This window comes from Ascaphus truei, chromosome 3 (assembly GCF_040206685.1).
Source record: "Ascaphus truei isolate aAscTru1 chromosome 3, aAscTru1.hap1, whole genome shotgun sequence".
In the NCBI taxonomy this organism is placed as follows: domain Eukaryota; kingdom Metazoa; phylum Chordata; class Amphibia; order Anura; family Ascaphidae; genus Ascaphus; species Ascaphus truei.
In genome coordinates, this window is record NC_134485.1 from 252,850,513 (window position 1) to 252,922,601 (window position 72,089).

At 42.7% G+C, this 72,089-nt stretch overlaps 1 protein-coding gene across 1 annotated transcript; it reads right to left on the reverse strand.

Annotated features, from left to right (window-relative positions):
• Positions 1-18,341: 18,341 nt before the first annotated feature.
• Positions 18,342-39,526, reverse strand: LOC142491052 (cytokine receptor-like factor 2). Its single transcript, XM_075593387.1, has 7 exons — positions 39,395-39,526; positions 35,887-36,003; positions 26,465-26,610; positions 25,291-25,447; positions 24,900-25,020; positions 22,646-22,730; positions 18,342-19,763 (listed from the first exon to the last, which is right to left on the reverse strand). The coding sequence occupies exons 1-7, from the start codon at positions 39,474-39,476 to the stop codon at positions 19,500-19,502; spliced, it is 972 nt and encodes a 323-aa protein (XP_075449502.1). The 5' UTR covers positions 39,477-39,526; the 3' UTR covers positions 18,342-19,499.
• Positions 39,527-72,089: the final 32,563 nt, after the last annotated feature.

The following is a 72,089-nucleotide window of genomic DNA, read 5'->3' on the forward strand; positions in this document are numbered from 1 at the left end:
ATTCGAATGGAGGAAAGTGGCAGCAAGGAGGCGCCCACTACATGTACAGTAAGTGCATTCCCATCAGGCCTGATAGGTCCGAGAGAGCAGCATTTGTATATGGAGGCGGACATTTTCTCTGCTCTAAAATGTTGCTACCCTAGGCCCGGGCCTAATTGGTTATCTGCCACTGCATATAGCTTAACATAGTAGCTTCTTCTTTACCTTCATAATACTTTTAATGTAGACGTTCTTCTTGCATCTCCTACTATCGACATCATTTATCTTGTTTTCACCGATGCAAACTCCTCTTTTAGGCCTTGCAGGCGTGTTAGGGCCATTCATCTATTTTCAAAATCTTCTTTGCAGATTTGCATCTAATTCCTAATAGCAAGTCTTTTCTCTTAAAGTATTTATGCTATATCTGCTTTCATAAGAGCTTCATCTCAACCACCATGTCAAACTCACATTGATAAAGCCCACTGACCATGTGTTGTCGACTCTACGCAGTTGGCTTGTTCAACCTCAACAGTGTGGAAAGAAATTCCAGTATCCATTCTTTTAACGGGTGGCATCGGCTTTGGGTATGTAACGGGTATTCCCTCTATCCCAATCACAGATACCAGGTGTGTGGGTGGAAACCTATGTGTTAGCAGGTGTGGTGCATATACCTGTAGGTTCACAAGAGGCCTGAGCCTCCACTTGGTGGGAACCTGGGGTGAGTCCTTCAGCTCGATCTGAGTTACAGCGCCTCCACCTGTGCAGGGTTCTAGAAATGTAGAAGGTTGCCTACACAGGACCCACATACACAATAAGTACATACACTAGAACGTATATAACCAGTTTATATATATATATGCAGGGAATAACACACACGTAATACACTTCCCCTAGGGGGTAACTCCACAGTCTATCACGCAGTCCCAAGTGTCCTTCACTCCACTAGGAGTGTACCTACCCCCCACCGTGTATCCCCACACCGTGTCCACAGCCTAACCCCTTTGTCCCGTGGTCAGCGCTGCCACTATGTGTAATGATATTATATATATAGGGTACGTTGGTGCACTTTAGGAAGGTACCTGCCGAGCGCTCCTGCACTCGGGCCTGCAAGCAACGTCGAAAAGGATCTGCCGCTTGGTGATCCCGTCTGACCCGGTGTTTCCTCGCACGAGGGTCCTGCCAGGGCGATCCCACCCTGGAGATAGTCTCTGTCTCTTTGGGCGCAGACTTGAGCCCAAGTCTCTTCACAGGAAGCGCAGCGTCCGCTGTGTCCCTATCTATCACTGGCACAAATGTGACAAAGTCCCAAACCTAGGGCCTGTCCCTATAGCACCACAAGCTGGGGGGGTTCAGGACCTATCTGGGGCCTAGGGGGTTACTGGCCTAATGCAGTGGGTCACTGACCCCTGCACTCACCTCCTTCCCCTAGCTCTTCCTGGTCCTGACTGCTAGCGTGGCTCAGCGCGCGAAATGTATCTATTCCTGCCTGCAGGGCAATACTTCAGCCCTATTGGCTCCCTGGCATCACATGGGGTGCTGCTGAGGCTCATGGGACTTGTAGTCCCTTCCAAGAGCCTTCCCTGGTAGGCTAGCGTTCGCGCACTTGTCCTGCGCAAGCGCGAACGTCCCTGCTGGTCCCCGTGCCGAAATCCCCACTGCGCATGCGTGCGCAATTCACCATGGCGGCGCCCTGCACCGGGACCCGCCGGAGCCCTAACAACGCGCCCGCACGCATCCCTGGCAACCTGCAGTCTTCGAGAGAGGCGCGCTATGCACGCACATGCCCCCACACCACTCCACGAGCGGCTGCTAACCTCCCAACCTCCGCGGTGAGTGCCCATAGGGGGCCAGCAACACAGAGGGGGACCTGGCTACAGGTATATATGTTAAGAAGTAATAGATGTCTTAAATTAATGGAGATCAACTAATGGATGTTATCCATTGAGCTTACAGTGAACATTTTAGGACATCCTCATGTCATGCTAGACTCAAACCTTCAAAACTCCCTCATCTGGACACCTAGCTCTAAAACTCCATCCTACAACCCTGGGAGGAGGGAGGATGGAGAGGTGGAGGGAGGCTGGAGAGGTGGAGGGAGGCTGGAGAGGTGGAGGGAGGCTGGAGAGGTGGAGGGAGGATGGAGAGGTGGAGGGAGGATGGAGAGGTGGAGGAAGGATGTGAGATTTTGTGAGATTTTGTGGCTGCTGCATGATCCCCCTGAATCACCATTTTATCTTATTGTCATTGTTTATTTGCTCTCCTTCTCAAGTAAGCAGTTTATCTCATTCTGCTTGCTATGTTCTTTCAGGAGGTTTCTTCCACACCCAATTCTGCAAGAACATTTAGGAGAATGTGGACACGCCCCAAAAGACAACAAAAAAAATATTTTAAACAAACAATTTAAAGAGTAAGGGGAATTGCACCTTTTAGTTAAAATGTCTGAATGGTGTTTCACAATACAATATATGTGATCAGAATGGAAAATTGCTTGACTCACATTTGTATGCTCTGACAAGCCAAACACTTGGAAAAATCTAACAGACAATAGTAAAGATTGACCATAGAAATAAATATTAAGAAGTGATTTGCTGCCATCTGCTGGCAGTTTCAGATCACTACAACAATGATAAATGGCATAGCTTGACATGTACTGTATATGGTACTGTATGTACCAAGTTGCACAAACTGCTATTTTGGAGCAAAATTTACACACACAAATCGTATTTTAAATTGCAATTGTGTTCACCTATGTACTGTCCTGAAATGTCTCAATCTGCACCAGCAGCATCTAACTTGGTAAAAACCTAAAAAGACTGTTAATAGTATTAGCACAGAATGCTATGTAAAAACGGAAACATTTATGACACTTGTTTGATTTTTTTTGTATAGATTAACACAATGTTAAATTTTCACAGTATGTGGCTATTATAAATAATATCTAATATCCAAATGTCTAATAGGACCACAAAGAAAAACAGTTAAGAAGAAGATGCTAACCTTTATACTGTAGCAAATAACAAAGGAGGTGGAAGGAGTAAGTAGTGTGATACATTTTACTGGACCAACAAGTAATTGCTGTTACAAGTGTAACACCCCTATCCCCCCCCCCCCCCCCCCCCCCCCCCCCCCCCCTTTAAGAGAGATTTTCTGGTATATAGGGTATTGTGGTGCTGTGGTGCTCACCTGTTGGTTCTCAGGAGGCTGAGTCTCCATGATGGTAGGGAGCTTTGGGGTACAGGATTGCCTTGGTGGGTGCAGGGCCTCCATCCTGTAGGGCTCCTGCCATAGGTAGGGATTCATTCCCACAGGAACCTCCGCAGCGTAAAGATTCTGGAGTGCTAGGAGTAGTACAAAAGGTTTATTTGGACTAACAGCAAATACAGCATTGTTTCCTCTCTGCATGGCTCCCAGCTCAGGGGTATCATCCCCCCCCCCCCCCCGCCCCTGGGCAGGACAGGACTATGCCTCCCTGGGGCTTGAGGCCCCCAGTCTAGTCTGAACATCCTTCACCCCTTGAGGGGTAAGGCAGGAACTCTCTCCCTAAGGAGCACCCCAGCCCAAATCTAGGTCTGGACTTTAAAAGGGGAAGCCTACCTTTTATACCTGGGGAGGGGTTAATCCCTCTGCCCCAGTATCTGGGCAGGTCTAAATTACTCACAGGCATCACACCAGCATGCATATGCATGTGACCCAGCTAGTATTCTCCCAGCAGACAGGGCCTGTAACTGAAATACAGTGTCTCTCCTAGGAGACACGTCACATGCTATACCATGTGACAGGGGATTAACCATAGCACTGCCTGCCATTACCAGGACTTACAATACTAGGCCAATAATTATATATATATAAATATATATAGCCAGGTGCTCCTTGGCAACACAAGCTTTTAAACCTCTCAGAGTTCTTTATCAGGTATGGCAGGAATATAGAAACAGAGGATATTAGATACAGTTATGTAGGGAGATATCTAGTTACAACGGATATGGGAAGGAAGGGAGATGTGATGATTAGGATGCTGGCAGACTAGTGTGAAAATGAACAGAGAAGGAATAAGAGGCTACACCCTATTGTAATGCAATAGGGATCTAGACAATCAGGAGACACAACAGTTACATGTGGAATAGAACAAGACTATGTGTATGTATACACACATATAAACCCAGCATACACAAACATACAGGGTCGCCGACAGGGAAAGAGAGCCAGGACAATTGTCCCGGGTCCAGCAGCTGCATGGGAGCCGGCCGGTTCCAAATTCTGTATTTGGCTGCCAGGCCTCTAGTTGCTGCCGGGACCCAGCTGCAGCAGGCCCCTCCCCCCCATCGGACCTGTCTGCATCTCTCCAAGGCCAGTACACGCGAGTAGTTGGGCCTGACTGGAAGTCGAGTCCAACTTCTGCACCCGGCGCAACACCAGAGGCTGGAGTCCCACTAATAAGGTATGTGTGCAGTGTATATAGTGTGTAAGGGGGCGGGGGGTTGTGGGGGTATTGTGTGAGTGTGTGTGTGTGTGTGTGTAGGGGTTTATGTGGGGGTATTGTATGTGGTTATTTTGTGTGTGGAGGGGTATTGTGTGCATGCGCGTGTGTGTGTGGGGGCAGGGGTTTGTAGGAATATGGTGTGTGGTCAGTGGTGGGGGGGATTGAGTGGTGGGGGGGATTGAGTAGAGGGTTGAGTATGGGGAGGAGGGGATTGAGGGAGTGAGATTGAACGAGAGGAGGGGTATTGAATGATAGTGTGAGAGGGAGTTTAAGAGGGGAGAGTGGAAGGGGGGAGAGAGGAAGAGTGGAAGATGGAGAGAGAAAGAGGGGGGAAGAGTGAGAGACAGAGGTGGGGAGAGAAATACATGGGGGAAGGAGGGAGAATAGAGGGGAGTGAGATTTTGTGTAAGAGAAAGAGGGGTGGGTGAACTCCTGACGAAGCACCAACCTGCGAAACGTGTTGAGGTCACGCAAAGGTTACACTTACCCAGTAGCAGCTGCAGCAGTGGGAGACAGGACCTTTGGGAGTGCAGTTAACATCCGCCAACAGTGACCAATCTCCGGAGATTCTTCATTCCCATTGTTTAGCTCCCTTAGTCTCAACTCACCACCACGCTGTCTACTTTAGATTGTAAATTTGTTATTATGTCTCATGCTATATCATTGTGGTTTATGCTAGATTAGCCACCATACTTGTTTTTTAATCTTTTTAGTACTTTGGACCTTGTATATTACATTGATTGCCTATTATGTATTGATTTTAATATACATATTTTTATACACTAATCCTCCGCGCGCTGTTTTTTTTTTTTTCTATTTTACACTCATACATATATACATATTGATATAGTACATGGAAGTAATGTGAAGTAATATGAGCATACGTAATAATGCATCCATGCAGCACCTACACACTTAATTAGAGTGCAGTTTAATTTTTGTAGAGTGACATAAAACTAACATCTCGGTTCAAACCATTATTTTTGGAATACAAAAGGTTTGTGCGTTTCAGTTACCAAGTTCTTCTTTCTAGTGCGTTGTTGAATTGTCCCTTCAGGATTAGTCCAGAAATATCAGAGATGGAGTGATTTGAGAGAAATGTTCTCCAATTGGTTTGTCTTGCTGTTTGTGTTTGACGGTGAATCTGTGTGCATTCATTCTCTTGTGCAATGCTTGTTTGGTTTGAAGATGTTATTGAAGATGTCACAATCAGCCATCTCACACAGGTGCCCATCAAGCTTTATACTAGACGTTAATGTTCATTTACCCCAATAAAATGATAAATATTATTTTTCACTCCCTGAACTGTATGTAAAAAGGGATGTAAATGATCTAATTAGGACCTTTACCATGTTAATTCCAGATTCACCAAGCAGTGTTATGTTTAACCCTGGGAAATAGTACTATGTTAATTAGCTCCTATTTAAGTGTGGCATTATTGACACATTTGTACAGTTGTAATAGACATATTAGTTCTTGAGAAATTGAGATTGAAGTGGTAAAAGCACACGGGCAATAATAACAATATTCCTAATTCCCCACTAGCAAATATCCCAAAGTTAGAAAAATCTAAACTTTTTTAGAATAATCATTCAAAATCCTATTACACACAGATTTAAAGCATAACTCTACAATTGTATAAATAATATCTTTATTGTTAACAATACGTGTGTAACTTTGTAACTCTATGTAACTGCACACAGATTAAAAGGATGACTCCATAATTGTAGAAATATCTTTATTATTATCAAAGAAGAGTAGCCGAATCCCCCTCCTTACCTCCGGTGAGAGGGGAACTGCTCCACTGTCTGTCCGGGCTCCGAAACTCTGCGCGATCAGGAGTGTGGGGGCGGCCATTTTGTGCACATGTGCAGTACCATGAGTATATTAAGATAGCTCTGCAGATGCAGCACAGGACTTCAAGTCCCAGGATCCTTCGAGGAGGGAGGGAACATCACATGGAGCTGTGTCAGCCAATAGGGTTCGGAGGAGAGGAGGAACAGGATATCCTCCGCGCGCGGAAAGCCCGTGCTTTAGTCCAGCAAGGAGAACGGATGAGTCGAGGGAGAAAGTAAGCCCCTCGACTAGGCCAGAACTTGCCCTAAGGCCACAGTTGGGGTCCGATCCCTGCTTAGAGGAGTATTGTAGGGAATCCCCTAGATAGGGACTCTCCCTCTTAGAAATCCACCCGCACCACTGTGCCATCGGACGGAAGGCCATGCGGTAACCTGCGGCCTTCGGACGAGACCACACGTGACCACCATCTGTAAGGTGTGAGGGGATTTATGTTGGAGGCCCCGGTGCATGGGACCTGATACAACCCCATTGCCCAAGTATTCCCTGGTCTGGGACATTGACCAGGAAGTTACCATCATGCACCAACACTTAACAAGGGGGTAGCGCTACCTCATATTTAGGTGTGGGATTGTTCTGCGGACACCGAGTGTTTAGGTGCCCAGGGCACCCTCAGTGCTTTGGGGGAACCACACAGGGGTTTTGGGTATTGTACTACTGTATTGTACTATTGCTGATGTTTATTTGGTGTATGTTCTATGCCATTATAGACGAAAAAAGGAAGGAAAAAACGGAGCACTAAATCCAAAATTGGTTGAACCAAAATAAGATACAAGGATGCGTTCCCATAATAAAAATAGCTTATTTAATGAATGAGCAAAAAACAACCACACCAACGCGTTTCGGACAAACAAAAGTCCTTTCTCAACCTTGAGAAAGGACTTTTGTTTGTCCGAAACGCGTTGGTGTGGTTGTTTTTTGCTCATTCATTAAATAAGCTATTTTTATTATGGGAACGCATCCTTGTATCTTATTTTGGTTCAACCAATTTTGGATTTAGTGCTCCGTTTTTTCCTTCCTTTTTTCGTCTATTGTATCCATCCACAGACGGAGGCACAATTAACCCCTGGACTACTGGCTACATCTGGACTTGCTGTCAATCGTGGATCACCATCCCAATGTGAGTCTATTCCAGTTTGTCCATTATATTGGATTTCAGTTATAACAATTTGATGTTTACAATACTGGTCACCAACAGGTGTTAACATTACTGTATCCTTACCTCAGTGCTACGTGGGATCACAGTTTACCAGTCTACATCTTTTGGAATCATTTATTATCTTCACTTATTGGGTTAATTCCGTTTCTCAATATTCATTTTGTTTTTTTGCTGTTTTCCATTGAGCACCATACAACATATTTTTCATCTATGCCATTATAGTAAAGCCCGTTATAATTATAGTGTGGTATTGTTATTGCTGAGAGTATTAAGTCCTATGAGGAATCATCCCGCCCACGTTGGGATCCCTCATAGGTGGAGGCGCTGCACAGAACGGAGAGAGAGCTCACCCCAGGCTCCCAGAAGAGGAGGCTTAGGCCTCCTGTGAGCAACAGGTACAGCAGCCCACGTAGTTGCTGCATAGTTTCCCTTAGGTATAGAGAAAGGGGGCTAGAGAAGTATAAGAAGTATATATAATAGTAATATCTCTAGAAATGTAGAGAAGGGGGAGCATAATGAATCCTACGGCTTTCTGAAATAGTTAATTTGACATTTGAGTGTTGCATGTAGACATGCTATGTACTGTTAGTGTCATAAATGACATAAGAAAACCTCTCCCATTAATCTTATTCTAATGAACTGAACTAAGGGATTTATTTTTGCATTCCTGCTTAGGTTAAGACAATTCCTGTTTTGTTTAATATACAGTAGTGTCATAATGTCACTAATATAACACTGCTTAATGAATCTGAGCCTTAGGAACTAGACCAATCATAAGTGTTTTTTTGTACTCCAGTGTTCCATCCATACAGGAGTTTTCCAATGTATGTGTTGTTGAAATGTAATTCTTATAATATTATGGGCCTCATGCAGAGAGCAGCGCTATTTTAAATCTCGCCATTTTTTGGAGAATTTCGAGCAGAAAACAGCAGAAAATGGCGAGTTACGAAAAACGCGGCAATTTTTTTTTTCTATTTCTAAAACTCGCCTCGCGGCTGGCGAGAACCTCCATCTCGCCAGTTCTAAAATTATCCTAATGCAGAGAGGCGCGAACGGCATCTAGCGGCTGTTCGCGCCAATAAAATGGCACGATTTTCTACTATTTGCCTCGCCAGGAAAAGTTGGCAAGAAGCTGGCGCTCGCGGCCATAGGAAAGGAAAATAAAAAGGCGCGATTTTTTTTAACACATTTCTGCAGCGCGCATCTCTCCAATTTAGGGCCTCATGCAGAGAGCATCGTTATTTCAAAATTCGCCATTTTTTGTACAATTTCGCGCAGAAAACTGCAGAAAATGGTGAGTTACGAAAAACGCGCCAATTTTTTTTTTCTATTTCTAAAACTCGCCTCGCGGCTGGCGAGAACCTCCATCTCGCCATTTTTAAAACTCTCCGAATGCAGAGAGGTACGAACGGCATGTAGCGGCTGTTCGCGCCAGGAAAATGGCGCGATTTTCTCATTTTTGCCGCGCCAGGAAAAGTTGGCAATAAGATGGCGCTCGCCGCCTATAGCAAAGGGGACAAAAAATGTGCGATTTTTTCTTTACACATTTCTGAAGCGCGCATCTTTCCCATTTAAACTCGCCACACGCATCCATGTTAAACATAGCAGAATTCGAAGTTTTCTGCATATGGAGAATAAAACTCTCCAAAAAAGCTCCTTTTTATTAAATTCGCCAATTTTTAAATTCGCTGCTCTCTGCATGAGGCCCTGTATCTTATGTTTTTGCCTAGGAATTAACAGCTTAACTCAGTTACAGAATATTTTATCATAACCCCATAGTGATCTATGCGGTTATCTTATGAAGTAGCATGAATTATAAAACACATCAGCGCTGTCTGGATATATTGTCTCACTTTTATTGTCCTACACATAGTATATACTATTAATTATTATTAATAGTAATATTATAATTATTCATCCCATAAAGTTGTGAGGTAGAAGGAAAATCTACTAAAGCTCCAGGAAGCCTGCTTACCGTGACTCAATGGGATATGAGGCAGGTAAAACGGAGCATAGTGGTTTGATACCAGCCTAATAATGGAGGTGAACAACGGGGTAGCGGGGGTAAATACACTTCAAGAAGCGACAATAAAACCCCCCCAGCATAAATCAATGTGGAGCACCAAAAGTACTCACGATAAGGCACTTTTCCCCTGTATCCTCATAGCTTCAGGTGCACTCTACAGATCCCTTATATAAAGTTATGTATTTGTATTTGACTAAACTTATGCTTGCACATTTTATTACCTATCAGAGGAAAGTATAATGACAGTATTATTTTACAACAGTGAATCGTTTAAATTGATTATATGCAAATTTTAAGGACAAGGCATCTGCGTTATCTGGTTCCTTGTTAAAAAAAGTTTTCATTCATCTGTGGGTCAGATGAGCACAAAATGAACATTCTATGTTACCCTGTGTTGCACACATGTGCCTCAGATTTAAGGGTTACAACACACCTAATTAATAGAAATCATAAAAATCTGTCAAAATGTGTTTGATATGTAGACACAAAGCAAAAAATGTCACTTTTTGTATGTTACCTTGATTAATGACCCCTCTGTGTTTGCTCAGTAATGCTAACGAACATCACCCTGTGTATTTTTATTACACACTATGTATGGGAAATGTCTCAGGTGAAAAGACAGAATTAGATATGATTTTTATAACCACTTGCAGCTAACAGGCCATAAAATACCATATTACAGCAAAGTTTCCTATCTTATTAGTGATTTAAAGTGTGATTCTGTTTTTACTTTATTTGTTCCCTAGAGCAACATGGTTTTCATTGGGAAACAAATGCAAAATCTAAATTGTTGAAATTTCTTTTTTTTTCTATGTATTATATACACCTGAGAGATTTACACTTCTGTAACTGGACAGTTAATGTATTATATTTCATTAGACTGTATTATTCCGTTAAATCGATGTAATGAGGGTCATATAAAATGCATACATGTTTGAGAAAGCCATTTTGAATAATTGTTAAATTCTTCGCAGGCCTCTTAATAGGAAGTACTGTTTTCTTCTAAAAGCCAAAAAAAAAAAAGACTATTATAGCCTTCAATGGAAGGTTAACACACTGTATTTCTTCTTTCATATGCAGTTAAACATGTAACACTTTAATTCCCCTTTTTTTTTAAAGGGAAGTTGCCCGTCTGGTAATATTCTGCTGGTCAGCGTTTGTGAAGGAAGAAGAAATGGGAAGTGGTACTGTTTGAGATTGTATGTAAAGCAATAGCTGAAAAGCATACAAGACCCCAGTATAGTACTTCACTGTAGCTGAACAACAATGCAAACTACAGTTGAACTTTAGGAGTACTTTTAACAATCTACAAAAGACTGTAACTCTTTGCAGCAAAACATAAAAAAATGTTACACCAATATGTTTTAATTCTGTGGCAGTTCAAAGATTATGTATATATAGAGTAACGTTACATATATTTTAAAATTAGTAATGGTGGGCAATTGTAGTACATTTGTGCTTAGTATTAAATTATTAAAACTGTTGTGTGTTTTTGTGTACATAATTAAGCACACATCAATTCACCATAGTATTTGGGTACTTCAAGTGTATGTATGTATGTATGTATGTATGTGTGTGTATGTGTGTGTATGTGTGTGTATGTGTGTGTATGTGTGTGTATGTGTGTGTATGTGTGTGTATGTGTGTGTGTATGTATGTATGTGTGTGTAACCCAATTTCCCCCACACAATCTTACATAGGGTGTCCTAGGGTGTCTAATGCTCAGGCTACATGTCTGGGTGTGGTGCGTATCTGCTGGCAACAGGGGGGCCTGGGTCTCCCGCGATGACATGGGGGAGAACAGGAGAGGTTTCTGGGGTTGTGCCTCTGTTCTCTTCACTGGTGCAGCGCCTCTATCTCCTGCAGCCCCCGGCAGTATGGGGTGGAGTACCTACAGAAGAATTACCTTCCCCTCCTCCTGATACACTCCACTCTCAGGCAGGAGATTGTATAAAAGTGCAGTCTCTTTATTGTCCTTCCTTATTCACAGCAGACAGTTGCACAGCAGGCTATCCTCCTTTAGGATGTCCCTGACACCACTCCAGGCCTAGGGTCACCCAGAGTAGATCTAGCTCTTCCCCTACCCCCTAAGCAGGGTAGGAGGTATGGGGTGTGCACTCTCCCTCCCCGGAGGGATGCCTCAAGCTAGCCAGTCCTGGCAGCTCGGTCTGTGCCACCTGTGTCCTTTCCACTCCAAGGACAGACTTTCAAAGCCACACTGACTGCCTGACTCTGACTCACTGACTCACTCTAAATAGAAAGTGGCCATACCCTAAGTAGCTCCAACAGGCACGCCCCTGTGTTTCTTGATTGGACACAGAGTCTGGTGCCCTGCCTTCACTGCCTCAGTGTACGACCTGACGTGGGGGAAACCCATGATTACTCCTGGCAAACTTGCCCTTACGCAGGGATTACTGCCAGGATAGAATAATAGCCCAAACTTACCAGGGCTACATATGTATGTATGTATGTATTTATGTATGTATGTATGTATGTGTAGCCCTTATTGGTTTTGGGCTATAGGTCTGCTCTCCTCCTGGCAGTAATGCCTTGTAAGGGTAGGTTTGCCAGGAGTAATCATGGGTTTTCCCCATGCAGGGCTCTGTACACTGTGTGCCCTCCCTCTGGGGAGCGGTGGGAGACTGTTCCTCTTACTCTATTAGGGAGTAAGGGAAGAGCTGGGACTGCTCTGGGTGCCTTTGGCTGGGAGTGAATGTCCAGGGACATCCTGAGGGTGGACACCCTACAAGCTGATACCTTGCTGCTGAATACTGAGAGACCCAATAAAGAACACTGTGTCTTACCATACTTTGGCCTGAGTGTGAAGTCTATTGGGAAGAAGAGAGAGAGAGAGATTCTTCTGCAGAGACTTCTCCCCATACACCTGGGGGCTGCAAAAGATGGAGGCGCTGCACCTGTGAGTACGATTTGGGCAAGAACCCAGAAGCCTGTCCTGTCATTCCCTATAACACCATGCTCCAGCATGACCCAGGGGCCCCTGTTATCAGCAGGTTTGCACCACACTCAACCATGTAACCAGAGCGAGTTTCCCCGCGATAGGCCCGAGATGAGATTGGGTGGGAGAAACAGGGTGACATATGTATGTATAGACTGGGAGTTTAAAACTATAAAACAATTAGTTCTTTAAAAGGTACAAATTACAACTAGAGGAATGGTCACGTGCCTTGCTTTTGACTCCAGTTTCACCCATGTACTGTAATAATCTCTGTGGGTATATAAAACAGCAAAGCATTTGAATAAGAGACAAACATTTTAATAACAAGTATTGTGGAGAATAGCTTCTTCCTACATGATAACTCCCCTGCGTTACTGCTAGGAATGCTCTCTAAATTCCCTTATTAATAATACTGTTCAATATAGAGGAACTTTGATACATTATACTATCATGGTATACATCAGCGGTGCTCAAACTGGGAGATTTTTTGGGAGGGGGGGGCGCGGGCGGTTGCAGAGGTCCCGCGCTCTCCCCCAAGGCATTTAAATTAAATGCCGGGGGACCGCGCAAGGCCTTTGCAACATCTACTTACGAGGTTCAGCCGGCCTCAGGACGCGTGGCCATGGCAACACGGCGTCAAATAACGCTGTGGGGTCATGTGATGTCACGGTTGCCACGGTAACGTGACGTCAAATGAAGCCGCGGGTCACGTGTCGTCACACGACCCCGCCTTGCGAGGTAAGTGGGGGGACCGCACCACCGGACCAGCACAGGCAGAGGGGGGCGCAGCAAAAAAAGTTTGCGCAGCCCTGGTAACATAATACTATCATATACAATGTACATACTCTATCTCCATATCTTCCCTCTCAAGAAAACTATAAACCCAACACAAATATATTTGCATATATAAATACAGCCTATTCTATAAAGTGAGACAGTGCTGACCGACACAACCACATGGAAAGCCCCATTGAATTTAATGGGGCTTTGAGTGAGATAGCTTTGTATCGTACTCTATAGATTACAGAATAAGGCTTTCAGGGCGTCTGATGTTCCACGTTGATCTTCTCAACTGGGTTGTCATCTTGTCATTAACCCTGAAGACTTTGGAAGAGTGTAACACAGGGGTAAGTGGTCTTTTTTCATTAGCCACTTGAGTGTCAATGAAGCTACCTAGGTTCTACTTAAGAGGGCGTACATACCCTCTGGCACTCAAGGGGTTAGTGAACATATTGAAATGTATTTGTTAATAATGTTTTCTAATGTTATGTTTTAGTTATGATTGCACACTGGTCTGCAGCCCTATTAGCCAGGGCTGTAAGTCATTCCAATATTGGGGTGGTTGTTAGGTGTGATGGTGTGGAGTGGGAATAGTGGTGACAGGGGGGAGAGAGATTAGTTGTGCCCAGGTCAGAGTTTAGGACCCTCAGGAGAGGTGGAAGGGTTTAGCCCCATGTATTTCATAGCAGTTAGTAGAACAGAACTACCGTAGGCTCCTAGTTCTGTTTGTTGTCTTGTATTCCCTTTGCACTATTTGCCCCCTGTTTATTATTTGTCCCCTGCTACTATTGCTCTATGCATGCCGTGTTGCAATACTTGAGTGGCTCAGTGAGTAAAGACACTGACTCCATAAACAATGACAGTGAGGTTAAATCAGGGGAACCTGATTCAATTCTCAGTTAGCTCCTTGTGACCTTGAGCAAGTCACTTTGTCACTTTGTGCCTCAGGTACGTAAAACATAGATTGTAAGCTCATCTGGGCAGGGACTGTGTCTGTAAAAGTGTTCATGTGCTGCGTACCACGCGCTACACTGTAATTGTGACACGCTTTGAGTCCCATTGGGAGAATAGTGCTATATGAAATAAAGTTATTATTATTAACTCTAGTTTGTCCTGTCATTTGCCTTAGTACTATTTGCCCCCTGTCCTTGTTTGTTCCCTTAGCTACCATAGCCTTTTGCATGTAGCTCTGCACAGTTTTATGACTCCATTTTGTTTTCCCAGTTTTATTTCCTTCAGTGTAACAATAAACCCTGTCAGTTTTGACGTATTTCAATTTCCTGTCTTTTGTGGGATTTCATGTTTCCTCCGAGGGTTCCAAATATCCTAATAGTTCGGGACGATAATACATTGGCCTACAGTCATCAAATGCTGTTAAAACTGAGTTAATATTGCACCCGGTAAAAATGAAATGCCCCTGTTTGGCAAACTTAGTGATGTCATTAGAAATGGAGGGAATCACATGTTACAGCATCCAATATCTTCTAAAGACAGGAGACCGTAATACGTAAAAACTGACAGGATTTCTTTTAAATGTTTTCTAAGTTAAACGAGCTCATACTGTACTAGGATTTTTTTTTACATTTATAAATGTAAAGATTTAATCCCATTTGAAATAAGATTTTCACTCATTTGTTTTCTGTGTTAACTGGATGCATTTCTCTTTCCTTTTGAATCATTTAGGTCTAATCCTATCTCGTAATTATTGTTTTTTTTCTTTTATTTCTTTGGCTTCAAAACAAAAGGGGGAAAAGATCAACAATTTGTATGTAAAAAAATAGTTCACTAAAAATCAGAAGAAACCTTCAAAGTATTAGGTTATTATGGGGACATTAAAGTTAAAAATTTATATTTTCAATTATTTATACAGTTTAAAAAAAAAATACTGTCAATCACATACCTTTGAATGAATTAAACATTTCACTGCCATTAGTTTACTTTAATCTCAGGATGAACTGCCCTTGTAAAGACCTCAACCTGTATGCTCTAGATGAGGATAAAAAAACTGTTCATTCCTTTATAGCTTTATACAAATTATAGCAGAAATGTATTTGTATAGAAGAAATATCAGAATAAGGGCCTTATTCAATAATATTTAATACATTGTTATGATCTAAAGTTATAGGATAAGAGATTACAGGATAAATGTCCCACGTAGGTGAACTTTTGATCTATAGGCAGTGTTATATTTGGTGGGTTCAATCTTAGGGACTGATACCCTTTTTAAAAACAAAACAAAAACAGACAAATTGAAGGGGTTGTTCGGCCTCTTGTGGACATATAGAATCAGTCCATAAGTGTTATACATTTAATTTGAAACGTTTAAATGTTGCTTTGCATTCATTTACACAGGAGACTGTCAATATTGCTTACTCTAACCCAGTCATAACAGAATTACATGTTCGCCTACATTCACCTGCCACAGAATCAGCTGGGAAAGAGAAAAGGCAATGACAGGACAGGGAAGCCCACTCAGTACAGTATAAACATATACTACACTCACTGTATGAATATTTGCATGATCCATTTTCAACGGTTTAAAAATAATTTTTAGCAATAATCTATCACCTTATTTTAACTTAGTAAACACATCACTGTCTAGTTTATTTGTTTCTATGTGACTCTTCATCATGGGTACATTAATATTACCATAGAATGTGGTGGGGAACAATAACCCCCATACAGTTGGATCCTACGGTATATATTCTGCAACAGAGGTTGACAGCGGTCAAAACATGCTGAAATTATTTGACAGACCTATTATCCCTTGTTATTTGTGTTCCAAAAGCCAGTAGGATAAGTATAAGCAATTATTAATTATGTTTTACATTTGAAGTAGATACTAGTGAATAGAACAGGAAAACCCCGGGGCATTAAAAGAAAATAGAAACATAGAATTTGATGGCAGATACAGTAAGAACTGCTTCACCCTCCTAGACCTGATGTCTGTCCTAGGAATTTCTATCCTCTCAGATAAATTAGGGAGCGATGTTCTGTGATGAACAAAGAGCACACCTGAAGTACGCTGGGAGATATGCTAATTCCTAGGCAAATTATATTTAACTGAGTCACATCCCACACTTCCTAAAAAGCAGTCTATAAAAACTATACTGAGTTGACAAGCCTAAGGAACCTAGTGACTGGTGCCAGGATTAGAATCCCCAACCACTGCTACCCTGGGTATCAGCTCTAGCGGTGCGAGCTAAACAAGCTGATCATGCCGTACTTTTGAGCTCTAATCACTGAGTGCTCATACCGTACAAAGCACTTCACCCTCTTCTGTGATAGAGAACCATATCTAATAAGCTATCTTCTGCAATGAAACACTTTCTAGCACAGGAAGACACATTACAGTCCTTTTATTTAAATAGGCTGTAATGTATTCCAGCACTGAAGGTGCTATATGGCAGAACACTGCTTAGTAAATATGGCCCATTGGCTTTTTCCTTTATAACATTAGAAGTACGAATACAAGTCACCAGATCACTTTGTTATATTACTTTCTCTCTGCATCTGCTTTTTATTTGCTGTCCTTCCCCATGTTTTTACTTGTGTGTGTCAAAAAACCTGTGTTTTATTTAATGTCATCTGGCCTCAGCAACACATGTGCCTCAGTACATACAGTATTACCTTGTGCTTGAAGTCCTTTTAAGGTTACAGTCACTAAAATAGATACTGTTGCGGCCGCCTTTATTCTACTACTTACCCGGATAAATGCGGGGCTTTTCTCCGTTTCTATCGGAGTTTCCCGCGCGGCGGCCGCATCATCAGATAAGCGCGAATGGCGCTTATCATTGAAAGCGCCCGCGGCGCGGGAAACCAGGCGGAAAAAAGCCGCGCGTCGCCGCGTTTTTAAAAATCCCGCGTGGCGGCCGCAGTAGGATAAAGGCGGCCGCCACTGTATACCTTGGAGATATAGCAATGGACAGTTACAGTATTGCTACCCAGCAGCTGGTTTAGATCACACTGCTAGAGCTGCTGCCTTGAAAAGTCATCGTGGGTTCTAATCCTGTTGAGTCTGATGCCTGTCTAGTCTAGAGGTGCTCAGTATAATTCTTATGGGCAGCTTTTTATCAAGTGTGGGATGTGAGTTAATTAAATATACTTTGCATATCTCCCAAGGGTACCTCTGGTGTGCTCCTTTTCTTCTATATCCTACAGCATGAAAATGCATATTGGACCACATTTCTTAAGCTGTGTCTTTCCATAAGATACCTTATGGTGTCAGTAGACACCTTACATTCCATTCAAGTGAACGGGCCATAGGGTGTCTCCCAGCATAGAATGTTGTCTTATGGCATAGTATGGCTTAGTAAATATGGGACATCATGAGTATACAAATATATCAATACAATAATATATACTGTATATAGGGCCGGATTTACTAACACATGTTTTATCAAGGTGCTCCAACACAGTCTGGAAGCTGCCATGTGGATAAGCATTTAAATAGCTGAAAGCATATTCTAGTCGAAACACATCTGTAACATGCCTTTCTAAAGGCGTCTTCCAGACCGCTTGCTTGAAGTGGCCACATTTAAAGAATTATATTGCCTTGCAGACACAATTACCAGATTGCCCTCTACTGTCCCTGTGCGTTCTTCCTACCAACCAATTGGATTGTAAGCTCTTCGGAGCAGGGATTCCTCTTCCTAAATGTTACTTTTATGTCGGAAAAACTTATTCCCATTATGTGTTATTTGTATTATTTGGTTATTTATATGATGATGTCACGTGTATTACTACCGTGAAGTGCTATGTACATTAATGGCGCTATATAAATATGGACATACATGCATACATACATACATACATACATACATACATACATAAAAAGCTTACAATAACCACATACAAATATTGTAAATCAGTGAAAATTACAGTTAAATGTCTCTAGCTTGAGATGCAGGAAAACGTTTTGCTGTCTGGCCCTTCCATCTCAACCTTAATTGCTCTTGTTTTACTTTGCAAATGTCCTTAGATGTTCAGGCTGTTTGGCGTGAGCTGGCAACCGTGTTTGTGGTGGTTTGATTTTACTTTAAAGTCAGTGTAAAAAACTCTATATTCTCAATAAAAAAAGGTGAGCAGCAGGTACCATGACTAGATATCATTGAAATTGCATTTATTAATAAATGCAGAGTGACACTGAACACAGATAAGAGGTTAGATAGCAATCAAGATATATTCACCTACAATCTATACAAGGAAGTTGCTTACCCTCATGCATCATAGAAACCATCCCTCCCTCCCCATCTTCCCTGTGGCTTCATTCTAGGTGCAGCATTGGAAATGTTTATGATAAAACTTTTAGCTTGCACTTGCTATTTCAAGAATACTTATGCATATGTCTAGATTCGTAATGTACTGTATGCATTCAAACTGTTTATATCTATGGAGCTTGTTCTTGTATAAGATATGTGCAGAATGTAACCTGATTGTTTGCAATCCATTTTTAATGTGTTTTGTTCTCTATATAAGAAATACAATTTACATTGAATAAAAAAGAATACATTTGCAAGCTCAGCAAGTCTTCAACATAAATATGCCGTCTGATACCATCTTGATGGTGGCTGTAAGAATAATTGCTTTACTAAAAATTAAGGTAATGATTTCTTACAGTAGTTAATAAACTTCATATTAAATTTGATACAATGCTGACTTGTTACTGCCACAAACAAAGCACAACATATGCAGTGAAACTCCCTCATTTTGTCATGCAGCTATAAGCTTGCGGATTTCCACCTAGCACCCTTTAAGAACGTTTGCCCATAATTTTTGTTAATTTAAAAATGAATAAAAAACTATGTTATATGTGCGTAATCATATAAAAGTCACCAGTAAGGATGGCAGACTACTGTATTTAATGTACAGATGTAACAGACATCTTTATCCCCATTAATACACAATATAAAGCATCAAACAACACGTGCGTTATCTCATTAAGCATTGTTTTAATAGCGTGACTGTTAAATAATGCTCCCACGCCAACGCAATGCATCAAGTTAACGGGAGCAGTAACGTCTGCTACATGTGTAATTATGTATAAGCTTCATGGAGACACATAACCTACCGGGTCATCTTTTTTTTACAATGAATTTAAGTATATGTGTCACGTATGTTATTGTATTTCTTGTCTCCTGTTTTGTTTTGCAGTTTGGAATGTGGTGAAATCATGTTATTGAAGGATGTGCTGGATATTGTATATGTGTAACAATTGAGAAAAACACAAAGATACAATTCTAGTGCCCCAGTCCTTCTCTGCATGTTAAAGCATGATATACATGCTGTCATTCATTGTGAATGTGAAATTGCCAAAGCAGACAACAGAACCATTCTCCACGAGCGAAACAGAAGTATTCTGAACATTGCTAATTTGTTCGTCATCCAAACGTGGAATATCCAACAGAGTTTCATTTTCTTTCTCTTGCATCTTCTTTTCTTCCTCAGGCTGCTCTTCTATGATGCACTCCTTATCCAAGCATTCCGTTTTATCTTGTTTTGTTTCATTTCCCGATATCATTAGCCATTCCTATAAGCAAAAATACGGAAAATACCCAATGACAACTTTTTTTTTTTTTTCCTGATCAAATTTGCCATGCTATATTCCATCAATCCATTCCTGGCCCATGTCATTGCTATCAACTTTCAAAATGATACCCAGTGCTTTTAGCACAAATCTATGGTCTTACTTTTAGTTAGAAAAAGAACATAACATCATACTGTATGAGCATAATTCTATTCTGCTTTCCTGAAATGCTGACTTTCACCATCAGACCCAGGCTCTCCTCTTTGCCTTTGCATGTGAATGTTTCACAATCAAGCTAGAGCAGGGGTGGGCAACCTATTTTTCAATGTAGCCACAGGTGTGGCGAATTAGAAGTGAAAATAGCCACACAATGTACAAATTGAGGTATTATGTTGCACATGCGAAAATTTTAAACACACACTGTTTGAACAAGTTTATAAATTCTCAGGGCCGTTCTATAGTGTGTGCGCCCGTGCATGCACGTGACACATGCTTCTTGTGTGTATGCTGTGAGCGAGTGAGGGGGTGTGTGTGTGTGTGTGTGTGTGTGTGTGTGTGTGTGTGTGTGTGTGTGTGTGTGTGTGTGTGTGTGTGTGTGTGTGTGTGTGTGTGTGTGTTATAAATACGTTTGAAATAAATAAAGAAATGCTTTAATAAATTATTTATTAACATTGTACGTACGTACACACACACACACACACAAACACACATTTCATTGGTGGTAGTGGCGTAAAATCTTTATTTTCCTCATCTTTCCCCGTCGGACGGTTCCACGCTCCCGGCCCCCAACTAGAACTGCCACGCGCGCGCACGCCACAGCAAGCGCACGCCCTCAGACCGCAACCCCCCTCATCCTCTCACCCCCCTTTACGCCACCACTACCCTCTTCCTCATCATCACCATCTCATTTAACCCCCCTCATCACCATCTCATTTAACCCCCCTCATCACCATCTCATTTAACCCCCCTCATCACCATCTCATTTAACCCCCCTCATCACCATCTCATTTAACCCCCCTCATCACCATCTCATTTAACCCCCCTCATCACCATCTCATTTAACCCCCCTCATCACCATCTCATTTAACCCCCTCATCACCATCTCATTTAACCCCCCTCATCACCATCTCATTTAACCCCCCTCATCACCATCTCATTTAACCCCCTCATCACCATCTCATTTAACCCCCCTCATCACCATCTCATTTAACCCCCCTCATCACATCTCATTTAACCCCCCTCATCACCCTCTCATTTAACCCCCCTCATCACCCTCTCATTTAACCCCCCTCATCATCTTCCCCAGCACCCTTGATCTCCCCCATCATCAAGCACCCCCTCTCCCCCCCAGTGGTGGGATTCAAAAATTTTAGTAAAAGATTATCTCCCACCAGGGGGGGGGAGGGGGAAGGGAGACGGGTGACATGTTTTATGTTTATGTATTATATTTATGTTTTTAAAACAAATGTTTTTATTCAGGTGAAGAGGACTGCATGTGGGGGAGGGGAAGGGGGGTAAAGACCAGAGCCCCTCTCACATCACTCCCAGCCCTTCCCCTCCCCCACATCTCACCCAGCCCCCCTCCCATCTCTCACAGCCCCCCTCCCATCTCTCACAGCCCCCCTCCCATCTCTCACAGCCCCCTCACATCTCTCCCATCTCCCCTCAAATCTCTCCCTGACAGCCCTCATATCTCTCCCAGTCCTCCCATCCATGCCTACCTTGTCTGGTAGTAGAATCTCTTGAGTCAGAGCAGGCGCAGCACGGGGAGAGGAGCCGTGAGGTAGCAGCAGACAGGAAGTTCCGGGTCAGGCTGCTAGATGGTGCACCTCCCCTGCAGTCCTGCTTTGACTCTCACAAGTAATTATGTTACCGGCTAATACTTTCAGCCCGGTGCCACATACCATCTCCGGGCAGCTTACCATCTTCCACCGCTGCATATCATCTCCCCCTGCCGCCTGTTAGGAAAGTTAGAAATCTCCCCCCCCCCCCATCAGGGAGTCCCGGCAGCCCTGTTCGCCACAGTTTCACTGCCAATTCGCCACAAGTGGCGAATGGCGACAGAGTTGCCCACCCTGGAGCTAGAGGCTAGAGTTAACAATGGCCTTTTCTAATCAAGCACTTAAAGTAGTCATTTTACATAAAGTAGTTACATAGTAGATGAGGCTGAAAAAACATACATGTCCTTCGAGTTCAACGATAAATAATATAGACGACGGATGCTTCTCCTATATTTGGAGGCATTCTTCTATTTTAAATTATTCCATTGGATTAATAGTCATTTATGAGCAAGGGTGCCAGGTGCAGGAGCTCAGATAGCATATTATTTTACAGACTAAAACAGATCAAACCATCTTCTGTTTGAATGTACAATTCTGTAGTAATAAAAATAGCTGTAAAATAAAATGAATTTAAAAAATGGGCAATTGCTGTTTGGAAGTTTTATTTTCTTGTAGGCAGCACCTGTTGAAAATAACGGGGTATGTTCCCTCAACCTTCATAACCAGTTAGCTGCTCTGGGCAATTCTAGTCTGCAAAATGGAATTAGAAAAAAAAAAATTTTAAATGTTTTAAACATGCATACTGTATGTTACAGTGATTGCACTGACATTTAGACCAGTATTCAATTTGCCATGAAGCTACTTCACGGTGCTGAAGAAAAGCTCAGATTCATTGAAATTGAAAATGGAACTCCAATCTTCTCCAGCACAGAGAAGTGACTTCACAGCATACAGAATAAGAACCCTACAGTGTACATTCTTCCATGACCAGGACTTGTTATTTTCAAAAGAGATATATCAAATTAGACTTTTTTTCCCTAATAAAACATAGAAAACATGTTTTGCAAATATTAAAAAAAATGTATTGTAAGTAATTGTGACTACCTTAAAGTTTCCACTGTAGTCGTCAAATAGGCCGGAAAAGATATGTTTTGGATCTGGTATGATCGGTACCACATATTTATTTACTCTGTAAAGGAAGGATAATGATACTATTGATTCTTGAGATATCGAAGCACAAGTTCTAGGTATAATGATTTCAGACAAGTTACTACAGTATAATATTTACCACTAGAACAGAAGCTGATACATCACTGACATTGGGTCTTCTCAATATATTGAAAGGGGGCCCTGTATATCGCATCCGAGATGCAGATCTAAGGGTAAGGCACCTCTTTATGAGTCTCAGCAGCTGTCTCGGAGTAGTTTTGCCTCCGTTATCACCATGCTCACTGAACTGTTTAACTTGGTTTAGATGCATTGTACATAGTTAAGTTATATGATGAACTGCATTTTCATTATATAATCTTCTGTATACAGTATATGTTGTTCCCAAGCGGGAACGTTGGATATTCCACCAGGGGGAGGATGTAGCCCGGCTCCCTCCTTACCTCTGGTGTGGGAGAGGGAGTTGCCAGACTACCGGGGTGCCACCGGAGCTCTGCGCCGATCGGGAAGTGGGGGAGGCCATCTTAGCTGTCGTGCATGCGCAAAAACGGCAGACGTGCATGCGCACTAGTAGCAGCAGAGCAGCGGCGATCTTAGGTGGCTCCGCAAGTCACCACGCAGGACTACAAGTCCCTGGATCCTTTAGGGGAATGACCACATGGCCAGTCAGAGCCAATGAGATCCAAGCAGAAAAGGAAGGGATAGAGGTTTGGCACGAAGATAGTCGTGCGCCAGTCGTGCCGGGGACAGCGAGGAAGCAGATAGTGTCCGGGTTATAATATCCCCTGAGCTAGGTCAGACGTCTCCCGCAGGCCTCAGTTATTCCCAGAGCCACAGCAGAAACAGTATTGTAAGGAAAGCCCCAGATAGGATCGCTCCCCTTAGTACAGTGGTAGCAATATTGCACCGGTGACCGGACAGCCACACAGTGCCCTGTGGTCTGGGACCAGGCCCAGGGCCCTATAGACTTTAAGGGAGACACTCCTGCTGGAGCTCCCCCACAAGGCGGATCGCACCTGTAAGGCGAGAGGGGATTTTGCAGACCCCACATCGTGGGACCACGGATGCGGCCCTACAAACCCCAGATCTCCATAATACCCTGGTCATAGCCAGTAGGGTACCCACCGTGCACCACCACATCTCCGGGAGGAAAGCACTACCTTCGTACACTTTGGGGTGGGCATTGTTTTGTGGATATTGGGTGGTATGTGCCCGGGGCACCTTCCATACGGGGAGGGGGGGGGACATATTGGATTATCACATTGCATTGCTGCATTGGTGTGATATATGTATTGTTGTTGTTGTTATATTGCTATAGTGTGTTACAGTAAATACAAGTTATATACCGGTGTGTATTATTCTTTACTGCATTGGTTCCTGTGAGGAACAATCTGCCAATGCTGGGATCCCTCATAGGTGGAGGCGCTGTACCGAGAGGAGAAAGAGCTCCCCCCAGGCTCCCAGTGGCGGAGGTTTGCGCCTCCTGTGAGCAATAGGTATATTCAGCATGCGTAGTTCCCATAGTCATAGGGAAAGGGGGCTACACATATACATACAGGCATACCCCGCATTAACGTACGCAATGGGACCGGAGCATGTATGTAAGGTGAAAATGTACTTAAAGTGAAACACTCCCCTTTTCCCACTTACGATGCATGTTCTGTACTGCAATCATCATATACGTGCATAAGTGATGTAAATAACGCATTTGTAACAGGCTCTATAGTCTCCCCGCTTGCGCACAGCTTCGGTACAGGTAGGGAGTTCAACTTTGCTGTTCAGGACGTGCTGACAGGCGCATGCGTGAGCTGCCGTTTGACTATTGGGCGATGTGTACTAACTCGCGAGTGTACTTAAAGTGAGTGTACTTAAAGCGGGGTATGCCTGTACATCTGTTATATACATCAAAGTGTTGTGTCCCATTATTGGCTTCACGCACGTGTGGTAGCTAACATAGGTATACAAAAGTAGGCCCCCACATCAGCATCAAGTGTAAATTCTGAGGTGCAGTAAGATTTATGGGGTTACACAGTGAAAACACTTGAAAAACATACAATTTCCTGTATAGCTTTAGTTGTTTTCCATCAAACAGATTGTGTGATTATGAATCGTATGCTGGATTTATGCAATATTTTGTTCTACAGATATTGCCTTAATAAAATATGAATAGCCTCTTGCATCTGCCACTTACCTTTTTATTATGCATGCAAATGATACTATGACAAAAATTACCAATGACAGGATTACGGAAAGTAAAACTTTGAATCTTTTTGACGTCGCTTCTTCAGGGACTGTATCATCAGAACAGGAGTCTAAGGGAGAAAAATAAGAAAAGAGAAAAAGGATACATATTTAGTGGACGGTGTTAGAAAATAAAAATGTGCACAAACGAAAAAAAAGTACAAATATTTTCAATTGTTGGGGCACCTTTTTCGCGTGACCATGCAACTTTTCCTAAAGGGAAAACATAGCTACATGAGAATAAATATTGTATTCAAAACAAAAATGTAATTCTGCACAGATTGTAATATCAGAATTGTGTCCAATGATAGCAAGCACTAAGGATTAAAAATAGCACTTACCTGTTACATTGCCTTTCTTCAAGAATATCGTTGGCCCCCATTCACTGGCAAAATCTTCACACTGTGGTCTTACTTTAAATTTTAATTGCATGAGGTAGCATTTCTCTGGATCCAGGTTTATTTCACCAATGTTACAGCAAAACGATGACTCTCTGTCCTGCAAAGCATAGCACATCATCTAACGTACAGTACTGTATGTAGCTCTTTATTCTTTTACCTAAACACAGACCATATTTTCTGAGAAGTTTGGTCAACAGGAAGCCAACAAAGAAATTATAAATTCAAAAACATTCAATGATGTGATAAGCAGTAAAGCATTGTATAGCTGTGACTGTAACAAGTTAACTGGCAAGACGAGGTGAAAGTAGGCTGGAAAAAAGTAGGTTTATGAGTGGCCTCACCTTGGGAAGTTTACTACTGAATTAAGTAACCGTCCCCTCCCACATTTATTAAGATTGTGGGCACAGTTCTGTCACATTTACTAATATGTGTATGTAGCCAGAACTGGTTCCTGGCTAGCAGTCTGCCCTCTCTGGCAGTAAGCCCTCACTGGCAGTAAGCAGGCCTGTCAGTACTTATCATAGGTTATGCCATAACACATGGATTCTCATACAGTATTCTAAACACAACAACCTCTTTGAGAAGTCTGATAGGTGGTAACATTTACAGGCTTTCTGATGTTTTACCTCGTTTATTTTATGAACTGTCTGCATTTCTAAATTGCATGATTTCTGTAACATTATTGTTCTGCTATCAAGCACTGTACCACTGTTTCGAATATTAAATCTAAAAAGTAATAAGTACTGTCTTATGGCTCTAGAGAGATTACCTGTATAGTAGGACACATTTTGCTACATTGAGTTTTGTGTTACATTACATATTTGTCCTATTAAACAGGGAACAAGCACTCTGCAGGTCAGTTCTGAAATAGTTCTTGGTAGTGGCAGCAAATTGAGGTGTACAGTATGGTGATGGTTTTTGGTGAGATATTGCTCATTGTGAGGTCCCTAAGAAGAGGTAAATAAGTAAGCAGGATAGCTGGAAGTATTATCCCCTTTCACATACTGTACACCCGTCGTGCTCACAGATGTGTCGTTCGTTGCATAGCCCAATGGTGTACTATACAGTATTTTGTAAGTCTCTGACAGCTCTAGCACTGCTAAATAATACTTACGTGCCATTTCATGTCAACGCTGCTTGTAAACCGTAGTACGAGACGAAAGCAGTTTAGATTAATTGGTATATTTGGCTGGTTGCTATGAATAGCAATTGCATTGTTTTCCCATTTAATGGTCACATTTTCTGGAGGCTGGAGAATTGCTGAAAAGACACAGATATAATCACGATAATAATCACAGTATTGTTAGTGAACATAATGTGACTTTGCTAATGAGCCTATGCTAATGAGATGTAGTATGGATGTTGTTTTTGCATATAATTAGCCATGTTAACTTAGGGAATATAAAATGTTTAAACACAAAAAAGGCCTGCCGCTCAACCTATACTAAGTAACCTGTACAAATGAGTAAAAATGTGAAGGTGGTGCATGAGGGAAGAAGGCAACTATAATGTATCAACTTTGTGAAATCCAATGGGTTTCACATGAAAGAATCCCTCTTAATGTGCACTCTACCTATGTATTGGTAAGTATTGCAGAGATGTCCGCGGAGTGAAATACTCAGAACATGTCAGAACAACAAGGGAGTACATGGATCGCGAGAGACCCCACTAATATAAAACAAAATACTAACATTTTATTAACATCTATATCATATTTTAAAAGTGACATACAAGTGATTGTGTACAATGTGAATAAAATCCCCTCAGTGGGATCCGAACCAGATGTAGTTATATATCAGTAGGATAGGACAGATAGTAGTATTATAGTCACTGGGCTATAAAATACATATTAGTAACCACAAGGTGGCGCAATGGTCAAATGAGTGGTGGCAGTAACTAACAACCTAGTGAATGACCTTTCTAACTAACTACATGAAAGTGGAGACAGCGAAGGAATGCCGAGGGTTAATCAGCCTCACCAGTGAAACTGATGAAACTGTTTGTGTAGAGAACTGCGTGTGCTGAATTGAATCAATGCATAGCACAATATAAGTGTCACAGTCCACAATGGCGATCCCTAAATGAATATGGACCCCCACACACAAAGAGGAGTATGGCTTTATGTGGTAGACAATAATATCTTGGCTGATATAGCCAATAACCCCAATAATTAGTCACTAATGTGAGGCTTTAAAAAATAGCTGCTGCTCAGACTGTAATGTTACAATAACTATATAATGCTAGGTTGAGACAGTAGTGGATATATCTCTATGTGTACAAAGACTGCATCTGTATGTCACCTTGCCAATCTAGTGGGTACAAAGACATCTGTGGTAATAGGTTACATCACCTGGGACAAACCCCCATGTGTCACAAAATAATGTGGAAAGAGCAACCAGTATCACAGCAGTGCACAGTATGAAATCAAATATCTCTCAGAGGATGTGCTGTAATGATGTCAAATATACTTGGTCACTCATAGCTGACAGCCCCCACAGTAACATATGGTATACACTATAGTAGTCAATGCACAGAGGTAAATGTAGCAGCAACCACCTTGTCTAAATTTGTAACTCATAAGAAGCAAAACAATGATATGGCTAGCGCCAGCGCTATACAACCCGCTTCTTCGCTGTTCCCACTGCTCTGGTCCGGTCACTGTGTGGACCTCAGCGTCATGATGTCACAACTACCCGATGCACGTTTCCCGTGAACTTCGTCACGCTTCTTCAGGGGGGGGAGGAGTCCCTCACTAGGTTGTTAGTTACTGCCACCATTCATTTGGCCATTGCGCCACCTTGTGGTTACTTATAGGTATTTTATAGCCCCGTGACTATAATACTACTACCTGTCCTATCCTACTGATATATAACTACTTCTGGTTCGGATCCCACTTTTAATATATGATATAGATGTTAATAAAATTGTATTATTTTGTTTTATATTAGTGGGGTCTCTCGCAATCCATGTACTCCCTTGTTGTTCTGACATGTTCTGAGTATTTCACTCCGCGGACATCTCTGCAATACTTACCATTACATAGGTAGAGAGCACATTAAGAGGGATTCTTTCATGTGAAACTCATTGGATTTCACAAAGTTGATATAATATAAAATGTCTTCCTGTTTTATTACACTATGCTCCGTGATTTAACAGAGTTTAGTGCATCTACTGCAGGCCTAATTCTTAGTATAACACATATGAACACGTGAATATTCTAATGTTGCATTTACATTTCTTGGGTTATTACAATGTATGCTTGTTATTACTCAAACAACAAGTCCTGTAAACCTATCATTTAGTTTAATTACTTTAAAAAATATAATTTATATAACCTGATGTCAGGTAATATATTCTATTTATAGTGTAAACACTGTTGTTCTTCTGTTAAAAAAAAAAGTTTAATTCAGAGAATAAAATACATAAATATATACATATGCATCTTAACATATATGTTCACACATATCCTGCTGTTAAATATGTCTGAAATATGTATTGCTTTTCCTGACAAATAATTTCAGATCTGTGATTTATTTAATGTAATTTCATTCATAGGCCTAGAGGTTTCTTATCTGAAACAGTTTAGTGGAACTGGTATCAAAGGTTGAGTGGATATAGAAGATATGAAGAGAGGTATTAGTCTTGCATTTGAAGGAATAATCATAGTGATGTGTAGCCCTGGTAAGAAATAGGGCTATAGTTCTATCCTCCTCCTGGTATAATCCCTGCTAAGGGCAGGTTGCCAGGAGTTATCATGGGTTTCCCCCACTTCAAGCACTTGCCTGAATGGTGGAGGTGGGTCACCTGACCCTGTGTCCAATCAAGAGACACAGGGGCGGTGCCTGCTGATATCATAAAGAGCAGTGCATTTCCTATTTAGTGTGTCAGTGTGGCAGAGTTCAGACAGTGGAGAGAGACAGACTCTGAGTTAGTGTTAGAGAGGAGAGGAGTGAGCAGCTTATGAGTAGAGCTGATAGAATATAGTGAGGTGGACCAAATACCTCTCACCCTGCTTAGGGGGTGAGGGAAAAGCTAGCCCCACTCTGGATGGCCCTTGGGTCCAGAGTGGAGGCAGGGACCATAACTAAGGAGAACAGCTGGTGGCATTGTAAATCAACTGTACCTGTCTGCTGCTGCGGGAGACTGAGTAATAAAGGAGTCTGCTGTTTAAAGAGAACCTTGTGTGAGACTGTAATATCTCATCCCTGGGAGGGGGATTTCTGTGGTAGGGATTCCACCCCACATCCCTGGGGCTTACTACAAATGGAGGCGCTGCACCATTGAATGAGAACGAAGGGTAACCTGTCTTGTTGTCCCCCATGTCATCGCGGGAGACTCAGGCCCTCCTGTTGCCAGCAGGTATGCACCACACAGAGACATGTAGCCAGACCATACTGTAGAACACCTTACGAGGTCCAATCTGTGACCGGGTGGGGGTCCATGGGCTATAGTTGGAGGCGCTGCTGAGATAATCAGGACAGGTTTTCAGAGAAGCAGAGCTGAAAGTAATATGTACACTTTCAAAGCAAGTGCTGCAGAAAGATGAGCATTTTTGAAGACTAGGGGTAGTCAGGAGAGACAGTCCTCTCGCACAATACACCCTAGGTGCCCTAAGAGGGTGATGTACATTTGGGTACAAGTGGCTATAGCTGTTCTAGTCGCCTTGAGGCAGATAGTGTAGGATTCCTGTGGGGGTAGCCTGTTAACAGAGGTCAAGGACTTCAGCATAGGGTCTGCACTATGAGTGGCCAAAAGTAGGTTGACGCCAAGTACTTAGGAATGCCAAGTACACTAGCCAGTATCCAGAAAACACACCACAGAGTGCTTGTAATGAACCGTCAGCGAGTGCGGTGTACAAGGAGAGAGTTCTGCCTAGCCTGGGGTATGCCATGCATTATATTCATTGGTTAGAGCACCATTAAGTGTAGTAAGTGTCTAGGAACGAGTTACACCATAGACACTGAGAGTAGCGCTATCGTGGGTTTAGAGGGCTCAAGAACCAATCCCAACAGTCCTCCCCAGCGGAAGGAGGGACAGGAAGTGAGGCTGAGGAACTTCACTTCTGCTTGACTGGTGAAGGAGAAGGAGCTAAGTGTGAAACCAGTAAGGTGAGTGAATCAACCCCTGCGCAAAAGATGGCTGATTTAAGCGTGACAACTTATCAGCTTCCAGGAGGCCTGCTGGTTGTGGAGGTTGATGGCAGCGAATATCTGCGGTGCCTGTGCGTCCAATGCAGGTCACCCGGACCGGACCCAAGTACTATGGCACGGTGCCAACAGTGTGGCACGTTCTACCTCTGGCCTATCGAGCCATGCCCTACAATAGTGAACCCACGAGAGGCCTCTCCAGCGATGCTGATCGAAGTGGAGGAGGCGGATGCGAAGGCTGCCCTGGTCCCATATATCACCCCAGTGGTTGGGACCCAGGCCCAGCCACCAAGAGATGCCCCGATGGAAGAGAGCGCGACCGCAGTGGAGGTACCGGAGCGATACGTTTCGTACCCAAGTGCCGCAAGGACCCGAGGTGACTCCCCAGCGGAGGTACCGTTGCAGTCCTCGTCGGATGATGAGAGAGACAGCCTGTCATCGGTGGTGAAGCGCCGGCCGGAGGACCACCCCAGCTGTAAAGAAGAGAGTCCACTTACCCCCGAGATGGAGCAGACGAGTCCAGAGACCCCCCAAGGGCGAGCGCTGGTGCGGCCTGAACCGCGTAGGAGTCCCACGGCCATGGCGACGCCCAGTGCAGCAGAGATGGGACCCAAGACGGCTCCGGAGGAACATCAGAGCATCGCAAGACAGCGGAGCGGTAAGATGACACCACCACCCCCTTATTCCCACCAGGTGAAGGAGGAACCTGTGGAGAGAGGAGGGCTTGAGGCCTACCTGCCCGTCCGCGACCCTGATGATACACCGCCGCCCCTTCCGGTCCTTGACGCACTTCCAGTGCGGGACCAAGGAGCGGATGGAGATTCCGCGATGACCAACGATGACGTAACTTCCGGGTCGGACTGGCGCAGAGGCCCGGAAGCTTTGATTGCTTCAATAAAGAGAGCTGGGCCGGAAGCAGAGTTAAAGGAATTTAAGGCTCAAGTAGCCAAGCGGGGAGCCCGAAGCGCTACCGCAAAAGACAATAAGAAAGTACCTACCGGTCGTGGCATCGCCCGACACAGAGACACTGTAATGGACTATGGTGATCCTATGGTCACCGCCCCTAGCGCCATTGCCCTGGCCACTGCCCCTGCCCCGTCACGTGTCGTGCCACTGGGTCCTAGTGGGAGTAAGCTGGATAAGACGCCCAAGTTTTCAACTGATTGGCGGGATTGGGTTACAAGTGATGAGGGTTCTGATGGGGAGATACCATTGTCAAGTGTTGTACATGTACCTAACCCCACTGTGTTTAATCCTGTTCCAAGAGGTAGGGCTCAAGGGTCCCAGTCTACTGCAAAAGCGGGTCCCGTAAGTCCCAAACCACCTAAGATGAATCCCACAACTTATAAGAATGTCATCAGAGGGAGGCGTAACGGCTCACACTCTACTGAGGCAGCGACATCTGGTGTGTACTCAAGAGCAGAGTCCAAGGAAGGTATGAGTGTGTCATCCTCATATGAGCACCGAGATAAATGGTGGGCACCGTTATTCACAGGGTATGAGGAGGGGATGGACCGCACCAGATTTGTATTGATAAAGAAAGATACTGTAGATCACTGGTGGACGCAGGCACCTATTCTCCAGAGGAGGTTGCCGATAAGTTAGATAATAGGTGGAGAGAAATTATGCAAAAAGTGATCACCCCCAAAGGCTCATCTATTCTGTATGATGATATTGCGCCTGAGGAGCCAAAGTTCTGGGTACTGCCAGGAAAGGCTGGGAACCGGAAACTTATTAAGTAGAGCAGATAGAGCCATAGCGGCGAGATACCGGCAATCTCATGGTTATGAGTTTCCATACGTGCCAGAGCCGATCATGCAGGAGATCGAGGACCAGAGAGACACCTGGCTCAGAGACGCAGTCCTTGAGCACTTAAGAATTAATCTTGGTAGCACTGCCTACTTGAGGGAAGACAAAATATGTTCTGTAATGAAATCTTGGAGTACAGGCAGGAACATATTCATGCATAACATATTGTACAGACCGGAGAATGGGCCTGTGCAACCTTTCTTTGTTAAGATTGTGGATCATAATGGGCGGAAAGTGAAGAAGCCTGATCCCCGTCATTATCATTGAAGTTAAGGGTTCTCCATGTTGGGAGTTTCCCGCTGTTATGTCACCATCATGGGTGTTACAGTCTCGTGTACACAATATTAACTAATTATGTTTTGTATGTTCACAGATTGTTCACCTGCAGGATGGTCCAGCAAATTAGGTCCAAGTAGGGACCATTGGATTTCCACCTGAGGGAGAGTGTAGCCCTGGTAAGAAATGGGGCTATAGTTCTATCCTCCTCCTGGTATAGTCCCTGCTAAGGGCAGGTTGCTGATATCATAAAGAGCAGTGCATTTCCTATTTAGTGTGTCAGTGTGGCAGAGTTCAGACAGTGGATAGAGACAGAGTCTGAGTTAGTGTTAGGGAGGAGAGGAGTGAGCAGCTTATGAGTAGAGCTGATAGAATATAGTGAGGTGGACCAAATACCTCTCACCCTGATAGGGGGTTAAGGAAGAGCTAGCACCACTCTGAATGGCCCTTGGGTCCAGAGTGGAGGCAGGGACCATAACTAAGGAGAACAGCTGGTGGCATTGTAAATCAACTGTACCTGTCTGCTGCTGCGGGAGACTGAGTAATAAAGGAGTCTGCTGTTTAAAGAGAACCTTGTGTGAGACTGTAATATCTCATCCCTGGGAGGCGGATTTCTGTGGTAGGGATTCCACCCTGCATCCCTGGGGCTTACTATAGATGGAGGCGCTGCACCATTGAAGGAGATCGAAGGCATCCACCCCAGTAACCTGTCCTGTTGTCCCCCATGTCATCGCGGGAGACTCAGGCCCTCCTGTTGCCAGCAGGTAGGCATCACACAGAGACATGTAGCCAGACCATAGAACACCTTAGGGGGTCCAATCTGCAACCGGGTGGGGGTCCATGGGCTATAGATGTTTGTGAAGTGTACTAAGAAGAATGTATTAACTATATCACACATAAATCTTCCCTCATAGATTATAATCCATCCTGACAAAGATGGCTGGTAATAAATATCAAAACATTGAGGGAATCAGTTACAATAATGACAATGATTTAGCCAATTGTTTTTAATTATAACTAATGATAACCCGTATCATTGATATTGATAATCCACAATTTTTTCAGGTTTAGGAGACTTTTGGGGGGATTACTCAGGGCCAGTACCCTCTACTACTCCTAGCATTAGGAAGCCACTCCTTACTAATTTGTCCTCTTCTTATTCTTTACTATCACTATCCTGGATCATGTTATCACTTTTTCCCTCTTGACAATCTTTCCCTCTACATGTCATATCAGACAACCTTGCGATACACAGAGGGGTATTTTTTCTATTTTAGCCCATCCTAACCTCCTCTAATATGCTAATCTGCCTCTGTTAGTACATGATATGAAATCTGGCACACGTACTGTACATCAAACAGGACCGTTATATTGGCGGAATTACAATAACACCAATTTTCCTCATATCGCACATAATAATATTTGTTTTTGCCTAACCCGTATTTGACAGGGACTTTGCTTTGCAAGGTACTGTGCCTTTCATAGAGAAGCTACAGTGGTGAGAAAAAGTTTGTGAACCCCAATTGTAATTACGGAAAATCCATAGTTTTTCCATGATAACCTTCTTGAATCAAAACTAGTATTTTCTTAAATATCCAATAGAGTTTATAGTAACCAATTCCATGTCGTTTGAAACAAAAAAGTTGTATTAATTGGGCAAACAATGAGTAATTCAGAGTCAGGGTATGTGCAAAAGTAAATGAAGCCATGATTTTAAAGGGGATAATTACAATTGGGTGTTTAAATAAATAAATAAGTAGTTCTTCAGGGGTGTTTGGAAGACCCCACCATATATAAAGATCAGAAATTTTGTGAGTTTGGTGTTAACCATACAGGTGTGTGGAAACACATCATGCCACGATCAAAAGAAATCTCAGAAGACCTCAGAAAAGCAGTTACTGATGCTCATCAGCCTAGAAAGCGTTACAAAACAATTTCTAAGGATTTGGTGCTCCACCACTCCACTGTCATACAGACAGAGAAAGTTCAAGACCACAGTCACTCTACACAGGAGCAGTTGTCCTACCAAAATCTCTCCAAGAACAAACTGGCAAATAATCCAGGGTCACAAAGAACCCCAAAGTAACATCCATGGATATGCAGGGTACTCTGGCCTTGGCTAATGTGAGTGTTCGTGACTGACTGAACTATCAGAAAAAGACTGAACAAGAATTGGTTCATGGCAGGATAGCCAGGAGGAAACCATTGCTCTCTATAAAGAACATTGCTGCACATAGATGATTTACAAGACTTCTGGAACAATGTTCTCTGAACAGACGAGTCAAAGGTTTAAGATTTTGGCCTCAATGAGTAACATTACGTTTGGCGAAAAGCAAACACTGCGTTCGAACAGATGAACCTCATCCCAACCATCAAGCATGGTGGTGGGAGTGTGATGGGTTGGGGCTGCTTTGCTGCCTCAGGACATGGACGGCTTGCCATCATTGACTCAATCATGAATTCTGCATTGTACCAGAAGATTCAAGAGGAGAATGTCAGGCCATCCGTCTGTGAGCTGAAGCTGAAACGAAAGTGGGTCATGCAGCAAGACAATAATCCTAAACATACAGTACAATCTACAGTACAAAAGAATGGCTGCAGAAAAATTAATTCCACTTTTTAGAATGGCCTAGTTAGAGTCCGGACCTAAACCCCCTTGAAATGTTTTGGCAGGACCGGAAGTGAGCTGTCCATGCAAGGAAGCCCTTAAATATCCCTGAGTTAAAGCAGTTCTGTAAGGAGGAATGGGCCAACATTCCTTAAAACTGATGTGAGAGACTGACCAGCAGTTACAGGAAATGCTTAGTTGAAGTCATTGCTACTCAAGGGGGCGCCACCAGGAACAAAATCTAAAGGTTCACATACTTTTTCACACATGGATATTGAATGTTGAATCATTTGTGAATAAATAAATGTTTAAAAAGTATCATATTTTTGTGTCATTAGTTTGATCAGGTTATCTTTATCTATTATTGGAACTTAGATTAAGATCCAACAACATTTTAGGTTTGAAATATGTGAAAATCCTAAGGGGTTCACAATTTTTTTCTCGCCACTGTATATTTATGCAAGTCCTGTTTATATTTTAAAATATAATTCTTTATTTTATAAAAATGTAACATTCTTTAAAACTGCATTGCATACATTTATAGGGAAATCAGTGTCATCATTCATGTGCCTTAAAAGTGTTTTTCCAACTCACACTGTACATATGACATTTGAAGGTATTGCAGACAAAGCATAATTCACCATAAGGAAAGATACATAATTGTATACTTAAAAACTTCTGTCTTACAGCACTTACTGTGATCATCGACGTTTGCTTCTTCACTTGTCTCCTCATACTCTTCTGAACCTCCATAACTAACTGATGGCCTTGTATATGCTTTGGTTATCCTAGGACTTCTTGTTTGGGACCCACCTGAATTTAGAAACATGAATTAGTTACTATTCAGTATTTCTGAAGTCAGAATGTTATTCATTATTCATTATTCTATATGGATGTTTAAAAAATAGTTTTATGTCACTAAGTGACATCTTCCCCAATATACCCCTGACAGAGCTGACAAAAGAGAAACCAAATGTGCAGTACAACCCTAGCTGCCAGATGAGACCCCTTAAGTTTCCCCTAAAGCATTTCCCCTATGTCACTACTACGTATTCAGCAGTGCACTCCATACACTGTAAGCAAATATGTTCCCTATGAAAATGGCTCTTTGTGTCACTTAGTGACACCTAGCCCAAGATACCACTGATAGGGCAGTATCCAAATAGACCAAACTGAACACCCTAGCCAGAGACATAGACCCCTTAAGTCTCCCCCAAACACACTGCCCCTATGTGATGGTGAAGGGGTACCCAGGCCAGTAAATAAAGGTATTATGCCCGGCTGGGTGACCCTGAGCCATATTGGGGAATTGTGATTGTCAGCTCTTCAACCCAGTAATGGCAGTAATAGTGTGCCTTTAATAAAAATGTATGTGTGTCTCCCATCAGGTATAAGGAGGAAAGAATAATGTTATTTCTTCTGTAGAATGTATTTCAATAGCAGTGTTTTCCTGTAACCGCGCAAAGGAAAAATGGTTTTAAAACCTAGCAGCCCACAGCGCAGCGCATATCGTTTGGCTAACTTCTGCTAGGAAGGTCCTAGAGCGCTGAGATTTGCTGTGAGCGCTGGGAGAGTACAATCATGAAAAGGGTTATAAAGCAATTTTTATAAAGTTTCATAAAAAATGATGAATGAAAGTCCCCCTATTTTAATGGTTCCAACATTATAGGCGTAAGGGGATTTTCATTCAGACGGCCGGAACAGAGGGAAACACTCAAGTTGTAATTGCGGTACTTTAGAAATGTTTGGCAGGAAATTCCTGCGAGGTGAGCAATGCATATGGAACTATGACTTCTAAGCCACCCCGCTGGTTTGGTTCCCCAATGTCTGGAAAGTCCGTAGTTGAAAGAGTGATAATTCAAATATCTCCCATCTTAGCAAATGGCCCAGGTGGTCCGGCCAGCTCAGACAAAATGTCGCCAGGTAAGGGGGCTTGCTCTGGTATGCTAAGTGGCAAAGTTAGCAAGCTATGAAGCCCTCTGCCAGGTTGTTGCCAAGTAGGGGCAACCCTGGGATAGGTAGGGATATTATTCCCACAAACAAGATTTGCTGCAGAGGTTACAGATAGGGATTTTGACTACATAAAAATCCCTGCAGCCGATCAGGAGTCAGATTCATCTAAACTGGATTTTAAACTTTGCAATATCGTAACCCAAATCAAGAGTCCGTAAGAACTAAGGAATCCAGAACCAATTCTATGGCGGTAGAACGTAGTAAGCAGCTGCGGGGGCGAAACAGGGGTTGCGAGAGACGCCCCTATCCAAAGACTGTTTTCAGCTTTATTTGCACACAACTCCCGCTCTTGGGAAATTGTGCCTAAAGACTCTGTTTCTAAAGATTTTGTTTAATGAATAGAAGATTTCGTTTATCCCCGTAAGTGTATTTCAAGTGTTTTTTTTGCCAATAATAATGTGTGTGTGTTCATTCTGTAAATAAATTACAATTTATTTTATCTCTTGCTTTGCTCAATCAAAGGATCCAGGTATTTTGGTGTTAAAAGCATTGGTCTGGCGTGACACCTTATACCCCTACTGTGTATTCAGCAGTACACTGCAAACAAAAAGGTACCCATAAAAACTGTGATTTGTGTCACTTAGCGACAACTACATTACAATACCCCTGACAGGGCACAATCCAAAGACAGCAAAGTCAGCACAGACTTTGCAGGTCTCCAAATGCACTGCCCTTGTGCATTATAAAGTTCAGTCGGTACATTAAAAGGGCTGCTTTGGGGGGAAAGGCCCGATGCCTTGTGTCCATCCTGGGCCCTGGAGTTCTTAGTCAGTTCTTACTGACTTCCAGGTTGGACTGCTGACCTCCGCCACCATACTCACCCCACCCTCCTCTGCAGCCATTGTCATTTATTTGAGCTCGAGTGTAAGAAGAGGGATGCACTAGGGGTTTAGATATTTAAAACATGGAAATGGGTAACCCTAAGGGTGACTCCTAAGAGGGAGAGTAGGCTGTGCTAAAAAGCCCCTGATTACATACTCTCGCTGGTAGATAATGGAACTGAGGCTGTACGCCAAGGTATGGAGAAAATTAGTGTGTGTACTTTGTTGTGGTTATGTGGGTGACCACGAGTAAGTAATATTCCCAAATATGTATTGAACAGTCAATGAGATGGGGAATATTGCTAAAACACTTTATTAGGGTCCTATGGACTAATAAATAAAATATAGGGACACAGCATAAAAAATTAGCATCACAGTAAACTGGCTTTTTGGTCAGGAGGGATTGAGGGGCATGTCTCCTAAACTGTGGTATTCCTGGGAATAAAATTTGCATAGTCTTGCTCTGGGGAACGGCAGTATGTACATAAAAAAAAATAAACCCTGAGATTGCTCCTTACCGCAGATTTTTTTTCTTTAGAATATACTAAACTGTATATGATTTCTACAGTACCCGCTGTTTTATAGATTTTGTAACTTTAACATACTTTAGTAACACTTAAAGCAACAAAAAACGTTTGCTGAGGTATCATGGAAGAGTGCTATTTATTTGTACACAAAAGGAGGAAAGTGCCTAAAAAAACTATATATAACAAGCTGATCCCATTACATCCAGAGATCATTTATTTATTGACATCTCTAGTAGGAAATAAGTTGGGTTATTTAAATAAACATTTGAGTAGTTAAAGAAATGCAGGGCATAGTGGAAATGCTGTCTAAATGGTATAACTGTATCTGATGACACATTTCCGAAATCCTTAGAAATGATTAGTATAGATACAATATATGATCATGGTTAATATGATTTACATTGTATTACTATGAACAGCATGGAATAGTCTATAACAAAACACATACATAGCTGTATCCCAAAATAATAATAAGAAGGCCTCATTGTATTGTACACCCCTTGAAGACATTCACAATATACAGCATATGGAGAGACATTGTGACATCGCAAATCACACAGTGACATTGCAAAATACACAAACATAAACACGTTTTCTAAATCTTGTTCTATATCATTGGAATCTAAAACCATTTCAGAATTTCCTAGATCATTTTTTAACATCTTTGAAAAAATACCAGAGAAAACACATAGAAAGACCAAGATTATCAGCAACAAATGGAAATACTAAACTTATTTTATGAGTATCTACTACTGTATCACTCTCAATATGACTCTCTCTTGAAATAACAGCGTCTGCAACATTTGAAGAAATAATGCTGAGAACCAGTGATGTTCAACCTACCTTTATCAGATTGTTGAGTAATCAAGACAAAGTCAGTTGAAATAGCTGTAACTGCACATATGAAGAGAATCATAGTCAACATCAGACTTTCTAAGCAGATTCTTTGAGGTATTAGAAAAAGATGTTGCAGGGAGTTTCAAACACTTGTAAATGACTAAGGAAAGTGAGCTTCATCGAATTATACTGAGCAAAGGTGTTTGAGGAAATGACAACAGGAAAGAAAGAAGTGATTTTTATTATTGAACATTTGAGTTCAAACTGCTTCAGACCTTTGGGATGGATTCATATCTGCAAACAACAAAAGGAAAATGGAATAGAATAAATACACATATCCCCCTTTTTTATATGATTTTTAATGTTTTAAACAATCCTAAAAGGCACAAACAATAACAAATAACTTAAATGGAATAATTTATTAATTGTTGGAGTTGTTTGATTACACATGTTTTAAATAACAATAAACTGATGCAATGAATAACTCTAAAATAGACTTTGATTAACAACCATTAGGCCTTTTAACAAAGGCCGCATATATGTTATTTGAAGAAAATATCCTCATTAGTACACAAATTTGGTTGTAACTAGGACCACATTTTTTCAAATTATAAATTGATATAGGTGTTTTCTGTTATAAGTACAGTTGTAATACTACTTCATAAAGCTCTAAGGGGCTTATTCTATGAACTGTGACTTGAATTGTAGTCTTTTTGCTGATCTCAGCTCACAAGGCCATTATTCAATATGCTGTGAAGTTGTTTACCCATGCAGGTGAATATTTTAATCCCATTCATTTAGAAGGAGCTGAACCCTTCTCCACCACTGGAAAGAAGTGTCACAGCATATTGAATAGGATACTAATTAAGCATATGCTGCAAAGCCATCTTTCCAGGAAGATTCCATTCAATTGATTAGGATAACATCTTTCTGAGCAAGGGGAAAACAGATTCACAGCACAGTGAGAAAAGAAGATAGACACTACTAATTAATTGCCCAAATAAAAGAGAGGTGGGCATACAAAAAAAGACCATTACATTCAACGTATTTTATATTTCGACGATAGATACTTACCCTACATTTTTATTTACCGTATATTTATCCAGAGGAAGGCAAACAAAAAACTCCAGTGAAACATTATCCAAGTAAAGTTCGATAGAAAAAATCACCAGGAATTTTAAATCTCCATTTTTGACAGAGTTGCTATCACGGTATGCAGAAAGCCCCGAATACCAGTGATAGCAACATTTGCAAAAATGGCGAGTAGCCGGCGACGAGATGATTGACCCTCTGAAAAGGGCTCACCCGACGAGTTGATTCTGCTGCAGAGAGTGAGAGATGCCTAAATCGGAAATAAATAATTTTTAATTATGGGGTGCCGGTATCTCCTATGCATGTAAATGTCCCGGTCAAGTGATGCGGGAAATTTACATGCATAGGAGATACTGGCACCCCATAACGGGGCCTGTATCTTGAGAAGCAGGGGGTCCCCAGACCCCAAATCAATGCAGTTCTTCTCCGGAGACCCCCTGCTACAATACACTAGTATTAAAATTTATATTAAAATATATAGTAAGCACCAATACACAACCCACACCCTGTGCTCCCACATAAAACCATTATTTATTTATTTTAACACATGATTGATACAGTATACTTAAATGATTTGCATAGGCGCCACAATACCCTAATTTTCAACAGTGTGTTTAAAAATAATAATAATAAAAGAAAAAAAGAAAAAAAATTATATATGAAATGTTGCACAAATGGATGCTTCTCAACCTTACCAGGGAAATGTGCTAAGATTTCCCACAAAAGCAATTCTGGTTTGGAGTTGGAAGGGAGCGATCCACCTGTGTACACCTCATGTGAGTGAAAAAGCACTAATGCAATATGTGATCTTGAAATCAATAGTTGATTACAAACAACTTATATATATAAAAGTGAATTACTTATACAGTACAAAGGTGTTTATAATAGTAAAGTACAACCAGGAGGTATGTAGATAGTAGTTCTTCCTTTCAGATGTGTAATGGCACCACTCTGCTTTCACATAAGGGGACTGTTCCAGATATTCAGCTCCCAACAGGGTATATGGAAAAACAGAAGACACAAAACGGCCCAATAGTGCAGATTGCAATTCACTGGATTTATGTCAAAAAGTGGTAAGAGATGTACTCACATTAAGTACAAAGATTCTGTACATATAGAGGTATCTTTAGCAAGTAAATGCTCACTGTCTTTCGCTGTGCCGTCGGCGGTGGCGTGTGACGTCACGTCCGGTTCGCGGGTAACCGCATCAGATGGAAAAGGATGGCAACCAGCAATGCTGAGGGGTCTGCGGGAGCGTCCTAGCTTTCGGCGTCTTCTCTTGGAGGCAGCTGCTGCAAACTCGTTGGCTCTACGCGTTTCGCTGTGGTACACAGCTTCGTCAGGAGCAATAAATGACTAGTGTGGGTGTCATGTATTTATATGATGATCTCTAATTGCTTTACAAGTGTATCCAATCTAATTTAAGCATTGCACAATTACACCCACAGGATTGCCTTTACATAGGCACAATTCTTTCTGTGGTCCAAAAATCACAAGAATAAAATAAGATAAAAGTAGTTTAATTTATAGTACTCTTAAGTACAATTAAAACATGGTATAATAAACATATAAAAATAAAAACTAGCAATGTAAAAATTGTGGAGTCTGCTTTGTTTGATATTAAAACCCTCTATTAATAATATCAATTCAATCATATATAAAAGTTATTCTTAATAAAAATAAATCTCATTAGATAATAATGTCATACGATAAATATATGTAGTAAGGTGCATATTGGGAGGAAAAAGAGAAACAGAGAGAGGTTATCAGTTTCATTCATACCATCATATCCATATAAAGAGCGTTATATTATCAAAATCTTATTTAATTAAAAATTGGCAAGGTCAGGATCAGCTCTACTAGCTATATATTTTAAAATAATATATTATAAAGTATATATAATTGGTGTAATTTACGAAAATTCAGGAAATATACTTAATATAATTTACATCTCTAAATTTATAATTCTCTATAAAGAATAATTATCACATAACACACATTACTAACAAAGTGCAATAGACGCAATATGATAATATTATTTACAAATATTATTAGATAATTTTTACCTCCAATTATTTAAAAGTGAAAAAATAATAAGACACAATGAAAAACAACATATCTTAAAAGATAATAAAAACAGGCAAAGTTAATATTTATAAAAACATTAGGTATGTAGGAACGGTAGGATCTCAAAGTCTGAATTTAAACCATTTGGGATCAGTGTCTTTAGTTTGTGGATCCAATACATTTCTCTCTTGCTTAGATCCACCTCTCTACAGCGTCCCCTCCAATGTTGTTGTACATTTTCAATAGCGATAAATTTAAGGCTATCCGGGTTTGAATGATGATGTTTAGCATAATGTTTAGAGACGCTGTGGGATAAAATGCCCCTTCTTATGTTACTCAGATGTTCGATGATGCGGGTACGTATGGGTCTAGATGTTTTTCCTACATATTGTAGCCCGCAGGGGCATTCAAGGACATAGATTATAAAATTTGTCTGGCAATTCATGTATTGTTTGATTTTAAATGTTTCCTTGCTTTTATTACTAGTAAACTTTGTTTTTTCCTGCATATATAAGTTGTTTGTAATCAACTATTGATTTCAAGATCACATATTGCATTAGTGCTTTTTCACTCACATGAGGTGTACACAGGTGGATCGCTCCCTTCCAACTCCAAACCAGAATTGCTTTTGTGGGAAATCTTAGCACATTTCCCTGGTAAGGTTGAGAAGCATCCATTTGTGCAACATTTCATAAATAAATTTTTTTCTTTTTTTCTTTTATTATTATTATTTTTAAACACACTGTTGAAAATTAGGGTATTGTGGCGCCTATGCAAATCATTTAAGTATACTGTGTCTATCTGCTTTTGATTTGGGGGCTGCCTTTTTACCTATTGATATTTAATCACTTATATCTGTAATATTGTAATTATTATTAACATGGATGTCACGTCACCGAATATTTTTGCCAAGAGGCATTCTAGACAATCACAATTTAATTATCATGATATAGACACTTCTCACACACCAGTATCATATGATTTATTAGAGGAGGAATTTCACAAACTAGATAGACTTTTGATTAAGGACACAAAGAAATAGCTTGATCTTAGTTTTCTAAATAAATATATAAAGTGTAATAGGATACCAAGAGGTCTGAGACTTTCAAAAGATCCTTCTTCCAATATGGATGATGAGGAATTTGTAAAAATTTGGTATAATATAATTGATAAATGCTCAGTGGACCTAATGCTGGCATTAGTGAACCAACACAAAAAAAATATTAAGTTGATAGACGAAGAAGTCACAATAATAGAGGAAAAATTGGCCCATCTGGAAGACACTGCAGAGTTTAAAATTAAAGATAGAGAACTAAAGAGAAAAATAGACAAATTAGAGAATGATCTTTATATCAATAAAACAAATAAATTCCTACGAGATGAGGAAGATTATAAGAGGGGTGAACAAAGAGATTGGAAAAAGAAGAAAAATATATACCACACTGAGAGAAAATATGATAACAGGTATGGTAATCCAAACACAAGAACAGACAAACCATACTACGCTAATGCATCATATCGCAGAGATTCGGAGTATGTTCCATCTCAAAATAAATTCTACCCCTCCAATAGAGAAACAAGAGAGCAAAGATATAAAGACTCAAATCCTACACTAGAAACATCACATGTGCAAATAAAAACACTAGAGGATAAGACTATCTTTGAAGAAAGAGAAAAACGTAGAGACACTGAATATCAAAGAGAAAAAGAGAGAATAAAGGAGAGAGACTTCAGAATGGAGGAAGATAGACGGAGAGAGAGAGAGAGAGACAAAGAGAAAGGGAAAGACAGAGGGAAAAAGAAATAAGAATGAAAGAAGAAAGGGACAAATATATTAGAGATAAGGATATCCATAGATATAGGGAACAACAGAGAGATAGGGATTTTGCTTATCATAGAGAACAAAGAGAAATAGAACAAAGGGAGAAGGATCAAAAAGAAAAGGAATACCAAAGAGAGAAAGAAGTAAAAAGAGATAAAGAGATGAAAAGAGAAAGGGAAGAAAGGAAAAGAGAAAGAGATAGATACCATCTAGATAGACAACAAAAAACAAGTAGATCCAGGTCACCTATTTGAGCTACTGGGTCCAAAGTTTTTTTAGACATGGACAAAACACTCAGCGTCTGGGAAATACCGAATTCTTACACACCCCCGAAAGAAAGGAGGGACCCCAAATGATATCACAAAAAAGAAAACATCAGAGAGGGAAAAGAGGAAAAAGAAGAAAAAGGGAAAGACTAAACATAGGAAGCGGTATAGATACAAGGAGTATATTCAATCTTAGCTCCGTTGAACTAACTATACCCCAGAAAAAACTAATCTCGAAAGGACTTTCTTTTGCACCAACAATAGGGCCTAACAATTTTGGACTATTTTTAGATGCCAACCGCTATCTCCGAAAACTAACTGTAAAAAGATTCTTTCAAAGTAAAAATGTGGAATCCAGATTACATATGGAGAATCCAAAAAAGGAACCAGAAGTGAGCAAATTTAAACACACTTCATTAAAAAACAAGTCAACATTCTATCCCACATATTACAAGGGTAAACACCTAGAGGTATTTTACGATCTGATCGTGAAGGACTTCGAATTGCTGACTAAAAATTCAAAAACTACAACTAGGAATAATTTGACTACAGATGAAAGAAAAGCTTTGGAAGAAATTACTCAGAATGAAAAGATAGTAATTAAACAGGCTGACAAAGGTGGGGGAACAGTAATAATGAATAGGGAGAATTATTTGAAAGAAATTTATCGCCTATTAGGTGACAATGACACTTATGGTATTTTAAATAAAAATCCAACTGAGAAATTTAATAAAGAACTCAATAGTCTGTTAGAAGGAGGAAGGGATATAGGTATCCTTACGGAATCAGAGTTTAAATTTTTATATAACAAAACCCCTCAAATTCCGATATTCTATATTTTACCAAAAATCCATAAGTGTCTTGAAAATCCACCCGGTAGGCCGATAATTTCGGGAATCAATTCACTCACGTCCAACCTGTCAGCCTATATAGATAGTTTCCTCCAAGGTTATGTGAAGGAGATGAATTCATATCTGAAAGATACGTCTGACATTATAAAAATCCTAGATACTTTTGTATGGAAAAAAGATTATTTGTTGGCAACTATTGATGTGAGTTCGCTATATACATCTATTGTTCATAATTTAGGACTCCAAGCTGTTGAATATTTTCTTAGGAATGATCCGGAATTGCACGATTTACAAATAAGATTCCTTCTTGATAGCATTACATTCATTTTAGAAAAAAAATTCTTTTTGTTTGATAAGGTGTATTATGTTCAGAAATGTGGCATCGCCATGGGAACGAGGTTTGCCCCCAGCTACGCAAATCTCTTTATGGGATTTTGGGAGGACCAAACCATCTGGTCCAACGGCGAGCTGGGGGGTAGCCTTGTCCTATGGCGGCGCTACATTGATGACATCATTTTAATATGGCAGGGGGATAAGCAAAGTCTAGAACAATTCATTTTTAACCTTAACCAAAATAATTTTAATCTCAAATTTACACACACAATAAGCGAAAGTTCTATAGAGTATCTTGATTTAAATATATATATAGAAGAAGGTGCAATAAAAACTAAAACACATTTTAAACATGTTGACTGCAACAATTTTATTCTTAGATCTAGTTGCCACCACCATCAATGGATGGACGGAGTTCCCTATAGTCAATATAGGAGACTACGGAGAAATTGCACCGAGGAGGAAATATTTAAAGACCAGTGTAAAGTGTTAGAGAAACGCTTTGTAGAAAAGAATTACAGCCAAGAGACTTTAGATATAGCATTAACAAAGGCGAAAAAAAAAAAAAAAAAAATCTACAAAGAAAGGAAGTTTTGGAATCACGGAAAAAGTCTCTTAATCAAAATAACAATATATATGATACTGCCTTCCTTACTACTTTTAACAAAGAAGCAAAAAATATAGGAAAAATCCTTCGTAAACACTGGCATGTTTTAAAATCAGATAGCATTTTGAACGAAATTTTACCTGAAAATCCAAAAATAATTTTTAAAAAAGCCCAAAATATTAAAAATTTAATAGCACCAAGCGCCTTAAGAAACACAAAAGGAGAAAATCAGAGCTGGCTAAAGAATTTAACAGGTTTTTATGGATGTGGATCGTGTAAGGCCTGCCAGCACAAAATGCAGGAAAAAACAAAGTTTACTAGTAATAAAAGCAAGGAAACATTTAAAATCAAACAATACATGAATTGCCAGACAAATTTTATAATCTATGTCCTTGAGTGCCCCTGCGGGCTACAATATGTAGGAAAAACATCTAGACCCATACGTACCCGCATCATCGAACATCTGAGTAACATAAGAAGGGGCATTTTATCCCACAGCGTCTCTAAACATTATGCTAAACATCATCATTCAAACCCGGATAGCCTTAAATTTATCGCTATTGAAAATGTACAACAACATTGGAGGGGACGCTGTAGAGAGGTGGATCTAAGCAAGAGAGAAATGTATTGGATCCACAAACTAAAGACACTGATCCCAAATGGTTTAAATTCAGACTTTGAGATCCTACCGTTCCTACATACCTAATGTTTTTATAAATATTAACTTTGCCTGTTTTTATTATCTTTTAAGATATGTTGTTTTTCATTGTGTCTTATTATTTTTTCACTTTTAAATAATTGGAGGTAAAAATTATCTAATAATATTTGTAAATAATATTATCATATTGCGTCTATTGCACTTTGTTAGTAATGTGTGTTATGTGATAATTATTCTTTATAGAGAATTATAAATTTAGAGATGTAAATTATATTAAGTATATTTCCTGAATTTTCGTAAATTACACCAATTATATATACTTTATAATATATTATTTTAAAATATATAGCTAGTAGAGCTGATCCTGACCTTGCCAATTTTTAATTAAATAAGATTTTGATAATATAACGCTCTTTATATGGATATGATGGTATGAATGAAACTGATAACCTCTCTCTGTTTCTCTTTTTCCTCCCAATATGCACCTTACTACATATATTTATCGTATGACATTATTATCTAATGAGATTTATTTTTATTAAGAATAACTTTTATATATGATTGAATTGATATTATTAATAGAGGGTTTTAATATCAAACAAAGCAGACTCCACAATTTTTACATTGCTAGTTTTTATTTTTATATGTTATTAAACAATGTTTATTATACCATGTTTTAATTGTACTTAAGAGTACTATAAATTAAACTACTTTTATCTTATTTTATTCTTGTGATTTTTGGACCACAGAAAGAATTGTGCCTATGTAAAGGCAATCCTGTGGGTGTAATTGTGCAATGCTTAAATTAGATTGGATACACTTGTAAAGCAATTAGAGATCATCATATAAATACATGACACCCACACTAGTCATTTATTGCTCCTGACGAAGCTGTGTACCACAGCGAAACGCGTAGAGCCAACGAGTTTGCAGCAGCTGCCTCCAAGAGAAGACGCCGAAAGCTAGGACGCTCCCGCAGACCCCTCAGCATTGCTGGTTGCCATCCTTTTCCATCTGATGCGGTTACCCGCGAACCGGACGTGACGTCACACGCCACCGCCGACGGCACAGCGAGGAGAGGGGGAGAAAATTCGGGAGCGCACACCGCAAAGACAGTGAGCATTTACTTGCTAAAGATACCTCTATATGTACAGAATCTTTGTACTTAATGTGAGTACATCTCTTACCACTTTTTGACATAAATCCAGTGAATTGCAATCTGCACTATTGGGCCGTTTTGTGTCTTCTGTTTTTCCATATACCCTGTTGGGAGCTGAATATCTGGAACAGTCCCCTTATGTGAAAGCAGAGTGGTGCCATTACACATCTGAAAGGAAGAACTACTATCTACATACCTCCTGGTTGTACTTTACCATTATAAACACCTTTGTACTGTATAAGTAATTCACTTTTATATATATAAGTTGTTTGTAATCAACTATTGATTTCAAGATCACATATTGCATTAGTGCTTTTTCACTCACATGAGGTGTACACAGGTGGATCGCTCCCTTCCAACTCCAAACCAGAACACATGATTGATAACATAGGCTGATGGGGGTCCCAGGGTGGTCCCCGCAGGTGTCCGAAGGTCGTCGAGTGGTCCCTGTGGGTCCCCGCTGGCCTGCAGTACCATTCGTGTTTTAAAGAAAAAATAAAGGTGGCCTCCATTTCAATAAATACCCCTCCCCCAAACACATACAGTACAGTAATGTGCAAATTAACTATTATCCAGATATGGATAATAGATCATGTGCCCATTATTATACAAAACATTAGGCAGCCAGCATAAATAAAGTAAATAAAACTGTTCTACTTACCCCTGCCAATATGAAGGGCATACTGCAGGGCCATGTCCTCCGTTGCCAGAAAGAATACATAAAAAATACAAACTAATGGCCCCTAACCCCCTAATCACCTTAGTGGTTAATAACCACTATAGTAATTAAGGGGTTAACCCACCCTCCCCTGCTACCCACCCGGGAGGCCTAACCACCCACCCCGGACCTATTATACTCACCCTGTACCCATTGAGTGGCATAGTAGTACATCATACCAATATAATATGGGCATGATAAGCTACCATAGCAGTCAATGGTCACCCTAATACAAAAGCATGAATGTCCAAAATACACAATAATCAAAAACATATACAACAAGAACCTAAACCACCAAAATCAAAAATTAAACGCACTAGCCAACCAATCAATTACCTAAATAAAATCACGAGCCAATAAATTCAAGAAATAAAACCACTATGCATTCAATAAAATCATTGAAACCACTAGGCAACCAATTACATAAATCACTAGCCAAACAATACATTTAATACACTTTGACAGGGTCCAAGTTCAAAAGTAAAATAATAGCACGCAATCTATTCCAACGCATTTCGTAGCTGTTGCTACTTCATCAGGGCTTTCCCTGACGAAATAGCAACAGCTACGAAACATGTTGGAATAGATTGTGTGCTATTATTTTATTCTTTTACTTTTGAAACTGGACCCTTGTCAAAGTTCTGTGTTTATTTTCACTCTTCCTATGTTCTTTGACCTGTATTTAATTAGCTACAAGCATTTCAAAGCGGCAACACTGCTTGCTGTAAGAACTGCAGCTGTATACTAACACAGGTGATTTTGCGATTATTCACCTGCAACTAGCTAATGGAGACATGTGGCGTGTGCCTCCATTGTACCCACGTACCAGCTGACGGAGGCTTGTGGCTTTCCTCTTGCTACCGGGAGCGGGTGCATTCCCTGCCGGAGATGATTTGCCCGCACTGTGCAGTGTGCATCTATCTGCCGTGTATCTGCTGTGGAGACCAGGAGTGTGTGCTTCACCAAGGAGAATTGATCCTTTCCTCCTCTTTCAAATGGGACTGTTTGTTTTGCTGCAGTCGGAAGCGGGTACCTTGCCTACCGACATCATTCTGTGGACACTTTCCCAAGATCCTGGTTTCTCGGTTGAGACTAATACTTACCTTTAGATGCCAATAAGAATCCGGTAACACTGTATCACAGATGTTTATTTTGTGTTTATTCAACACTCATATTATGTATTGATTTTTACATTTTATTGTGCTTTTCTACTAAAAATATATTCTATGAAAATTTGCGCTGGTATTGTTTTTCCACATAGTAGATGAGGTTGAAAAAAGACATACATCCATGAAGTTCAACCTATGCTAAATTTAGATGACAGATACTTTATCCTATATCCCCAGAGGAGGGCAAACAAAAACCCTGGTGACATATCATCCAATGATATCTCATAAGGGGAAAAATAAATTCCTTTCTAAAAACACATCCAACTTTTTTTGAACATATCTATTGTATCTGCCATCACAGTCTCCATGGGCAATGAATTCCACATTTTAACTGCCCTTACTGTAAAGAACCCTTTCCTTTGTTGCTGGTGAAATCTCCTTTCCTCCAACCTAAAGGGATGACCCTGTGTCGTTTGTATTGCCCATGGGATGAATAGTTCTTTTGAAAGCTCTTTGTATTGTCCTCGAATATATTTATATATAGTTATCATCAGGGCTCTAAAAATGCACTCGCCTGTATGCCACGGGCGAGTGCATTTTGTCCACTGTCGAGTGCGTATCTGCGATGGGGTCCGGTGGGGTCTGGCGGTGATGTAGCGATGTCTGTCTTCTTCCCTGCAAATTGTAATGTTTCCCCTACAGGTCCTGAAAAAATGGCCGTGCGGCGAAAGGGACGCCGTAACGTCCTGAAAAAATGGTGATGCATTGTCATATGACGATGCGGTGCTATGCCAACAGGACGCTACATGATGCCATGACATCACGCGGCACCACTTTGCGTGACCTTGAGGCGAACTGGACGCCGTGACATCCTGAAAAAATGGTGGTGCGTCGTCAAAAGACGATGCGTTGCTATGCCAACAGGACGCTACATTATGCCATGACATCACGCGGCACCACTTTGCGTGACCATGAGGCGAACTGGACGCCGTGACATCCTGAAAAAATGGTGGTGCGTCGTCAAAAGACGATGCATTGCTATGCCAACAGGACGCTACATGATGCCATGACATCACACTGCACCACTTTGCGTGACGCCATGATGTCACGGCGTCCCGTTCGCCGCACGGCCATTTTTTCAGGACCTGCAGGGGAAACATTACAATTTGCAGGAGAGAAAATTGAGATCGCCGCACCACGCCGCTGGACCCCGCCACAGGTAAGAGTCGTGAGGGGGTGAGGGAGTTACTTTTGGGGGGGTGAGTGGGTTTTGCCCTAGTTTGTCAAGCCCTGGTTATCATATCCCCTCAGATGCCTCTTTTCTTAAGTAAACAAATCTAATTTAACTAGCCTCTTCTCATAAATCAGATTACGCATCCCCTTTATTAATTTGGTGACTCTTCTCTGCACTTTCTCTAGTTTCATAATGTCTTTTCTAAGGACTGGTGCCTAAAGTTGTACTCCATATTCAAGGTGTGGCTTTATAAAAGAGCATAATTGTGTTTACTTCCCTTCCATCCATTGCCCGTTTAATGCAAGATAAAATCGTGTTTGCCTTTGCCGCTACTGCCTGACTTTGGGCACGATTGGTAAGCCTGCTGTCTAAACGCACTCCTAAATCCTTGTCCATCAAGGATTATCCTAATTGATCCCCATTTAATTTATAAGATAGTAGAGAAGGAGAAAAACTGGAAGAGCACTACTGTAGGTATCAAAAAAGTAGAAAGGAGGGTGTGTATCCCATAAAAAGATTATTTATTGGTCATGGAAAAACAGGGCAATGGAGAGCCCTAACAATGTTTCACGCTTTACAGAGCGCTTTCTCAAGGTATTAATACCTTAATAAAAGCGTGAAGGAAAATAACATCCATTACGGATTTTGATTACGGATCATTAGGAGACCTGACTTAATGCCCTTTTGTCTATCTACAGATGCAGCGGCCATTATTTTTTTTTTTTTAATTTTTCCTTTATTGGTGTCTGTTAAAGCACATACATGTGGATAGTGATATAACATTCACAGCATAGCATGACAAATCATTGTGAGATACAGGCACATGGCAGTGAGGTGTTCTGAGACACACAATAAACCTTTTTTCCTACTTTCAGTAGTGGAAAGAGAGGGGATGACGAGGGACGGGTGGATAGATGGGAACGACATAGGGAAAAAGGAGGGGGGGAGAGGGGTGGAGGGGGGGGAAGGGATTTGTGGCGGGTAGGGCGCTTCGGCCCTCGGCCCCGAGGGTATCAGTGTTGGACCAGGGCTTGCATCAGCGTCGGGGCCCCCGAGCCTGGCCAAGGCTCCCATGTTCTATAGAATTGAGGCATTCTTTGCTTCAACATGGCTGTCAGTCTCTCCATATTCATGACCCCATCTATTCTTTTAATTACTGTTCTCCTGGAAGGGGCCTTGATTTGTTTCCAGGCCGCCGCGATGCAGCATCTGGCGGCCGTAAGGAATGCCGAGGAAAGTCTGGCTATAGGGGCGGGAAGGTCTTCAATTGGTTTCCCCAGCACGTACGTCATAGGGTCCAGAGGGACCTCTAGATCCAACGTTTCAATCAGGAGACTCTGGATCCTGATCCAGAACCTCTGGATTTCCGGGCATGCCCACCAAATATGGGGCATGTCCCCCCTTTGACCACATCCTCTCCAGCACATGTCTGAGGTGCCTGGGTAGATCTGGCTCAGTCTACTCGGGGTCAGGTACCATTGGAATAACATTTTATAGATATTTTCCTTCGTGATTGAGCAAATTGATGTTCTGGTGGCAGCTTCCCAGATATCCTCCCAGTCTTCCAGGTCGATTGGGGTATTGAGATCAGCGCTCCATTTTTGCATATAGGAGTGTGAGGGGGGGATTGAGATGCCTCTAATGTTCTATACACTTCGGAAATTAAACCTCTCTGTTATTCCCCTTTGAGACAGAGGGTCTCGAATCTAGTGCACGCTGGGAATTTAAGGCTAGGGGATTGGGCTCGCAGGAAGTGCCTAATCTGAAGGTATTTGAAGATGGGGAGTTCTGGGGAAGAGAACTTATTTTTAAGCTCTTGGAAGGGCAGGACCTCATCACTTTCCAGCAGATCCGCAATCACTCTGTTATTTAGGCCCTGGAATTGGCCAAATTGGGTACGAGAGCACCCGAGTGGGAAGTCCGGGTTCCCGAAAATGCGGCGGCCATTATTTTAACAAATCACGGTGCCGTTTTCGTGTGCGCTGTACTCCATGCGGCATTAACGCGGCCAATCGCCCCAGGCACATGTGATTATCGTGGCTGTTTTGTTTGAATTTCATGGATTGTGTGCAATTAAATGCAATGAAATTAATGAATTGTAATTGTGTACAGTACTGTGCTACTGTGTCAATTTCAGGTGTTTAAAAGCCAGAACACTAAAATGCCATTGTATGCACTTTCTTGCACTCGCCTCTTAAGGCGGTACGGTTGGAAGAAATCCCGCGCCATGACATGGGTATTCTGTGGTATACAACGTGTGAAGTGTTAAAATAATGGCCGCTGCATCTGTACCCAAAGGTATTCCTGAATATTATCCCATGCTAAATCTAAACCATAAACAACCCCTAGCTGCCGCATCCGCAACATCAGGGGGCATGGCCATGGTCCATTAAGTCTGCTTCATATTGGCTAAGCATGATGAGCCAAAGAATGGCAGTGAAACAGCTACTGTGATTCAGATAGAAGCCGCTCTATTTCATGACGTCACCAAGTGCCAGGATGAGACTGTCTCCACTGGCTGACTCTCTGTAACGACCGAAGCAGTTGATAAAGTTGCTCCATAGACATAATCCAGCCGAGATGAGATGCAATGTATATATAAAATAAGCACAAAGAGATCATAAGACACAAAAAGAGAGAGCTATCATAATGCCTATATTGCCATAACCCAGATTAAAGAAACAAACCTAAGGGGAATACTATCAACATGAAAAATATACTAATGCTAGAAAAACTGCAAACTGTGTAGTAATATATTAGTGGTTATCACTGTGGCAAATCTGCATAGCTATAGAGGAGACACATATCGAACCCCACTTGTTTGAATGCCAGCAGGGTAGAGGTGGGGAGAGAACAAAGTAAAGGAGGACAGATCATTAAGATAGTACAGGAGTATGATGCTACAAGCTGAGATGATGACAAGGGCACACCCTTCAGAAACCATGGACAACGGCCCAACATGATGATACGGCAGGTCTTTGAAAAGAGTAAGGGCACAACATTATTATATTGGAGGTATATGCGACAAAGTAATAAAGTACCACATGCAACATCTCTATAGTCCAAACACAGGATACAATCGAGTCAGGTACCAACTTAAAAGCAACTGAGATCTAATTCTTTGTTGATCCCATCAGGGATCATAGTGCCCACCTTCACATATATGTATGTATATCTTTATTTATATAGCGCCATTAGCGCACATGCACTTCACAGCAGTAATACACGTGGGCTTATCACGTGCTGACGTCATGACAGAAAAATACTGAATGTCCATGTCTTCTTGCATGCACATATCTCCGTGATACCTCTGTATTGTATTGTGTTACAATTATATCACTGCCATTTTTTACTATATATAGAGACGAGACAACGAGTATTCTAAGGCTTGCCTTAAACTAGCCCGGTTACATGCTGGGTACATGCTGGGTGTAACCTGGCTAATTTAAGGCAAGTTTAAGGCATTTCTGCATTGACTAATGACCCATCGGATTAACACAGCAGGGGTCCCTGGCAGTCCCATTCGTTTGAATGGGACTGCCAGGGACCCCAGCTGTTAATCTGATGGGCCATTAGTCAATGCAGAAATGCCTTAAACTTGCCTTAAACATGACCCAGCATATACCCAGCATGTACCTGGGTCTTTTTGTCGATTGCCACTGGTTTGTGTTAGAATAACCACTGGTTTGTGTTAGAATAACCGTCGGCACTACAGTATTATGCTTACCACCCGTGTTCTACCTCCCCTGCTTGTGGACTCTTTATAGTGGTCCTGTAGTGTTTATATTATACACGTAGGGAGTGTATTTGTGTGAGGTCCGGGGGAACACCTCTCTCTAAGGGGGTTCCTCCCGTGACTTTACCTGCCTCCGCTCCAGCTTTGCCTCCTCGCCACCGCGGGCGGGATCTTCCTTCTCCTCCGCTTCCTGCAGCGGCTACTGAAAACGCGCATGCGCGCGCACAGCCGAGGACCTTTACGTCCTCCCTCAGGAGCAGTTCCCGCCCCCAGCTCAGGCTGTGCACGTCTCTCCCGCGTGGCGCACACGCCTGATGCGCGTGCACCGCCCACAAGCTTCACATCTAGCACAGCTGTGGCAGTATCCTTCCCACCAATACCTATCTTCCCTGGGGCCGCTCCCTCGTCACTCCCCCTCTTCCTATTGGTCCCTCCTCCTATTTATGCCTTGCTCAGCCATTCCTTCTTTGGCTGAGCATAGCTTTGTGTGACCTGTGTTACCCACGGTCGTGCCTGCCTCCGTTCCTGTCTCTTTGTCTTCTTTAGTGATCCCTTATGTACCGTACCGGCTTGGCTGTGGACCCGCTCTGGACTTTGACCCTTGGCCTGCACCCTGACCTCTGGACTCCACGAACCCCTTTACCTCGGCTTGCAGATTCCGACCTACCTCCCGGCTCTGGCCCCCAGGCTCTCGGTACCAACTCTCTTCTGGAACCTCCCTTCTCGTCTGGCGAGTATCTTACTCTATCTTATACTCCCAGACGGTTCCAGACGCCTATTTTCCACTTTCCAGGCATGTCCCCGTAGCTGTGGGTGCAGTTGTTACCCATCTCACCTCAGTTTCAGGGTCCCTCCTTGTCCGTGGTGAGCACAGCGTAACATTATGCTCAGCCCAACGGACATGGACCCCGAAGAGGTTGAGCAACCAAGCCCCATGCAGCGACTTCTTCAGCTAGAGGCGCAGCTTGCCTCCATGAAGCAAGAGCTCTCTAGACTCTCCTCATTGCAGCATTCCCCAGGTCCCTTTCCCATGGCAGCTGCAGCGTTTCTCTCTCCAGGTCTTCCCGTGGCTGTGGATCCTCATCTCCTGGCTCCCAACCGCTATGCAGGGGATCCCCACGAGAGGGACGCAGAGGGTTTCTCAATCAGTGCGAGATTCAAATTGAATTATCTCCCTCGCGCTTTCCTACTGCACGCTCAAGGGTGGCTGTAACAGGGGAGTTATCCCTGTTCAGGTAATGTGCCTCTAATCCAGCAGTGTGGTGGTTAACTGCTGATAGTCAATTAACAAACACCACCTGCCTGATTGCTTAGAAAAGCCTGTCTTTTGAGACAGGAAGTTAGACTCTTTAGCTCACACTTGAGCTGAACTTGGAGACACTTGTCTTGAGCCCTGCCAGAAGAAACAGCAGAGCTGCTTTCAAGACACAGGGGAAACTTCTAAACCTGAATGCTGACAAACCCTGAAGAAAAGGTAGCAACGCAGGAACAGAGAAGATTTTCCCTCCAAACCACAAGGAACAGATAAGACTTTTATTTACAAGACTTTTTATATCTGTTCATTTCATGCTATATGTTTGGGGCTGGGAGACATGCTTATCTAAGGGAGTTGTGAACTGCATAGTATTTCACTAGAAATACTCCCAAGTGAATAGAAGCTTTGTTTACCCCTTGTTTGGATGGTTTCCTGATGTTAAGGAAACAGGCGCAATAAAAGGCTTATTTAATTTCATTGTAATCAGTCTCCCTTGCATACCTCTGTGAGCGTCCGCCAACATATGGTGTTAGAAGTGGGATGAGAGGGGGTCTTTGAAGTTAGAAAGGACCGGAGATTTGTTCTGTGAATTTTTTTTTATGCTTTTTGCCTACATACAGTCTGAGCAACTTTAAAAAAAAAAAAAAATCTCATGCAGCAGAGATCAGAGTTAAAGTGATACACACCACTGCACTGAAACTTACAAAACCACAGATGAACTCTTTTCCCCAATCCCAAGAGGAGAGAGAGAGAGACTGCTGAAGCAGGTAAAACCATATTTACCTATCACAATAAAGTGTAATATGGTCATTGAAATAGGGGGTTTGCCTTCCAGCCATAGTCAGGGTTCAAGAAGTGAGTTAGCCCTTGAAAGGGATAGGCGTTTGTTATTTTCAAATGTTTAGCTGAAGCAGTGTATACAGATGGTGACCCATGAGCGGTACTGATTCTGCAAGTAAAGGCTGCCACACCGCATAGGACTACCAGTTGTGAATGGAGTATATGCAGAAAAATTTGAAAATTGATGCAAGACTGTGCTGAAGCAGGGGAATTTTCAGTAAACAAGTGCTGAGGGTAAAATTGCCTACTAGAAAAAAGGAATTGATGAATGGTGTAAAAGTTATCCCAAAGTGTGAAGAGTGAATATCATAATACCCAAAGTTGAGACTGAACTCAAGCAGAAAGCCACATTATTTGGCTGAAGCAGAGAGATTGCACCTAGCAAGTAAATGGTGTAAAGCAAATAGACATTTTTACCTAGCAACTGCATATCTTGTATACCTGATGAGAGAAAATGCATGCACAGTACTGCTGATATTGTAAAAGTTACCCAAGAAAGAAAAAGTCTATAGAGATGCCTGTGAGAGCTACGACCTCTACAAGCAAAATATGCCCACCTGTAGGACTACCACAATTGGGGGTTCTAGCAAATACAGTGGCAACCGCTGCAATAGCGCCTCCTGAGGTCAGGAAGAAAATTACACCTGATTGCCTAAAAATGGAGGACAAGATGCAGCGTTCCTGTAATGAACCCTACCCCACGGAAGAGTGGCCCTTTCTGTCCAATAAAGAGGAAGACATCTCTTACGGGGAACCCGAACCGAGTCACACTCACAAAACACCCCAAGAATGGTGGGGGTGCATGAACTCGGCACGAACCGAAAAGACCGCTCCCTTTGACGAATATGATCAGCAGGAGAAAGAGCAGGAGCAGTAGATCACCGAATATTTCCGTCAGCTATTACAGTTGCAAGAAAAGCCGGGTGGATCCAGTGACGCTGCTAAAATTTCAAATGAAGATGGAGACCCCAGTATCCCTGAAGGGACGGTGTCATCCAAAACAAAAAGGCGGAAAATGTAAAAGAAAAGCGGTTCTTCATTTACCGTGGAAGGAACAGACACATCCGCAGACCTTGTGGAGGAAAAGGGGGGCCGAGTTGCCCTGCAGCCTAGAGAAAATGGAGAATTCGTCCCGCGGTTAACCGAATATCCAGAGGGTCCAAGGCAGAAGTCGTGTACCCCAAAGAAGTGTCTGTCCGGTGCCAACAGTGAGGAACCTTCAACCAACCATCCCAGGGAAGCGGAGCCGGAACCAGTGAGTGTCGATCTCTTGACCAGCCCTGAGGATGCCCTGAAAAATGCCAGGCGTGACTGTGATATACTCCGTGAACAATTGAAACAAAAGAAAGATGGTTACGCGGAGCTACTGAAAAATAACGTGAAGCTACAGGAACATGTGCTCGCAACGTACTCTGCAGCCAGGACAGAATTGGACGATCTCAAGACTGAGCTAGATACTGCAAATGCTACTATTTCCGCCATGGAGAAAAAGCAGAGCCAATCTGATAAAATGATGACTAAGCTGAAGCGGAAGTATGAGGAGGCACTGAAGCAGATGACAGTCTTTCAGCAAGAGGTTCACACTCTTCACGTAGAGCTGAATGCCTCACAACAGGAGGTCAACAATGTCCGGACAGAGGTGGATGTATCTCAGAAAGAGTTTCAGACACTCCGCAGAGCACTGGATGCCTCACATCATGAGACCAACAGCTGCCGCACAGATCTGGAAGTTTCCAGAAAGAAACAACACAGTCTAACTTAGGAGCTGGACATATCTAAAGAAACTATTGTCAATCTTGATACAGATCTCAAAGTCTCTCAGAAGGAGCTTCAGACCCTCAACCTAGAGAAGGAAGTCTCATGCCAGGAGACTGTCATTCTCAAAGCCGATGTGCGTAAATGGAAGGAGGACTGCAAAGAGGCCCTGAATAGTACAGAGACTGAAAATGAGAAAATTCAAGATTAAAAAGAGATAACTTAAAACTGAAAGAAGAAAATTTTCAGTTGACAGACGAAGTCAAGGAAAAGAATGAAAAGCTACACGAGCTTAAGGAAATAAATAGACTTTTGGAAGGTGAGAAGTTTGAAGCAGAGCACCAACTGCAGAACCAACTGCAAGGTCTGCGTACACACCTCGACAAAGCCGAGGAGAAGCAGCGAACTCTGCAGGAAGAAAATCTGCAGGCTGTTAAAGAAGTACACGTCTGATGACAAGTATTCCCCCGCAAAGCAGCATGAGAAACTGAAGGCTACTCTGAGTGTCACCAAAGCATCGCTAGAGGCCAAGCTTAGAACCCAGGTGACCTGGCACAAAAGGGAGCACAAGAAGGTCCAGAAACTAAAACAAGTAACTGTGGCCCGAGCAAAGAAATTCATAGTGCTTCACAATGCAATAAAAATGTGGAAGCAAGCTCAGAGAAAGCAAAGCATGCAGATAAATTCCCTGAGAAGAGACTTGCAAAATGCACTCAAAAAACAGGGAACTCTCGCGGATGAGATTACAGTCTTAGAAGGACAAGTATTGATCCTGACTAAGCGTCAGTATCCCACAGCCTCAAAAACCCATGAAGACAAAGGAACAGTGAGAGCTGGGAATACCGCTCATCTGAAAGACAAGGTTGCAAAATTGGAACCACCTAAACAAGCACTAGCAAAACCTTCAGCCACCCAACAAGCAACAAAAGAAGGTACATGTGCTGAATCAAAACCAGAAGAATCCTTAGCTGATGAAGCTGAAAAGATGGGACATTCTCTGGAAGTGGGTGTGGAATTGCAACTTAATCTAAAAGGGGCTGAACTAGCAACCCCATTGAGTGGGAAAAGGGCAGAGAGACAGCTTCAAGAGCGGAAAACTCAAAGGGCTGTTTTTAAATGCTCTGCAACTGCTGCCATACAGTATGCCTACAATAAGACGAGCTCCGGACGCGAGGGAAATCTCATGATCGTGTACGTAGCAAAAAGACTATACTTAGAAAAAGTCCTCCTCGAGCAACTAGGGAGTGCTGATTTCAAGCACCTTCGGGAGGAGACACGAATAAACTGGAGAAAGGGCTCCAATCCCAGTGGGACTGAGGGTTCTCTTCCTCCATCCACTCTCATTCAAGTCACAGAGATATCTAGAATGAGAGTGGAAGGATGGGCTTTGGCCGTGGCAAGCCCGAACTTCCTACAAACAGGGGAGGTATGTAACAGGGGAGGTATGTTCAGGTAATGTGCCTCTAATCCAGCAGTGTGGTGGTTAACTGTTGGTAGTCAATTAACAAACACCACCTGCCTGATTGCTTAGAAAAGCCTGTCTTTTGTGACAGAAAGTGAGACTCCTTAGCTCACACCTGAGCTGAACTTGGAGACACTTGTCTTGAGCCCTGCCAGAAGAAACAGCAGAGCTGCTTTCAAGACACAGAGGAAACTTCTAAACCTGAATGCTGACAAACCCTGAAGAAAAGGTAGCAACGCAGGAACAGAGAAGATTTTCCCTCCAAACCACAAGGAACAGATAAGACTTTTATTTACAAGACTTTTTATATCTGTTCATTTCATGCTATATGTTTGGGGCTGGGAGACATGCTTATCTAAGGGAGTTGTGAACTGCATAGTATTTCACTAGAAATACTCCCAAGTGAATAGAAGCTTTGTTTACCCCTTGTTTGGATGGTTTCCTGATGTTAAGGAAACAGGCGCAAAAAAAGGCTTATTTAATTTCATTATAATCAGTCTCCCTTGCATACCTCTGTGAGCGTCCGCCTACAGTGGCCTATATCATGTCCCTCTTGAATGGAAAGGCCTTAGCCTGGGCATCCCCCATCTGGGAGCGGGATCCTGCCATGACGCGTGACTTATCTCGCTTTCTTCGAGAATTCAGGCAAGTATTTGATACGCCTGGTCGCCAAATTACGGCCGATTCTTCTCTTTTCCATATTTCCCAGGGTACCCGTCCTGTTGCCGAGTATGCTCTGGACTTCCGGACCATCGCGGCGGAGACCTCCTGGAACGATGATTCACTCTCCGCAGCTTTTTGTCAGGGTCTGTTGTATATATGGGATATGATCCCAGTGTTCAGGGCTCAGCTGTTTGTGGTATCTAATTAATGAAATCTAATTAATGAAATCGCAATTCATTGAGTCACTTGTGCATATATTAAGCTGTATGAGGCTCACTGTGGTATATAGGCAATCAGGTGTACAGGTAATATTGGAGGAGTGACACAGAACTCTATATATGCCATAAAGGAACTGTATAAATCCCCAATAAACCAAAGTACATACCTTGTAATGAATCCTGTACCGGAGCCTCAGTAGAACAGCTGTTCAGAATTCAAATGAATGCGTGCATCACGCCAGTGACTGGAATAGGTGGTGGGTGGTCCCGTGGGATCCGACGGCGGAGCACTGCAAGCGTAAGCAAGGGGGCTGCAAACCGGTTCCAATTAAAAGCATTTATTGCGTGGTCATGAGGAGTACAGAGAACACTCAGGGTCTGTCGGACGCCATCAAAGACCAGCTGGCCACTATGGAGAGACCCACCAAATTGGAAGATCTCATTGCGGTCTGCATCCGCGTGGACCAGCGGTTACGAGAGAGAAGACTTGAACGCACTCTTCCTCGTACCACTTCCTCTCGGTCTACCAGCCGCAGTCTCGTCCATTATGTTCCCCAACCCATGGATGAGCATGAACCTATGCAGCTCGGAGGTCATCGGCTATCCGCGTCTGAGAGACATCGTTGACGAGATAGTGGACTGTGCCATTACTGCGGTCATCCCGTTCATCTGCTGGTAAGCTGTCCTCTGCGGCCGGGAAACGCCAAGACCCAATAAGGTATGAGAGGGTCTCGTTGGGTGTAACCTCTTCTCCTCGTTCTTCTTCTAAAGTACTTCCCACTCGAATAATGCTGCCTATTTCTCTGGCCTGGAAGAACTCCCTGATCCCCGCCTCCGCATTTATAGATTCTGGGTCTCAGGGAAACTTTATTGATCAGAGTTTTGCCTATAGGAATGGGATTCCCTTCCGATTTAAGGCTGTTCCAGTTGGTCTGAGGCCATAGACGGGCGTCCACTCCAACCAGCTTTTATTTCCCTGGAGACTTGTACTCTATCCCTCTCCACGGAGGACGGTCACCAAGAGAAGATTATCTTGGACGTGATCCACACTCCATCGGTAGATGTGATTCTGGGACTCCCCTGGTTGCAACTTCATAACCCACAATTAGATTGGGTTAATAAAGAACCCATACGATGGAGCCCCCAGTGCCTTAAGACCTGTTTTCCCCCCAAACGGATGCTAGCCGGAGTGGAATTACCCGCAGAGTATAAAACTTCCAACGGTCTATTGGGACCTGGCGGACGTTTTTGATAAGATACATTCTGAGGTGTTACCTCCCCATAGAGACTTTGACTGTCCTATTGATCTCCTTCCCGGTGCTACCTTACCCAAGAGCCGTTCTTACCCCCTATCCATACCCGAGACCAAGGCCATGACCGAGTATATACAGGATAATTTGAGGAAGGGTTTCATCCGCAATTCTTCATCTCCAGCTGGAGCTGGATTTTTTTTTGTTAAGAAAAAGGATGGTTCCTTGCGCCCCTGTATTGATTACAGAGGTCTTAATAAAATTACGATCAAGAACCGTTACCCCCTGCCACTCATTTCCGAACTCTTTGATCGTCTACAGGGGACAACAATTTTTTCCAAACTTGATCTCCGCGGAGCCTATAACCTTGTCCGCATCCGTCAGGGCGACGAGTGGAAGGCCGCCTTTAACACCCGGGATGGGCATTATGAATACCTAGTCATGCCTTTCGGCCTGTGCAATGCCCCGGCGGTCTTCCAGGAGTTTGTCAATGAGATCTTCCGTGATCTCCTCGACAGCTTCGTTATCGTATACCTTGATGATATCCTTATTTTTTCCAAATCCCTCTCTAACCACATTCAGCACACCAAATTAGTCCTGTCCCACCTTCGGGAGAACAACCTCTACGCTAAGCTAGAGAAATGTTCTTTTCATCTTTCTTCCATTCCCTTTCTTGGATATATCATTTCTAGCACTGGCTTTTCTATGGACCCAGTCAAACTCAAGGCTGTCTTAGAATGGCCACAACCCACTTCCCTGAAAGCCGTACAGCGATTCTTGGGATTTGCGAATTACTATCGTAAATTCATCAAGAATTTTTCTTCTACTGTGGCCCCCATTACTGCCCTTACCAAAAAGGGAGCTAACACAGCAGTCTGGTCTCCTGCAGCTCTCCAAGCTTTCGACTCCCTCAAAAAATCTTTCGCTTCTGCTCCTATTTTGCGTCACCCTGACCCCGGGCTTCCCTTTACCCTAGAGGTGGACGCAACCAACGTCGGTGCTGGCGCCATTCTCTCTCAGAGACAGTCCCCACAGGCCAAACTCCATCCCTGTGGGTTCTTTTCAAAAAAAATTCTTCGGCAGAATGGAACTATGACATCGGAAACAGAGAGCTCCTGGCTATTAAACTCACCCTTCAGGAATGGAGACATCTTCTGGAGGGAACGGAGACCCCCATTTCGATCTTTACTGATCATAAAAACTTACTTTACATTGAGAGTGCACGTCGCCTTGGGGCACGTCAGGCTCGATGGTCTCTTTTTTTTCCGAGATGTAATTATCTCATATCCATGTTGCAGGACATTTCAGAGTACGTAAAGACCTGTCCAATCTGCGCCCAGGTTAAGACCGCTCGTAAAAAGCCGTACGGCCTTCTACAACCCATCCCTATACCAGAACGCCCATGGAGTCATCTGTCCATGGACTTTGTGGTGGAACTTCCAACCTCTAAAGGGATAAACACCATTTTGGTTGTCGTTTTTCCAAGCAGGCCCATTTCATTCCTCTCAAAGGCCTACCCAATTCCCCCACCCTGGCAGACATTTTTGTTAAGGAAATTTTCCGCATTCACGGAGTTCCTCTTTCCATTGTATCCGATCGAGGTACACAATTTGTATCAAAATTTTGGCGGGCCTTCGCTCACAGGATGGATATTACCCTCCATTTTTCTTCCGGGTATCATCCCCAAACTAATGGGCAAACCGAGAGAACGAATCAGACTCTGACGCAATACCTCCGATGCTTCATCGCAGAAAGCCAAGACAATTGGGTAGATTTACTTCCGCGGGCAGAGTTCTCCCATAACTCTTTAAAGAACAGCTCCACGTTGAAATCCCCTTTTTTCATTAATTATGGTTTTCACCCGGGTCAGCTGCCCATCACCTCAGTTCCTTCTAGGGTTTTTAGCGGCCGATGACAGAATCAAGGAGCTTCAGGAATCCTGGAAAAGGATCCAAGGGCTCTGAGAAAGGCAACTTACAGACAAAATGCACAGGCAGATCGTCACCGCCGTCAGGCACCAGTCTTCAAACCAGGGGATAAGGTCTGGCTCTCCTCCAAGAACATTAGACTGAAGACTCCAAGCCACAAGCTGGCTCCCAGGTTCTTGGGTCCATTCTCAGTATGAGAACGGATCAATCCTGTGGCATATTGTCTGGAACTTCCTCCATCCATGAGGATACCCTCTGCGTTCCACGTGTCACTGCTGAAACCTGTGTCCCAGAGTCCACAGTTCCATAGGACACCGATTGACCCTAAGCCAGTCATAGTTCAGGGGCAGGAGGAGTTTGAAATTCAGTCTATCCTGGATTCCAGGAGGACGAGGGGTTCGGTACAATACCTGGTTCACTGGAAGGGCTTTGGTCCAGAGGAAAGATCTTGGGTACCCTACCATCAAATACATGCTCCCAGACTGCTGAGACTCTTTCATGCTAAATTTCCCCAAAAGCCATATTGGAGTCATCCTGAGGCCGCTCCTCACGGGGGGGGTACTGTGAGGTCCGGGAGAATACCTCTCTCTAAGGGGGTTCCTCCCGTGACTTTACCTGCCTCCGCTTCGGCTCTGCCTCCTCGCTACTGCGGGTGGGATCTTCCTTCTCCTCCGCTTCCCGCGGCGGCAACTGAACACGCGCATGCGCGCGCACGGCCAAGGACCTTTACGTCCTCCCTCGGGAGCAGTTCCCACCCCCAGCTCAGGCCGCACACGTCTCTCCCACACGCCTGATGCGCGTGCACCGCCCACAAGCTTCACATCTAGTGCAGCTGTGGCAATATCCTTCCCACCAATACCTATCTTCCCTGGGGCCGCTCCCTCATCACTCCCCCTCTTCCTATTGGTCCCTCCTCCTATTTATGCTTTGCTCAGCCATTCCTTCTTTGGCTGAGCATAGCTTTGTGTGACCTGTGTTACCCACGGTCGTGCCTGCCTCAGTTCCCGTCTCTTTGTCTTCTCTAGTGATCCCTTGTGTACCGTACCGGCTTGGCTGTGGACCCGCTCTGGACTTTGACCCTTGGCCTGCACCCTGACCTCCTGGACTCCTCAAACCCCTTTACCTCGGCTTTCAGATTCTGACCTACCTCCCGGCTCTGGCCCCCAGGCTCTCGTTACCAATTCTCTTCTGGAACCTCCCTTCTCGTCTGGCGAGTATCTTACTCTATCATATACTCCCAGACGGTTCCAGGTGCCTATTTTCCACTTTCAAGACGTGTCCCCGTAGCTGTGGGTGCAGTTGTTACCCATCTCACCTCAGTTTCGGGTCCCTCCTTGTCCGTGGTGAGCACAGCGTAACAATTTGGCAATCAAGGGTGAGTTTCGCTGTGTACATACTGCACCGACACACTTTATTCGAGCAAATACCCGGTATGTACCTGGCAGATACCTGGAATGCGCCGCTCCTCACCTCTGACAAGCCCCGTTGCATTTGCCTTCCCAGCCTGGGTTCATGCCTGGCTGATGGGCGGCTGATCTGTTAAATGATAATGATTAGGATTTAATAGGCTGCAATGCTTCGCGTGTCTACCAGATGGCATAAATTCATGAATTGTAATGCAGTATATATATATATGTACTGTGCAGTATTGCAGTCAGCGGGAATAAAATGCTTCAATCCCTGCTGGAAAATAACTCAATGCACTCGGGCAGAAAACAGTCACAAACCTCAATACACCCGGGTATACCCGAATTCGTGGGACTAGCCGAGCTCGAATAAAGTGTGTCGCCAGTGTACACTTTTTCTGTCCAGAGCGACATGAAGAGAGAAGCAGTCCAGTGGCTTAGTTACAGTCACATAGTTAAAACTATGCAGTGATGTTGGAACTGCACTGTGCTCCAATGTGCTTTTATAATTACATAGCCTAGCCTAGGTCAGATATTTAATCTGTGTTGAGTAGCATTCCTTTGTATATATTCATTTGGTATACCACCTAGTTTAATTGATCGTGCATTTTTATGTCTCCTACATTGCAGGTGTCTGCGAATTTCTACTAGTTTAGAATTAATTCTATGCAGTGATGTTAGAGCTGCGTCATGCTACTCATGGCTTTTATATTTAGATAGCCATCACAGATCACCGTGACTTTGTATGTCAGCATTATATGTTCTATTAGTGCAGATAACTTGTCACAGTGGACAAGGGTAAATACTATTTGAGTACCTGTGCATTGAATTGATTTTCAGTTATTCATTTCCTTATCATTTCCATCGATATCAGGTTCTCTAACATCTTTACTATTGACACAAGGACACGGTTCATTTCCTGTCATTTTATTGTTTATTTTAAACTTACACACTTTAATGAAATTTATAAGCAAGTGTAGACATATTATTTTATATCATTAAATGTTAAGTGTTAACAGCACCATTAATGTGCTTCTTTTTGGAGGGTAATTGGACATTCCAGCTATTCTCTTTCTCTGATAAGTATAGAAATACACGTGACAGTCATATAAATAACAAATACAGTAGCGGCCGGGCTGACTCTAATGCGGCTGCCCCCGCAGTTTAAAAATAGCGCGGGCGGCGCGCGGGCTGTCTTCGGCCGAAACCCAGCCGGTTTTCCCGCGCCTCGGGCGCTTTCAATAGTAAGTGCCATCAGCGCTTATCTATTGAAGCGGCCGCCGCGCAGGAAACTCCGTTTTTAAACGGAGAACAGACCCGCGGCTAGCCCGCTATGCACCCGGCCAGCTCCCGGCAAGCTTTAGAATGAGCTTTGCCGGGACAATAATACAAAAAAAATCATGGGAAGAAATGCTTAAGACACTAAAGTAACATTTAGGAAAAGGAGCCCCTGTTCCTAAGAGCTTACAATATACTTAGTAGGTAGGTACGTACAGAGACTGTAGGAGGGCATTCTGGTAAGTACGTCTGCAAGGGGCCAAGGTTTATGTATGAGGTGTATATCAACCACGGAGCTACTCATATGCTTCATGCAGATGTGTTATAAGGTGGGTCTTAAAGGTGGATAGAGAGAGAACTAGTCGGGTATTGAGGAGAAGGGCATTCCAGAGGTGTGGGGCAGCCAGTGAGAAAGGTTTAAGGTGGGAGAGAGCTTTAGATAAAGTGGGTAGAGAGCAGATATCCTTGAGCAGAACGCTCAAGAGTCGGGATGGTACATAGCGAGAAATTAGGGCTGAGATATAATGAGGGGCAGAAGAATGTAAAGCTTTAAATGTGAGGTGGAGAATTGAGTGCGAGATGTGTGATTTGATGGGAAGCCAGGAGAGTGATTTCAGCAGGGGAGACGCTGACACAGATTTAGGAAAGAGCACAGTGATTCTGGCAGCAGCGTTTAGGATAGATTATAGGGGAGACAGGTGAAAGGCAGGAAGGCTGGACAGCAGGAGGTTACAGTAATTGAGACGGAGAGAATGAGGGCCTGAGTCAAAGTTTTAGCAGTCAAGTAACAGAGGAAACGGTGTATCTTTGTAATATTGTGGAGGAAAAAGCGACAGGTTTTAGATACGTTTTGAATGTGAGGGGAGAATGTGAGAGAGGAGTTGAGTGAAACCACTAGGCAGCGTGCTTGGGCTACTGGGTGAACGATAGTACTTCCAACATTAATGTGGAAGGAGGTAGTAGGGCCAGGTTTGGGAGGAAATATGAGGAGCTCTCTTTTTGCCATGTTAAGTTTGAGTCGCCGGAGAGCCATCCAGGATGATATCGCAGAGAGACATATTCAGAAACTTTGGTCTGTACAGCAGTTGTAAGGACAGGGGTTGAAAAGTAAATTTGTGTGTCGTCAGCATAGAGGTGATATTTAAACTCAAGAGTTGTGATTAGGTCACCTAGAGAAAGTGTGTACAGAGAAAAAAAAAAAGAGGTCCCAAGACAGAGCCCTTGGGTACCCCACACAGAGAGATCGATAGATGAGGTGTTAGCAAAATAGACACTGGAAGTATGATGGGAGAGGTAAGAAAAGCTCCAGGATAGAGCTTTGTTGCGAATACCAAGAGTATGAAGAATGTGAAGGAGAAGAGGGTGGTCATGGTGAAAGAGGGGGGAAAGGTACCAGAGTAGAGGGAGGAGTTAAAAATGTGTGTTAGCGTAGGGATTATAGTAGGAGCAAGAGGTTTTAGGAGATGGGATGGAGTGGGGTCAAGAGGGCAGGTGTTAGAGGGAAAAGATGAGATCAGCAGTGTCTCATCCTCCTCCGAAACAGCAGAAAAAGAAAAGTACATTTGTGTGTCGTCAGCATAGAGGTGATATTTCATGATATTTGAACTCCAGAGATGTAATTAGGTCACCTAGAGAGAGTGTGTAAAGAGAAAAGAGGAGAGGTCCCAGGACAGAGCTCTGTGGTACACCCACAGAGAGATCGATAGAGGAGGAGGAGGTGTTAGCAAAAGATACACTGAAAGTACGATGGGAGAGGTAGAGTAGATCCAGGATAGAGCTTTGTTATGAATATCAAGAGTATGGAGAATGTAAAGGAGAAGAGAGTGGTCTATAGTATCAAATGCTCCAGAAAGGACGAGTAATATGAGCAGAGTGTCTTTGACAGCATAGAGGACATTAGTTATTTTAGTGAGGGCTGATTCAGTGGAGTGAGCAGAGCAGAAGCCAGATTGTAGAGGGTCTAGGAGAGAATAAGTGTTGAGAAAATGGGGCAAGCAAGAGAATACAAGATGTTCAAGGAGTTTAGAGGCAAAAGGCAGGAGGGAGACAGGACGATTGTTAGAAAGACAGGTTGGGTCAAGCTTCCTGTTTTTGATTAATGGTATGACTGTTGCATGTTTGAAGGAGGAAGGAAAGGTACCAGAGTAGAGGGAAGTGTTACAAATCTGTGTGAGCGTAGGGATTAAAATAGGTTCAACATGTTCCCTTATTGTTCAATCTCAATGGTTGTGGCTTCAAGGCTTTAAAGGCGCTTGTTGAGGGGTGGGAAATGAGTCCACAACCATTTAATCCAGTGCACAACCAATATCTCCTGACCAGACATGCACTCCCCAATAAATTACTGGGGATTCCACATACTGTTAAGTATAGTTGATGTATGGGCTTTAGTGACTTGTGCAAGGTGAAGGTAAAACAAAATCCCAAAACAAATGTCATATGAACTCCCATCTCCTATAGCCAAAGCGAAGAATGTATGACCAGGTTTTCCGTGTTTATGGAACAATGTCTAAGGCACTAAATGTGAGCATGAAGTGCCTTGTTTGCATTATAGATGCTGTTCACGGCCTTGTAAGTCATAGCTGTGGTTTAGTTTGTCTTACAGCTCATTCTGCAGGTGGCCCAGATATGTGGATAAGTCACATTAGTTGATATTTTAACTGATTTTAATTATCTGCTAAATCAGTATTTGTGGTATCCAGTTTAACTCATTTGCTGCTGGAGGATATTATACTGCAATAACAGGCTCTCTGAGAGCAAAGACAGGTGGCCACCTCTGGGTAACGGTGAATTTGCCTGTTATCCCCGAACCCACAACCTTGTCACATTTTGTGCTTCCGCTTCCAGTGCCACAAAGAGGAAAAAATATCTTTGAATAGTATTCATGGATTTTGGATTTTGTTGTACCATTCAGCTGTAAGAGATAAAGGGGGTCATGCACTAAGCTCCGTTAAGTCGTTTTTAGAGTGCAAAGTGCTCTTAGAACGTGATGTTGCGCTGAACACGATACACTAAGCCACGCAAACAGGCACTTTGCGCTCTAAAACTGACTTTTTTCAGGAAATTTTTCTAAGTCCAACTTTGCTCATTCGTTACCCTGTTTGCGTTAAATTCTGCCCTTAAGCGGGAAGCACTGAGCAACGCAACCTTAGCGTACGCGAAAGTTGCGTTCAACAGAACACGTCAGCTCAAGGTAGACGCAAAAAAAGCTGGACACCCATACAACAGGCCGGCGGGTATACCCAGCTGACCCCGCGGGGGTCCCCGAGGGAGGCTGGGGGTCGCGTGGATGTCCCCGGCTGACCCCGCGGCCGTCCCGTGGTCCCCGCGTATTTCTTTGTCTTTTAATGTTTACATTTATTAATGTTATAGTAATTCATTGGTTTGATCGGTTAGTGTTACTATTCATTTTGAGTTGGTTTAGGAATTAATTGGTTTCATTGGTTAATAGTTTAATTAATTCATTGTTGATGTTGTTACTGCTTGTATTCATTGGATTAGCTGGCTATTGTTTTTATTTACTTTATTTAGGTATGCTAATGCAGTGTTTAATAATGGGCAAATAATCTATTATCCATATCTGGATAATAGTAATTTTGCACATTTTTGTACTGTATGTGTTAGGGCGTAGGGGGTGGGGGGGGGGGGGGTCGTGTATTGATGTTTGTTAATTCTTTTTTTAATATACATGTGTTTCATAGTGTAGATGTGCAGGGGGTCTCCGGAGCTGAACAGCATTGGTTTCAGGTTCGAGGAACCCCTACTTCAGGAGATACAGGCCCCGTTATGGGGTGCCGGTATCCCCTGCACTTTCAAGCGTCCGCGTCACGTGACCGGGACATTGAAATTCCGTGAAACACTTTCAAGCGTCCGCGTCACGTGACTCGGACCTGAAACCAATGCTGTTCAGCTCCGGAGACACCCTGCTCATGTACGTTATTATTCAAATGTATTTATTTAGTGTATGATCGCCTGTAACAGCCTTGCATGGAGATGGCAAATCTCCATGCAAATGTTACATGCGGCTTTTTTTTCTAGCAGCTAGCATACGTGAAGTTTAAGAACGCTAGCAGGGGGGGGGAAAGCAACACGTACGCTGTGGGTGTTTTGAGCATGTACGTTAAAAAATGGGCTCAAGGCCTTAGTGAATCGCGTCCCCGGCCTCACTTTTTAACGGATGTGCTTTTTTTGAACATCAGAACGCAAACCCATTGAGCTTAGTGCATAGCCCCCACAGTATCTCACAGAGCTTTTTAGTGAAATACATTTTGTAATAAGACTGTTCTCTCTCGGTCCTTTATTTGACAGAGGGCATACAGGGTTAGCCCTGTGCTGTCTGGGTACTCTCCTGTATCTGCACTGTTATGTCTTCATGTCTAAGTTGGACACCTGAAATTGGTTATCTTAACCTACTGCAGGCGAATGCTCCCACAAGGGCAGGTATTTGCAGCAGGGTGCTATATTAGGCAGTTTCACCAGCGAGCATAGGAAAGAGGGCGCCCGGGAGGGTTCTTTACCACAATAAGGGAGGGTGTCAGTTTAGATAGTTTGATTTAGTTAAATTTTGTTAAAGGGTGCAAAATGACCCCATTGGTGACAGCTGGTTGGGAGGTAAATGTGGGGTAACCTTGCCAGATGGGGCTTAGTGGCATGGTAATGCATGGTGGTTGTGTGGTTTGACAAGTGGGCACGGCTCATTGTGCTTTGGGTACCCTGGGCCCATCTCGCACCTGATGATGAGGTCATGTTTGGCCAGTTCCCTTTCCCTAGCAGCACTTAATAAGGCAGGGGTGCGCCGCTGGGTCATGTGACATCAGGATGTCACATGACAACACAGTTGTGTGATGCCGGGAAAAAAGAAATTGTGCTTCAAAAGCGCTTATGCGTGATAAACACAAATACCGTGCATGTACTCAGTATAATATTAAAACAAGAGCCAGACCGGCGCCTTGAAAGGTAAAGTCCAATGAATGTCCAGATGTACTGTTAAGGTGTTA

Excerpts from the sequence above, each read along its gene's own strand:
- LOC142491052 (XM_075593387.1), bottom strand. The coding sequence starts at position 39,476 with ATGTTGACTATGATTCTCTTCATATGTGCAGTTACAGCTATTTCAACT. Across the intron at positions 25,021-25,290 it reads GAAGAAAGGCAATGTAACAG|ACTCCTGTTCTGATGATACA; the intron begins GTAAGTGCTATT and ends TTTCTCCCTTAG. Across the intron at positions 22,731-24,899 it reads TTTGCATGCATAATAAAAAG|AGTAAATAAATATGTGGTAC; the intron begins GTAAGTGGCAGA and ends CTTCCTTTACAG.